The 61,385-nt window shown below is 51.0% G+C and overlaps 4 protein-coding genes across 15 annotated transcripts; 3 read left to right on the forward strand and 1 right to left on the reverse strand.

Moving 5' to 3' along the window:
* The first annotated feature begins 8,381 nt into the window (after window positions 1-8,381).
* On the forward strand, window positions 8,382-14,237 carry FAM219B (family with sequence similarity 219 member B). Of its 4 annotated transcripts, none has more exons than XM_045059015.1 (5): window positions 8,382-8,688; window positions 8,901-8,988; window positions 9,680-9,757; window positions 10,144-10,302; window positions 11,721-11,917. In XM_045059015.1, exons 1-5 carry the CDS (start codon window positions 8,475-8,477, stop codon window positions 11,725-11,727), a joined length of 546 nt encoding a protein of 181 aa, XP_044914950.1. In that variant the 5' UTR covers window positions 8,382-8,474; the 3' UTR covers window positions 11,728-11,917. The 4 variants fall into 4 exon arrangements, with proteins under 4 accessions (XP_044914950.1, XP_044914951.1, XP_011281274.1 ...); XM_045059016.1 differs by having other exon boundaries at window positions 11,724-11,917; XM_011282972.4 differs by having other exon boundaries at window positions 8,399-8,688; window positions 10,144-10,192; window positions 11,724-14,237.
* Window positions 14,238-14,533: 296 nt separating this feature from the next.
* Window positions 14,534-22,928, reverse strand: MPI (mannose phosphate isomerase). Of its 4 annotated transcripts, none has more exons than XM_006932364.5 (8): window positions 22,778-22,927; window positions 22,165-22,292; window positions 21,258-21,458; window positions 20,454-20,595; window positions 19,708-19,890; window positions 17,548-17,721; window positions 16,579-16,781; window positions 14,534-16,038 (listed from the first exon to the last, which is right to left on the reverse strand). In XM_006932364.5, exons 1-8 carry the CDS (start codon window positions 22,791-22,793, stop codon window positions 15,820-15,822), a joined length of 1,266 nt encoding a protein of 421 aa, XP_006932426.1. In that variant the 5' UTR covers window positions 22,794-22,927; the 3' UTR covers window positions 14,534-15,819. The 4 variants fall into 4 exon arrangements, with proteins under 4 accessions (XP_006932426.1, XP_003986992.2, XP_011281273.1 ...); XM_003986943.6 differs by having other exon boundaries at window positions 22,696-22,840; XM_011282971.4 differs by lacking the exon at window positions 22,165-22,292 and having other exon boundaries at window positions 22,778-22,828.
* A 5,949-nt stretch (window positions 22,929-28,877) lies between these two features.
* On the forward strand, window positions 28,878-53,031 carry SCAMP2 (secretory carrier membrane protein 2). 2 transcript variants are annotated; one of them, XM_019832043.3, is made up of 10 exons: window positions 28,878-29,058; window positions 41,731-41,799; window positions 42,232-42,330; window positions 42,903-43,031; window positions 44,165-44,282; window positions 44,836-44,964; window positions 45,641-45,800; window positions 46,864-46,965; window positions 51,168-51,288; window positions 51,479-53,031. In XM_019832043.3, exons 1-10 carry the CDS (start codon window positions 29,002-29,004, stop codon window positions 51,611-51,613), a joined length of 1,119 nt encoding a protein of 372 aa, XP_019687602.1. In that variant the 5' UTR covers window positions 28,878-29,001; the 3' UTR covers window positions 51,614-53,031. The 2 variants fall into 2 exon arrangements, with proteins under 2 accessions (XP_019687602.1, XP_003986993.1); XM_003986944.6 differs by lacking the exon at window positions 42,903-43,031 and having other exon boundaries at window positions 28,883-29,058.
* Window positions 53,032-53,544: 513 nt separating this feature from the next.
* Window positions 53,545-60,237, forward strand: ULK3 (unc-51 like kinase 3). 5 transcript variants are annotated; one of them, XM_019832041.3, is made up of 16 exons: window positions 53,547-53,734; window positions 54,399-54,539; window positions 54,626-54,746; window positions 55,221-55,325; window positions 56,063-56,206; window positions 56,415-56,497; window positions 56,938-57,003; window positions 57,148-57,253; window positions 57,453-57,493; window positions 57,722-57,824; window positions 57,954-58,018; window positions 58,104-58,182; window positions 58,259-58,299; window positions 58,688-58,735; window positions 58,924-58,990; window positions 59,109-60,237. In XM_019832041.3, the coding sequence occupies exons 1-16, from the start codon at window positions 53,633-53,635 to the stop codon at window positions 59,123-59,125; spliced, it is 1,329 nt and encodes a 442-aa protein (XP_019687600.1). In that variant the 5' UTR covers window positions 53,547-53,632; the 3' UTR covers window positions 59,126-60,237. The 5 variants fall into 5 exon arrangements, 4 of the variants coding, with proteins under 4 accessions (XP_019687600.1, XP_003986994.1, XP_044914952.1 ...); XM_003986945.6 differs by having other exon boundaries at window positions 53,548-53,734; window positions 56,848-57,003; XM_045059017.1 differs by lacking the exon at window positions 53,547-53,734 and adding an exon at window positions 53,873-54,047 and having other exon boundaries at window positions 56,848-57,003.
* Window positions 60,238-61,385: the final 1,148 nt, after the last annotated feature.

The raw sequence follows: 61,385 nt of genomic DNA on the forward strand, positions 1-61,385 counted from the left end.
CATCTCACTAGATGCAGTAAAAGCATCTGACAAAATTTAAGATCCATTTATGATAAAACCTCAACAAAGGGAGTATAGAGTGAACATACCTCAACATAATAGAGGCCATGAATGACAAGCCCACAGCTAACATCATACTCAAAAGTGAAAAGCTGAAAGTAAGATTAGGAGCAAGACAAGCATGCCCACTCTCACCACTTTTATTTAACATAGTATTGGAAGTCTTAGAGTAACAATAAAAGGCATCCATATTGAAAAGGAACAAGTAAAACTATTTGCAGATGACATGTTATATAAAGAAAACCCTAAAAACTCCAACAAAAAAAAATGGTTAGAACTAATAAATTTGGTAAAGTTGCAGGATACAAAGTCAATATATAAAAATCTGTTGCTTCTATATACTAACAATGAACTATCAGAAAGAAATTAAGAAAACAATCCCATTTACTATTACTTCAAAAACAAAATACCTGGGAATAAATTTAACCAAGGAGGTGAAAGCCCTCTGAAAACTCTAAGACATTGATTAAAGAAATTGAATAAGATAGGAAGGGGAAGATATACCATGCTCATGGATTGGAAAATTAATATTGTTAAAATGTCCATACTACCCAAAGCAATCTATAGATTCAATGCAATCCCTACCAAAATCCCAGTGGCATTTTTCACAGAAATAGAAACAAGAATCCAAAAATGTGTATGAAACCACAAAAGACCCTGAATAGGTAAAGCAATCTTTGAGAAAGAACAAAGTTGGAGGCATCATGCTTCCTGATTTTAAACTATATTTCAGTGCTGTAGAATCAAAACAGTATGGTATTGGCATAAAAACATACAGATCAATAGGACAAAACAGAGAGTCCAGAAATAAACCCACATATATGGTCAATGAATTTACAACAAAGGAGGCAAGAATATACAGTGGGGAAAGGACAGTCTCTTCAATAAATGGTGTTGAGAAAACAAAATGGAAGGCAACCTATGGAATGGGAAAAAACCTTTGAGAATCATTTATCTGACAAGGGGTGAATATCCAAAATATATAAAGAACTCCTACAATTTAATAGCAAAAAAAGAAGGGGGGAAAAAAAAGGAGCCTCGGTCACTCAGTTGGTTAAGTGTCCAATTCTTAACTTCGGCTCAAGTCATGGTCTCATGGTTCATGAGTTCAAGCCCCATATCGGGGTCTTTGCTGACAGCTCAGAGCCTGGAGCCTGCTTCCAAATCTGTCTCCCTCTCTCCCTGCCCCTTCCGTGCTCACACTCTGCCTCTCTCTCAAAAAATAAAATAAAATAAAAACATTAAAAAATATTTTTTTAATGGACAGAGGATCCGAATATACATTTTTCCAAAGAAGACACACAGATGGCCAATGGGCATATGAAAAAGTGCTCAAAGTCACTCATAAGGTAAGTGAAAATCAAAACCATAATGAGATACCACCTCATACCTATTAGAATGATTATTATCAAAGAGACAAGAAACAACAAGTGTTGGCAAGGATGTGGAGAAAAGGGAACCCTCAGGTATTATTGATGGGAATACAAACTGGTGCAGCCACTATGAAAAACAGTATGGAGTTTTCCTCAAAAAATTAAAAATAGAATTACTTTATGATCCAGGAATTCCACTTTTGGGTATTTATCCAAAGACAATGGAAACACTAATCTGAAAAGATATGTGCACCTCCCAGGTTCACTGCAGCGTTATTTACAACAGCCAAGATATGTAAACAACCTGAATGTCCATCGATGGATGGATAAATAAAATATGGAATACATATACAATGGAATACTATTAGCCAGAAAAAGAACAAAATTTTGCCATATGCAACAACAGGGATAGACCCTGAAGGCATTATGCTAAGTGAAATAAGTCAGACAGAGAAAGACAAATGCCATATGATCTTACATATATATATGTGGAATCTATAAAAAACAAACAGGGGCAGGGGCGCCTGGGTGGCTCAGTCAGTTAAGCATCCAACTTCAGCTCAGGTCATGATCTCACAGTCCGTGAGTTCAAGCCCTGCGTCGGGCTCTGTGCGACAGCTCAGAGCCTGGAGCCTGCTCTGGATTCTGTGTCTCCCTCTCTCTCTGTCTCAAAAATAAATAAAATGTGGGGTGCCTGGGTGGCTCAGTCGGTTGAGCGTCTGACTTTGGCTCAGGTCATGATCTCACAGCTCGTGAGTTCAAGCCCCGCGTCGGGCTCTGTGCTGACAGCTCAGAGCCTGGAGCCTGCTTCTGCTTCTGTGTCTCCCTCTCTCTCTGCCCCTAACCCACTCACATTCTGTCTCTGTCTCTCTCAAAAATAAACAAACATTTAAAAAAATTTAAATAAATAATTAATTAATTTTTAAAAAGTTAAAAAAACAAACAAACAAACAAACAGGGGCACCTGTCTGGCTCAGTCAGTAGAGCATGCAACTCTTGATCTCAGGGTTCTAAGTTTGAGCTCCACATTGCATATAGAGATTATATTAAAAAAAATAAAATCTTAAAAAATAAAAACAAAAAATGGGGCGCCTGGGTGGCTCAGTTCATTAAGCATCCAGTTCTTGATTTCAGCTCAGGTCATGATCTCACTGTTCGTGGGATCCAACCCAGCACAGAACCTGCTTGGGAATCTCTCTGCCCCTCCTCCACTTGTGCGCGTGTGCGCTCTCTCTCAAATAAATTTTTAAAATTAAATAAAAATAAAAAAACACCAAGCTCCAAGCTTGTAGATAGAGACAACAGATTGGTGGTTGCTGGTGGTGGGTGGTTGATGGTGGCAAATGAGTGAAAGGGATCAAAAGGTACAAACTTTCAGCTATAAAGTAAGTCATGGGCACACTCAAATGAGAAATTTAAGATACAAAACAGATGAACATAAGGAAAGGGAAGCAAAAATAATATAAAAACAGGGAGAGAGGGATCAAACATAAGAGATTCTTAAATATAGAAAACAGAGGGTTGCTAGAGGGGTTGTGGGAGGGGGGATGGGATAAATGGGCAAGGGGCATTAAGGAATCTACTCCTGAAATCATTATTGCACTGTATGCTAACTAACTTGGATGTAAATTAAAGGTTAATTAATTAATTAATTAATTTAAAAAAAAGAAAACAAAATAAGTCATGGGATGTAATGTACTACATGGTGACTGTAGTTTATACTGTATTGCATATTTGAAAGTTACTAAGAGAATAGACCTTTAAAGTCCTCATCACAGGAAAAGAAACTTTGGGGGCACCTGGGTGGCTCAGTCTGTTGGGCCTCTGACTTTGGCTCAGATCATGATCTTGCACTCTGTGAGTTTGAGCCCCACATCAAGCTCCGTGCTGACAGCTCAGAGCCTGGAGCCTGCTTCGGATTCTGTGTCTCCTTCTCTCTCTGCCCCTCCACCTCTCATGCGTGCTCTCTCTCTCTCTCTCTCTCTCTGTTTCTCTTTCTCTCTCAAAAATAAACATTAAAAAATTTTAATAAATAATTTTTTAAAAAAAGAAAAATTTACTTGTAACTATGTATGGTGATGGATATTAACTAGACTTAACTGTGGTGATTATTTTGCAGTGTATACAACCTGAAATGAATATAGTATTATAGGTCAATTATACCTCTCAATTAAAAAAAAAAAAACCTTCACAACTGTCCCCTTTCCTTTCCTATGTCTAATCCCAAATACTTGCCTAGATAAAGGAATTCAGCTCCAGTGGAGAGCAGAACCAGAATTCTCAACAGATGATGAAGATTCATCTGTCCCAGGACCATGAAAAGTTAGGGAATGGGTGAGATTCCCATTACCTGGAGTCAGGGATAAAGTGACTACACAGTGAGGTCAAGAGAGCCTGAAAGCCAGGGTGGAACTCCTTGCTCCTAACAGCCAAGAATTTACCCACCACCGACCACAATGAAGAATAAAGTAAGTCTGAGAATCAGAGACAAGGAGGTACCTTATCTGTCCTGTTCATCATTAGATCTGCAAGGCCTGGGATAGCACTGCCCCACATTAGATGAATAAAGCTTTGCTGACTGCAAGAGCTAAGGATCCCCAGGCCCAGCAGGGGAGCCAGCACAGTCACTCTGGGGCTTTGTGTCCTGTGCACTGTGGAAGTTCTCGCCCTGAGGACTCATCCTCTGACAACCTAGGTTTTATTCTTTGTTATTTCTTTTGGGGAATGGGGAGTCATTTATTTTTTTCTTAGGTTCCTAGTGAACATGATATCTTAAGTGGAAAGGAGAATTGCTCACACCCAGGCAAGGACAGTTGGGCAATCACAGCTTCTTCATTAATAAAATGAGTTTGGACTGTATAATTTCTAAGATCCCTCCCAGCCCCAAAGTTCTATGATTCTAAACTAACTAAAATTTAAGAGAAAGATATGATATTCAACAAATATGAATTACTAGGACTTTGTGCTAAAGACAAGAGTTACAAAAGAAACAAGGTAGTCTGCCCTTTGGGAGTGTAAAGCCAAGTGAGAGAATGAACACTAAGTTTCTAGAACACTAAACTCTTTAAAGGTTACATTTTTAAAAAAAGATTTTATTTTTAAGTAATTTCTGTACCCAATGTGGGGCTCAAAGTTACATCCCCGAGATCAAGAGTCGTATGCTCCATTCTCTGAGCCAGCCAGGTGCCCCCATAAGGTTACATTTCTTGAGTCTTATGAGATGCCATTCCAAGCACTTTACACTTTAACCTCACAATTCTTTTAGATACTCGTATTATCCCCATTTCTCTGCTAAAGAAACTGAGACGTAAAGAAGTTAAATACCCTGCCAGTAAGTGGTAGAACACATAATCAAGATTCAAGGTCCATGTTCAATCACTTAGCAGTTAACTGAGCACTAATGATGGAAGATCCAGGAGGGGTATGGAGGAGGGCACTCCCACTCTTGCTACAAGTCCCTGGAGATTTTGTGATGTCATGTGGGTTCTGACATTTTCTTTGGCTCTTAGTGAAGTCCCCATCAGTTTAACAGGCAGCACAGCTATTGTGGGAAACAAAGGCAAAAGAAAATTTAAATTTTCTTACAATTTATAGCCCATGAGACAGGCAGAGTGACCTTCCTCTAGGAACTCAGCTGCCTCAATGTTAATGATGAGGGACCATAAGGCAAGCTGAGGGCCAAGCACAAGCTAGCACAACCCCCCACCACCCAGGTGGGATATGTGTGATATTCCTCAGGCACTCCTGGCTGCCCAAGAACAAGAGAAAGAACAGGAAACAAATGGTTAAACTGATACAGTCTCCATCTGTTTACAAATATCTCAGTAATATTACAAGAAAAGGGCAATCTTATCAATAGCCTAATCTCTAGGAACTCCCTACTGTCTTAATGATAATGCTTTGCTAGAGGGCAAAACAATTTTGACAATAGCTAGGCCTCCAGTAATGTTTCTTCTTTAGCATATGGAAATCCTTTTAAGAAACTTCCTCTTGGGGTGCCTGCATGGCTCAGTCGGTTAAGCATCTGACTTCAGCTCAGATCATGATCTCATGGTTCGTGAGTTCAAGCCCCATGTCAGGCTCTGTGCCAAAAACTCAGAGCCTGGATCCTACTTCTGATTCTGTGTCTGCACCTCCCCCACTCGCACTCTCTCTCTCTTTCTCAAAAATAAATAAACGTTAAATTTTTTTTTTAAAAAATAGAAACTTCCTCTTGACTTTACCTCCCCAACTCCACAGTCACTCTGAACAACCCAAGTGCAGCTCTTTCTGCCTACCCTGTGCTCTAATAAAATCGCCTTATTGCACCAAAGATGTCTTTGAGAATTCTTTCTTGGCCATTGCCTCTGAACCCCCACCACCACTCGAAAAACCCATCAATAATACTTTGCTAAGGGCAAAAGGCAATCTTAGCTTAACATTATCCGACCTCCAGGATCCTGTAAGTCTCCTTTAACATATAAAAATTTCTTTGGAAACTTACTTTATATCCCAAGATGCATGTTAGCAATCATCCTCCAAGCATATGGCCCTCTGACATACATCTGAAGGGTCTCCTAAGGTTTTATTAGACAGTAATAAATGAACTTTTCCTAACAAAGCTAGTCCCCTCAAGGTCCTGGAAACCTTGCCTCCAAATTCCTTAGAGACTTACGCTATTCCTAACCCCTTTCCAACTTGGAAGTATATAATCAATTGCTCCTCATAATCCCAGTGTAGCTCTTGCTGCCCATGGGTCCTGTCCCCATGCTATAATAAAATCACCTTTTTGCACTGAAAACATCTCAAGGATTCTTTCTTAGTCATTTGCTCATGAACCCAATTTCATAATTTCATCATCATGAGAATTAAATACAAAGTTGAGCCATATGAAGTTGTTTCTAGACACCAAAAACAGGTGGAACCTACCAAAATAGTTAACATTCCTCCGTGCTTCAGATTTTTCAAAAACTCCAGTCCTAAATTCCTTTATTCCTGTCCTAAAGCACAGTTCCTCTCAACTGTTAGGGTGGCCATGGGGATTCAAAATTGCGTATTGTTGATCTACCCTGTGGAGGCCAATCAATTAGCCTCATGGCAGCCTCATGAGATCTGGCAACTCCTACATGGATCTGGAGCTTCTTTCCAGCAAGGCATAAGCACATCCCTTGGGGGCCAGAGAAGCCAAGAGCCATGACAGCTCCGTGCCCTGCTACACAGAGAGTCAGTGCACTTTCACCCTTCTTTCCACAGCCTATTTTGCATTATTTGTTGCTGTATGACGGGTAGTGACGTTTGGTTCCATTTTAAAATGTGGAAACTGGGGCGCCTGGGCGGCTCAGTTAGTTAAGTGTCTGACTCTTGATTTCGGCTCAGGTCATGATCTCACAGTTCATGGGTTCAAGCCCCACGTTGGACTCTGCATTGATGGGTGAGGAGCCTGCTTGGGATTCTGTCTCCCTCTCTCTCTGCCCCTCCCCTGCTTTCTCTCTCTCTCTCTCTCAAAATAAAAACATTAAAAAAAATTTTTAAATGATAAAGTAAAATGTGGAAACTGACAAGGGTGCCACAGGCAAGCTGAGGGCAAAGCACAAGTTAACAACCTCCTCTCCCCGCAGGTGAGATATGAGTGATATTCCTCAGGCACTCCTGGCTGCCCAAGAACTAAGGAAGGGGGAAAACAAAAGGTTAACTGATAGAGATCACAGCCAGGACACAAGTCTCCATCTGTTTACAAATGTCTTAGTAAACTACAAGAAAAACACAATCTTATCAATAGCCAAACCTCCAGAAACCCATAGTCTCAGTTTCCTGGAGCCCTAACATCACCCTTTCCCCCACAGTGATGTGGGGAACAAAGGCAAGAAGGAAATGGTTAACCGGTAGCCCATTGGCAAATACTTGAGGCAGGCAGAGTAACATTTCTCCCTGAACTCCCTACTGCCTTAATATTAACGCTTTGCTAGTGGGAAAAACAACCTTAGCTTGAAGACAGCCAGGCCTCCAGTATCTGAGTTCTCTTTAGCATACGAAAATCCTTTTGAAAACCTCCCTTTTTTTGAAAAAAAAAAAAAAAAAAAAAAAAAATTTTTTTTTTTCAGTCTATCTATTTGTTTTTTGAGGCTCTGTGCTTGTCAGCTCAGAGTTCCACATGGGGCTTGAACTCAGAAACAGCCTTGCACTCACAAAGTGAGATCATGACCTGAACCAAGATTAAGAGTTGGAGGCTCAACCAACTAAGTCACCCAGGCGCCCCTGGAAACCTTCCCTTTGCCTTTATCTCCCCCAACTCCATAGTATAACATCAGTCACTCCTCAGAACTGCAGCGCAGCTCTTTCTGCCCACGAGTCCTGTCCTCGTGCTTTAACAAAGTCACCTTTTTGCTCCAAAGTGGTCTCAAGAATTCTTTTTTGGCCTTCAGCTCCGCACTCCCCTCCCTCCCCGCCCCACTCCAAAACTGCATCAGAAAGCGATGTCTAGAGAGGGTTTAGTACCAAGTAGTATTAGAAATAACATGGGTTTGAAGTTAGATGGATCAATCCAGGCACTGCCCTTAGTGTGTGACCTCCTCAAGGTCCTTGAACCTCTCTCTCGACCTTCTGGAGAAGGGCGTTAATATCTCCCTTTCTCATACAGCTCTTTTCAGTTCAACCCAGACTCTCCATGACCGGGTGAGACGCAGAGAGAACCCCACGAGGAGGCACTGCGGTAAGTTTTGGTGCGCTAGGGGGTGAAGAGCCCCGCCCAGCGAGCGTACAGCCGGGGCTTTCCATAAATATAATACTTTGCTTCCACTGAAGACAGAATTGGCCTCGACATGCCCAGGTTCAGGTGGCCGATGAGTACCGCAATGTGTCCCAAAACCCGGAACTGACCCTAACCAGTTCCCCAGGGTGCGGTGCAATTGTGCCAGCCCACAGCAGGCGGGGCCGGAAGTCTCGGGCGGCTGCGGCCTGCGCCTGCACGCCTCCATCTTGTTCGGAAGAGACCGCCTCCCTGCCCGCCCAGGACTCGAAAGCCAGGAGGCGGGGCTGTGCGTCGCGGTGGGCCGTGGCCGGGCCATGGCGAGCGCGGAGCCCAGCACGCCCGGGATGCGGGCTTCTACCCCGGGACCCCGGCCCGGCGGGACCCCGGACTGCGCACCGGGCGCCACGAGGCTGCCCTTCGGGCGAAGCGGCAGCGGAGTCCCCCGACTCGGGGAGCGGCCCCGGGCGGTTGTGGAGAAGAGGGGACCGTACATGGTGACGCGCGCGCCTTCCATTCAGGCCAAGCTGCGTGAGTGCGGCCCGATTGGGGCGGGGGCGTTCTGCCTGGGCGGGCTACCTGGTCCCCTGGGCGGGCTCCGGAGCCCTGATGGGGATACCCTGGAGGGGCAGCTGCAGCCAGCTCCCGTCTCGAGAATGTGTTCGGAGAGAGCGGGCTCCTGGCGTTTGGGAGACACGGCGGAGTGGGGAAAACCCCGCTGACCCGGGCCCTTTGACTTCCAGAGAAGCACCGGGACCTGGCCAAGGCCGTTCTGCGGAGAAAAGGCATGCTGGGGGCCTCGCCGAACCGCCCCGATTCTTCAGGGAAAAGGTCTCAGCAGGCGCCATCTCCTCTGTGCCAGCAGTTTCCAGAGAAGGCCTTACTCCTCACGCTGGGAGACAGTTCTCACGCTTTAAGACCGAGCTAGTGATTCACCTGGCGCCAACCCATTTAGTTTACTATTTTAAAATGGGAAGAGGAATGACCTTTTCTTTTCCTTTAAGGATGTGATGATGTCAGGGAAATGGCTTTGGAATAACAGTTTTGTCCGTGCTTAGGCTTGTTCACTGTGAGTGTCAAGCTAGGCAGGAACACAGTGGCTGGGGTCTCCAGGAGTGAGGATAGCAGTGTGGGAACAGTCAGTCCTGTATTTCTTTTGAACAGAACGGTAAACTCTGAGGGCTGGATGGGACCTTATCCAGTGCATCTTACAGTTAAGAGCTAAAACTCAAGAGAGGGGAAGAGAGATTTGCCCAAGGACTTGCAGTTGGTTGGTGAGGAGGGGGAGCTTTCCCAGTTCTGGAAAGAGTAGCTGTGGTTTTCCTCAGGAGCAGTAGGGGGAGTGGTGTGGGGAACTGCATATTCTGAGGAGCTGTAGCAGGCAGTGGTGGCTGTGTGACCAGGTAGAAGGCAAGACCGTACTGCAGCCAGTTCTTTTTTCCATAAGGGCAAAGACTCTTGACTTTCCCTGGGAAATGTTGGTGCTTCATCTATGCCTGGTCTCTTCCCCATCTCCCCTCAGGTCAGTGAAGTTTAACAAGGGCTACACTGCCCTTAGTCAGAGTCCAGATGAAAACCTGGTGTCCCTCGACTCTGACAGGTGAGTGCTGTCTTTGGAACTATCCCTTGGGGGAGTGATATGGGTAAAACAGCAGATCTCTTCCAAGAACCTTCATGCATGTTCCAGGGCTGTCTTCAGAGCATTGTCCCTTCCCAGGATAGTTTGGTCAGAGCACTCAGGCGATCATGCTGTTCTTGGATTTGGAGTACCAACCTTGTGGGGGGGAATCATCCTCCCCTGTTATGTCTTCAGTGTTAGTGACAGTGACCCCGTCCCTGCTTGAGCCCATGGAAAGAGCCACTGGTACTCATGACAGATTCTGGGTTTCAGTTCTCTGATGTGTGGTCTTCGTTTCACAAGTCCTCCAGACCCCCTTGCATGCTCTCCACAGGCATCCCCCTGAACTGACTGTTTTCCTCTTCTAGTGATGGGGAGCTGGAATCCAGATACTCCTCCGGGTATTCCTCTGCAGAGGCAAGTCCAGAGCGCCTTTCTGCACGGGGCCAGGCTGCAGGCAGCGTCACCACCACTGCCAAATGCTTGTCTTGTGCCTGCTGTATGCACGGCACTGTGCCAGACTTACGGTCTGTTCTCCAATCTTCTACTCTGTCTTAGTCCCTCAGCAGAGGTATAGGTGTCTGAGGAGGGCTGTTGAAAATTCAGGAGACCATAGGGCTGAAAAGGACCTCACAAATCTTCTAGTGCTGGTCACCACTTAGAAAAATCCTTTTGAGAGGTAGGGGAGAATAAAAAAAGAGAGAAAGAGAAAAGGAATCCTCTTGCCAAACCCTGCCTAAGTGTTCGCCAGCCTCTGCTTGCTTGTGCCTGGGTACTCACTATCTCCAGGAAGCTTTCCCGCCTGCCCTTCCTCTAAAACAGACACACACACACACGTTCCTTTTTCAGGTAGCTCTTAGATAAGGCAATATTATTAACTTGAAATGTCTCCTGCATGCTGGACTCAGTGGTCCTAGGCCTGTCTTCCAGTGTCACCCAGTAATTCTGGTTTCCCTTCTTTTGATTGCCTTCTATCTGAGATCAGCATTCCTGTCCCTCCCTTGGCCATCCTCCACCAAGGTTACTTTCTTCCAGGCCAAACAACTTCAGTTGTTCCATCTATGGGAACTCAGACTAAGATACTACTGGGCTGGCCTTTTGGACATGTTTCCAGAGTGACAGCCCCAGACACACAAGGACTGTGTCTGTTTTGGCATGTGCAGCTTTCTGCCTTAGAGGTGAAGTGCTGGAGACATGACTATATGCCACCGGTATTTTCCCCTTGTTCTCCTGGAAACCCTTGGCCACTCCCTGAGTTTCTGCCAAAGAGAATAGAGGCAGTCTGTAATTTTTATCCTTGACTACCTGGGTGCCTAACATTGTTAAACCTAAGAAAAGAAAAATTAGCCAAGAGCCAGGGAAAGTTCTATGCCATTCCCAGCCTCCTGTTCCTTCTGCTCAGCAGAACTGGTAAAGCTAGGCTGACAGGTTCTGCTTTGCAGGGAAGGAGCTCTGCTAGCATGGAAGGCTAACATGTCTAACCAGCAGTGCAGACAAAGCTGCTCCCCACTTCGTTTCAGCGTAACTCATGTTCTATTCTACCCCATTGTTCTGGTATCATTGTCCCATATTCTTCAGCCTTCACAAGGACCAGTCTCGGTTCCCAGTGGGAGCGGTCAGGCCATTGACTTTCAAACATAATCTGGAATCTGATATTTATGTCAGATGCTGTGGGATTCTTTAGTGGGAACAGCTCCCCTGGGGGTTATTGACATTGCAGCCTGTACAGTATTGGCTCAGGGCACTTGGGGCCCCTCACTGCTGGGTGAGGCACAGGTAGAAAAAGGTAGCACTTCCTCACATAGTCCAGTGATGTGTGGAGTTGGCCTAAGTAAGGGTGGAGCATGAACAGGAAGTTCTGGTAAGGAAATGTAGGTCTGCCTTTGGGCAGCAGTTATTTTTGCTTTACTGCCTGGCTTAAAGTTTTCTCCTCTCCTGCTCTTAGCAGGTGAACCAGGAAGTGAGCCGGCAGCTGCTCCAGGATGGGTATCACCTGGATGAGATTCCAGATGATGAGGACTTGGATCTCATCCCTCCCAAGCCTATGGCCTCTTCAACATGTTCCTGCTGCTGGTGCTGTCTTGGGGACTCTTCCTCCTGTACCCTCCAATAGACATAAGCCCCCAAGATGGGCCCTGCTCACCATGCCTGCAGAGCCCTTTTGGCCCTTCTTAGGTCACAGAGTGCAGTGGGGACTGCTGTCAGCCTCAGAATCACTGGAGGCACTGACCCTCTGGGAAGGTCAATGACCTATAGTTACCCCTTACCTGGTGCTTCTCAGGCCAGAGGCCCCCATCTGGGCCATAGGGTGATAGGTGGAATTCTGCAGTTTTCCTCTGCTATTGGAGCAGAGTTTGGAGAAACCACCTTTATAAGGGCAGGAACAGATGAATTCTGGTTCTTGTGGTCAGTGACAAAGCTGGCTAAGGAAAAATTGCAAACATCTTGACAGGTATTTGTCATGCTCTTTGGAGGGAGAAAGCTTTTGTGCCCAGCCTATGCTGGATGGTGTATGGAAGCAGAAAATAGCACTTTATGGCTTTCAGTTTGGGAGTCTGAAAAAGAGTAACTATATGGGACCAGTTTAAGAAATTGCATATGCTCTCCTCTTCCTGGCTCCATGATGGGTTACGTGCTTGACACTCAAGAAAGCATAAAGCAGGGCCCTTTGGCTCTCTTCCCTTGTGCCCGTTTGGCTATGGCAGGGAGTACAGCAGGTTGCTTGATGGCACAGCAGGATCAAGACTTTCAGAATTCCTGGATCCAGAGCATCTCCAACTGGCTCAAACTGGGTAGGTTTAGTGACTGTGGTCAGCCCACCCTAGTTAGAGAAAAATTGCTCCATTATGTACATATTTATTTGTCTTTCCTTGGTGGCCATTCTTTGCCTTGTTGTTAGGTAGTTCAATACACTTTTTTGAGTGTAAAGGTCAGGTGAAGGGCCTGGAGCTTGCCCCAGAAGCCTGCAGGTTTGGGTTACCAGCAGAGGGAGCTGCAGGGAGCAGTCAGGTGCCTTCCTATTGAGCTTTTTAAACTTGAGAATAGCGATGGATGAGTAGTATAGTCGTACAGTTATGTGGGCTGTGATGTAGTCAGAGGCTCACAGGATGGAGAGGAGGGACCCATGGCAGCTTCCGAGAGCCTGCCTGCGGAGATAATATGCCATTGCAGAGGGTTTCCCCTCATCCAGCATGGGCCTCACGGCAGATACAGAGGATTGGGCTTCACGGTAAACCTCTGGTGCCACACAACCCTCAGAGTAACACAGCTGGGACAGGCCTAATCTCCCCAGTGAACACGCTGGCCCCCTGCCCCCAGTATCTCATGCATCTCATCATCTCTTGCCATCCCAGTCCTCTCTAGAATTTAGTTTTCAATGCTTTTTCTTTTCTTTTTTCCTTTTCTTTTTTTTTGGCCTCACCTAGAGCCCCGGTGAGGATTGAACGAGAGTGGACACAGTTCCCAGCCCAAGGGACATGATGGTCAGGATTGGGGTGTGGGCCCACATGGGAAAGTACCTGGTCTGTTACTTCATTTGATGTCTTGTGGCCTCTAGAGGTATGAGGAATGACATGGACTCTTGCTCTACCACATGAGGTGATTGGACGGCTGAGAAGGTCCTTATTTGTTAGGTGTAATCTAGTAGCATCACAGCAGGAGGGAGATGGGACAGATGCCAGAGGCACCTCGAGTTAGGGTCTGGAGGATAGGGGACACAGATGCTCCCGAACGGGACAGGGCGATGTCACACAGGTGCCTCACATTCTGAGAGCTTTGTGCAAATGCCCACAGGCATTTGAAGATGTGAGAACATCCTCATCCTGAACCCTTTGCCCATCCACCAAAGACTATTCAGGCCTTTCTGTTTCTGCAGAGACACATGAAGAGAGGCCCCGATGTAGGGCAGTGTAAAGAAACTGGTGGTGGCAGGAAACCCAGTGGGGGCCAGAAAGTGCTGTGGAAGCCCAGGGGGGCCACGTTTCTGTGGGGGAATTGGTTAGGAGAGGGTAGCTGAGCATTTGGCAACAGCTGTGGTGAAGGCAGCAGGGCCCTAAGATGGACCTCCAGCTGGTAGTTACCGTAAATCAACACTGATGTATTTGCCTGCATCTGTTCCTGGAGAGGATGTTCCGGAGCTGGTTACTCCGTGTAGAAGGCATTACCTTTGAAGTTTTGGGAATGGGGTAGCAAGGCAGGGTGGAAACAGTCTACTGTTTGGGGCCAGAGGTCCCAGGCTAAAATGTCACCAATAAAGGCACCAAGGTGCCTAGAGCCAAACTGCCTTAATTCAGAGTGCTGGATATTCTGCAGGTGACAGTGCCCTGGGGGGGAGAGGGGTGTATTTGCACTTACCTCACAGAGGGGAGTATGTGTATGGTGTTTACAGAGTACTCTACAGAACTTTTGGCTTAGGCTTCTACAGCTCTGGGGGTTTCTAAGAATAAACACAATCATGCTAGTAGTTAAGCCGTCTCTGTGTTACAATAGGATTTTAAAGAAAGCCCTAGACCACAGCCTTCTGAAATGAAGAAACAGCCTAATAGCCCCAACTGTGACCATTCCTCCTAGGACCTCTTGTTCCTACTACTCCCAATGGGCATCATTTTCAGGCCTGTGTCATTGGAGACCATGGATGGAACAGGCCTTTGCACAGCACTTCTCTTTAGACTGTGTTCCCTTCGACAGACCTTTTCTTCCCAGGTCATTTTTGGGTTTTAGCTGAAGAAAACTTGGAGGCCAAAAAAAAGACACCCCAGAACAGATTGGCCAGAACTTTTTTGAAGGTAGTTTCCTAGATTTCCATTGTATAGGAGGTCTAGTGTGGGCAGTAGCCCAAGAAGATCCTTTTGTGCCAGTCTAAACCCTTACCCCACAGGAAGGAGCCAACAGCCTGGCTCTCTGCTAAGTCTGAGGTGACAGGATCTCGGACTGCAGTCAGGTACTTCAGTGGCAGAACCAACAGCTGTGCCACCTCTTGCAGACTAGAGGGTAGGCACGGGAAGAGCAGACGCTCTATGTATTTCCTGCCAGTTTAGAAAAAGTAGCTAGGTTTCTCTTCACAACACAAATTGGATTGCCCTGACCCCAAATCCCTGTGTATACAGTGACTGAATGTGCTCTAGAGAAGTGGCTGACAAACTCGGAAGGGTTGGTCCGTATGTTTGGTGTTGCAGGCCCTACGGTCTGGTGCATTTACTAAATTTGCCACTGTAGCCTGAAAGCAGCTGGATGGTATGTAAATGACAAGTGTGGCCAGCTCCAGTCTGCTGGCCTTAACATGCTGATCCTGGCCCTAAGGCCAACTGAAACATTGGAGAGGAGAATCTTACACTGACAGTACCTGTCTTTAGATCCACCGTCCCCAAATGTAGGACTCAAGGCCTGCCTGCAAGCTCTGCATCTAAGGCTGAAGCCGGCTGCCCTTCCTATAAAAGGGCCCTGAAGTCCAGCCTGCCCTCCACAGGGAGCTCTTAGAAGCAGAAATTAAAGCAAAAACTGGACATCCAGAGAGGGCTCTATCCTGGAACACTAAAGGTTGACGGCTCTCCATCAGCCTCAACACAGTGATCTTTAATTGCTTTGACAGAGTCAGAGGGTGGCAATGAGTAATGAGTCCATAGGCCTACTCTTTTCCCTCCTTTGCGTTTGAGGAAACGGGCAGTCCCAGGGCCAGAACGCTGTTCTTAGAAATGGCCTATCCTTTTGCTGTGAGTGATGCTGAAATAGTACTAGATTTTAGCAGCCTGCTTAATGCCATAGGCTGGAACAGCTGCTGCCTCCTGCCTTGAGGAGAGCCTGGCTGAGGTATGGTGAGAATACAAGGGGAGTGTCCGCTCTTAGTTCTCATCGGGGTCCTTCTCCCAAGAGAAAGATGATGGTTTGTCCTAAGCTTGCTCAGGAGGCACTACCTTCAAGCTTGCCACTCTACCCCAGCTCTTCCAGCGCACACCCAAGTCCAGAACAGGGAAGGGTTTGAGCTGGGCCTGAGAGGCTGGCTAGGATTTAGGGTAACTGTCAGAGGAGAGCCAGACAGGCTGTGGTCTCTACAGCAGGCAGCAGGCTCGGAACATCAGCAGGTCATCGGGCACAGTGAGCTTCAGTGAGACGCTCTCGTTGGCCCCAATGAAGAGCACCCCACCACGCTGCAGGGGGATTGGTGTCTGGGCTGTGGGAGTGCTGGCTGTCACTCTTCCCTGTACTATCAGGAGGATGCTGGCCGAGTCCACTGCCAAGACCTTGTATTCAGTGATGGAGCCAGGGACCTGGGCAAAACAAACAGCAGGATGATGCGCTTCACTTTCTGTTCCTATCAGCTCACAGTGGGCCCAGGACAACCCCAAAGACAGTGAGAGGAGCGCTCAGTTATCTTCTTCCCCACTGCTCAGGCTCTTGTCAGCATGGAGGCCCACATCCGGTCTCTGGTACAAAGAAGAGTGGGTAGGTCCCGTGGCTATGCCTCCCGTACCCCCCACCAAGTGAGCTTAACAGAAAGGAAAACCAGCCCCAGGTACACTCCACATTGTGGACCTTGCCAGGGTTTTTCTTTTTTTTTTTAATGTTTATTTTAGAGAGCATGAGCAGGGGTGGGTGGCAGAGAGAGACAGAATCCAAAGCAGGCTCCACACTGCACAAAGCCTGATGGGGGGCATGAACCATGAGATCACCACCTGAGCTGAAGTCCAATGCTCAACTGACTGAGCCACCCAGGCGCCCCTTGCCAGGCTTTTTCATGCCACACAAAGACAATCATCATAGCTGCCACCATCCCCACCATCCCCACCATCCCCACCCTCCCCACTCACCTCCATCTTCATAACAGTGAAGTCTGGCACAGGGGGGTTATAGATAGAGAGGTAGGGGTCTTCTTGACTCTGTGTTGGAAGAAAGAGCCTGTCCTTGCTGGGGGTATAGTTGAGCATTTCACACAGAGTTGGCACATCGATGAACTTGGGTGTCAGGCCAGCACGAACAGTATTGTCTGAACACGCCATGCACTCCACACAGTCTAGGGATAGACAGTTGTCATGCACTAACCTGATGAAGGATGCCTTGAATTTAGACTCTCCAGGGCTGGGCCTCCTAATGTTGGGTAAAACGTGTGAAATGTATAATCTGGGAGAATGGGCTAAGATATGAGATACTAAATACAGGTAGTAGGTCACCTGCATATTGTCAGTCACGTTAGCCCCTGGGGGAGCCCCAACCCTCCCCAGACTATACCACAGAATCCTGTCCATGAGTGGACAAATAGCCAAGAGTCAAAATGTGACACCTTTCTGTGAGAATGTATTTTCGCATAAAAATCTCTGGGTAAAGACACATGTAAACGTAGCATAACGTAGGGAAGAGAACAGCAGCCTCATCCAATATAGCCTGGGTTCAAATTGTTAACCACACATGCACACAAGACTCAGCGTGAGAGTACTGGGACCTCAAAGGGTGTGAAGAGTCAAGCAGTATATAACACAAAGCTGTCATTCTCCATCCCTACTGGTTACTTCCCTGCCCACCCCAGGAACCCTGGGAGGTCAGAGCTGGATGGGACCTTAAAGGTCTCTCCTTGACCACCCCCTCCCCCTTTTATCTAAATGAGGAAGCAAGGCTTGGTAGGCTTGGTAGACTCACTGCTAAAACGTTGCTCATCTAGGGGCGCCTGACTGGCTCAGTTGGTGGAACGTGCAACTTTCGGCCTTAGGGTTGTGAGTTTGAGCCCCACATTGGGTGTAGAGATTATTTAAAAAAAAAAATCTTTAAAAAAAAATGTGACTCACCTCCTTTCAGGTAGGCATGGGGCACATTGGCCTCCAGAAACATGGCCTCTCCTGGCTTCAGGGTAAGCAGGTTCAGGAAGTAGATGGCAAAGCATCCAATATCACCTGGATACTGCTGATGCAGCTGCAGCAAGAGCTCCCCATTGATGTCCTCCATGTTGTTTCCAGCAGCCACTGAGGGTCACAGAGTGCCCCAAGGCCATTTAGGAACCCCCAGTGGTGTTTACAGCCCCACCATGGCCACGAAGTCCTGGGGAAGTCCCTACCCTCAGAAATCTAGAAACTGGTGGGTGTGTCTGTCTAGCCACATCCCCACCCTTTGTGGGCTGGCCTTCCTTGATCTTCCAGCCCACAGAGGTGCCATTTTCCCTTGTTCTGACCGTCTGTATGCTCAGCATTACCCTAGCCACTGGAAGAGCTAAGGTTTGGGGCCAGATAATCCTTTGTTGTGGAGGCTGTCCTGTGCATTGCACTATGCTTAGCAGCATCGTTGGCCTCTACAACCAAGATAGCACTAGCACCCCAATCCATGTTTTGAAACAAAAAATGCTCTAGACAGTTGCCAGCGTCCCCTAATTGAGAACCACTGCTGTAGAATCTCAATCTATTTAAGGGATAACCCAAGAGTTCCATGCGGAGTGACCAACTGCCCCAGTTGGCCCAGGCCTTTCCATTTCACAGCACTGAACATAACATGTCTCAGAAAAAGTCCCAGACAAACCAAGATGGTTGATTACCCCAGAGAGCAAGAGGCAGAATGAGCCCAGGGCCAAAACTGTGTCCTGGAGACTGACCAGGGGAGGGAGACCTCAGCCTGGGCTAGTGAGGGAAGTCTTGGAAATTGGGGCAGGGGAGGGTGGTGAGCTGAGATTTCTTGAGTGTGCAGAGAAGTGGGGAGGGCATGAGTAAGTAAAAGCTGAATGTGTCAGCGTCACAGTGAAGGAACTGGCTGCTCTGGATTGGAGGGTGGTTCTGAGCCTTCATACACAGACATGCTGAATGTCTGTTCTGTGCAAAGCACTGGGAACACAGTCTCAAGGAGACAGATTCCTGGCCTGGAGAAAACCCAGGTGATGCATGTGGTGATATAGACTCACAGGTGCTACACCTCACATATGAACAGGGTGTCCTGGGAGCTCCCAGCAAAAGTATCCCATTCTGCCGTGAGTGCCACTTGGAGCACTCTGAATGCCTCTCACACCCTCCAGCGATCAGCAGCCCAGAGGCTTACCGCCCGTAATCTTGGGTCTCAGTATTCGTTCATTCGGTCCTTCACAGGACACAGATTTACTGAGAACCGGCAAAATATCGCGGGCTGTTCTAAGGGCTGGTGATGATCCAAGAACACGATAAGGATCCCTTTCCCTTTGTAGAGTTTACATTCTGGCGAAGGGAGAACGGGCAAATAGGTATAAAAGGGAGGCATGCAAGCAGAAACACCAAAAGCAAAAGAATCCAAAGAAAACAGTATGTTTGGGTAAAAGAGCTCCCTATGGCTCAGAGGTGACAGGAGAAATGTGTAGAGAGCCAGAAGAGCTCTGGGGTCACCTGGAGAAGGGGCTGGGGCCTCATCATGTGTGTCACATAAGCTCAGAGTTGGAATCCACTCTGCCTTTATACTGCTTGTACTAACCTCCAGACCCAAATGTGACAGCCACACCCATCAGTCATTTCCTGAACCCTCCTTAGTTAGCACAAGGTTGGGCACGGAGCAGCTATTTAAGGAAATATATCTCTATCTATCTATCTATCTATCTATCTATCTATATCTATATATGTAATTAAAAAAAGATCTGATTGAAAGCTCTGGGCTTCAGGCCTTTGGAGAAGAGGAGGATGAGCATCCCCATGTCCCCTTCCTACTTTCTAGGCCCAAAGTATAAATCCATCCATGGAGAACAACTGTAAAGCTGGGGAAACCTCAGAATGCCTAGGTGGAAGACCTCCTAAAAGTCCTCCAGGCCACTCTGTCTCCAGCCGTCTAGAGAAACAAAGACTAGGAAAGAAACGCTCAGTTACTAACAGGCCATCGAAGTCATCTAAGGCCCATTTTGGTGATGCACTTTGAGCAGAGAGGTTGAGAACCCTGTCCTCCTCAGTGCCTGGTGCCCATGCTGGGGCAGTGCAGGCCGGGGGCACCGCACCACCTACAACACCCACCTTGCTGGGAGATCCGCTTCACCAACAGGTTGAGCTGCTCCATCACCACCTTCTTCTCGCTCTTCATCAGGTGGGAGAAACAGCTCTGCAGAGCAGAGGCCACACACTGGGAGTCACTGCTCAGGCTCTGCTTCAGCTGTGTTGCTGCATTATCTCCAATAAGAAACTGGAACTCGGGCACCTCTGCAGGAAGGCCATGCCAGGGCCCGTATCAGGAATGGCAAGGTGGAACCCGCACGAGTGGGAAGTCGGAAGAGGCCTCCCTATCCCTTCCCTAACCAAGGAGCCAGGCAATACTAAGCAAACTTTGAGGTGAAAACCAACTGCTTGCCACCAGCCCTACCAACCATACCTGAGCCTGGTCTCACAGGTCCACCCCAGTGGCTTTAAGAATTCATAGGGCCAGGGGCGCCTGAGTGGCTCAGTAGGTTAAGCATCCGACTTCGGCTCAGGTCATGATCTCACGGCTCATAGGTCCGAGCCCCACATCAGGCTCTGTGCTGACAGCTCAGAGCCTGGAGCCCGCTTCAGATTCTGTGTCTCCTCTCTGCCCCTCCCCTGCTCAGGCTCTCTCTCCTTCAAAATAAGTAAACATTAAAAAAAATTAAAAAAAAAATTCATAGGACTAAGCAGCCCCTCAATTACTGTGACACTTAGCCTCTGTTCTCTGCCCCTATTCCAGTTCTGCCCTGGGTTGCCTATGCACCGTAGGCCCAATATGCATGTTCTATTTTGCCCAGTCTTACTTGTCAGAAACGTCACAATTTCCTCAACTGGCCGGAAGCCACATAAACCCTGGAAGGAGGTGAGGGCAATGGCTATCTCTGGCTTATGGTTGGCATCGGGGTAGTGCTGTGGAGCCTGGAGGTGCAATTTCTCTGCCAGCTCCTGTGGGATGGCGAAGGGAAGAGGAGGATGGTCAAGGTGCAGTCATCACACCTAGCAGGACACCAGTCCCACCCAGCCCTTGCTCTCTACCCGCCCTGGTCGCCAGATAGCAGTGGCTTCATACTTTTGGCAATGAGCCCAGTCAGGGCATAATGCAGAAACTCAGGGCCTGGACTGCAAATCAGGAAACCCCAACACCAAGTCAAGCTCAGACACTAACAAGCTGTGCAAGTTTGGTTAAATCCCTGTCTTCTCTGGGTCTTACTCTGCCCATCTAGAAATGAGAAATTTGGACACACAAATGTCTAGGAGTTGGGGCAATAGTTAGGGTGCCTGCCTTGCCCTGGAAGGCAAACTTTCTGAGAGAGCCAGGTGGGAAAACAGCAGGTAGAGTAGTCCTGGGCTGGATGAGGGGAACCCAGGAAAGAGCATGGAGAAACTCCCCGGGCATAGGCTGGTCAGCTGTCCGCTTAGATTAGCTGCCAGCATGTGTCACCAGCATCTGGCCTTCCAGAGCTAAATTGGGAGTCGTCAAGCCTGAATTTAGCTTTGGGCTGGACTGTGGCACGTGGGTGGGGTAAAAGCAGCAGTAAAAGTAGTGGGAGGGCCTTGACCTGAGTTCTTCTGTACCCCCACCTCTGCACTCCACTCTAATCCTGTACCTTGTTAGGGTGTGCCTGGATGGACAGGGCAGTTTCAACGGAGAGCACTTTGAAGAGGAAGGGCAGCTTGCCATTAAAGGTGTCCTTGACCTTTGAGCCCAAGCAGTCCTGGTTCTCAGCGATCCACTGGCCTAGGGTCTTCTGTGAGATGCGATTGTCAAGGATCTTGGCATCTCCCCGGGGATGGCACCCCATCCACAACTGGAAAAACATAAAACTTGGGAGGGAAAAAGGAAAAACCGGACACCACCAACCTGAATCCTGAGACAGGCCTCCCAGGCCTGGGCATAAATGCTCATGCCATCACAGACATACAGGAAGGCAGCAGACCCCAGCATACCAGGAGTCAGGAGACCCAATTCAGGCTCTGCCCCCAACCGGCTGTGGAAGCCTGGGTTGGTTATTTCTGATCTCTTGGTCTCGATTTTCTCATCTGTCCAATCAGGAGAATGACACCTGCACTGTCAAGGTCACTAAAAAGCTCTCAAATGCCTCTGAGAAGGGTTAACATTCATTTATTCCAATCTCAGAAGTAGAGGCCTTTGGCCTTATACTTTGGCTTTATCTCACCTAAATGGGCAGGAAAAATACATATTTTAGGTTATTAAGATGTAAAAGTCAAAGTTTTAATTGTCAAAAGAGGGCTGAATTAAAATTCAGTAAGTGCTGGTAGTTCTTGGGGGAAGGAAGATACCAGAAATCCCAGCCAATTATGACAAAACCTCTCTTCTTTTGGTGCTACCATCTGGATTCATTGCCTGCCCAGATCTGAAGAGCCAGGAGGGCTTCCCTCCCTCTTTGCTGCCTCCCTCTCCCAGCTGACCTAAATGATTTGCCCCAGGCCCTCTGAGTGAAGGAATCCCTTGGTCTCACCTGCTGGTAAAGTCAAACACAACCCAGGTCTCACCTCTGCATATGGCTTGTCCTCTGAGATCTGGGCCAGCGGGTCACTGCTGGCCAGCAGCCGAGCCACTTCACTGTTAGAACCTGTCTTCCCCCAGGCATACTGCTGCACCACACCGGAAAGGGGGAATACTGGGGGCATAGAGAGTGGGTCAGCTTCCACCCCACTCCTGAGGCCTGACCCTACTGTCTTGGGGAAACTAGACACGAGCTGAGGGTTTTGTCTGGGGGACAGTCATATAAGGGGTTTGTAGGTCGTTAGTTGAGACCCTTCTCCGCAGGCCTCGATGTTCCCATCTGTAAAGCGGGCAGTAAGGCTTTTCCGCGGACATGAGTCAGGTAGATGCGCTGAGGTGACGAGGAGGAAGCGGGAGGAACCTATTGGACAGCACCCCGTCTCGAAGTGACCCATGCGCGGCCCCTCCCCGCCAGACCCTCCTTCGAGCGCTGAAATGGCTCAATCCCCATCGCAAGTGCCCCCTCCTCTGCCCAGAGCCCATCCATCTTTCCGCGGAGCCGCAAGCCTGGGTCCCACCTGGCATTTCAGGTCGGGAAGGTTCCCCGCGACGCGACGCGACCCTCCCCCAGTGTCCTCAGCAACACAGCCGACAGCCCACCTTGCTGAACTGCCATCCTCGCGGTACCGGACCTGGCTTCTGGCACGTATGCACTTCCCGACAGCACCCGCAACGCCCCTGACCCAGAGCTTCCTGGGAAATGTAGTTCCTCGAGTGCCTCCTTGGAGGGCCGTTTGCCGGGGGTGGCCACTGGGAGCACTCTCAATGCCTCCTCTCACACCCTCCAGCGATCAGCAGCCCAGAGGCTTACCGCCTGCAATCTTGGGTCTCAGTATTCATTCATTCGGTCCTTCACAGGACACAGATTTACTGAGAACCGGCAAAATATCGCGGGCTGTTCTAAGGGCTGGAGATGATCCAAGAACACGATAAGGATCCCTTTCCCTTTGTAGAGTTTACATTCTGGCGAAGGGAGAACGGGCAAATAGGTATAATAAATAAGCAAGTCATATAGGAGGTTGAGAGAGAAGTGCTACAAAAAGTGGGGGTGGGAGTAGGAAGCACTTTGCAGAATTTAAAATATCTAGGGAAGTCTTATTGAGGAGAGGAGATTTGAGCACAGACTTGGAGGTGAGGAGGAATATTCTGACAGAAGAAACTGCTTGAGCAAAGGCTACGGTGGGAACATGGGAATGTGTCTGTTATATTTTGGAATAAATAGCAGAGAAGCCAATGTAGCTGGAGCAGTGAGCATGTGTGTGTATGTGTGTGTGTGGGGGGGGGTGGTACACGTGAGGTGGTCAGAGAGGAAAGGCAGTGCACAGAACTCTGCAGGCTATTGTGAGAACCTCAGGTTTTACTGAGTAGCTCAGTCAGTAGCAAAGAATTGCTGTGATCTAAGAAGGAACTCAGTGATGCTTGATGATGTCAAATGTCACATGCAAGGCCCTTAACCTGAGCTTCAGTTTCTTCCTCTATAAAAGGGAGATAATAATGCCAGCCTAACAGGTATGTTGGAAGGTGAGATGAGATGATGTGGGATGCAGGAAGGCAGTTAGCGCTCCATGCTACTTTGATCCTCCCTGCCTTAAGTACTGCAGGACACAAAACCCCAGCCCCTCCTCCAGGCTGAGCTGCTCACATGTCAAACACACGGAAGTCAGGGACAATCACCAGGAGCTCGGCATGGTGAGGGCTGGGCTGGGCCTTGTTTGTGGAGTAATCATGGGGCACCTGGGTGACTCAGTCAGTTAAGCGTCCAATTTCGGCTCAGGTCATGATCTCATGGTACATGAGTTCCAGACCCGTGTCAGGCTCTGTGCTGACGGCTCAGAGCCTGGAACCTGCTTCGCATACTGTGTCTCCTTCTCTCTCTGACTCTCCCTCACTCACTCTCTGTCTCTCTCTCAAAAATAAACATTAAACATTTTTTTTTTTAAATAAATCCTCTGGAGGGGCACCTGGGTGGCCCAGTCGGTTAAGCGTCCAACCTTGGTTCAGGTCACGATCTCACAGCTCATGAGTTCGAGCCCCGTATTGGGCTTTGTGCTGACAGCTGAGAGCCTGGAGCCTGCTCTGGATTCTGTGTCTCCCTGTCTCTCTCTACCCCTCCTCTGCTCATGCTGTCTCTGTCTCAAAAATAAATGAACATTAAAAAAAAATTTTTTTAAATAAATCCTCTGGAAATAGGTTCCGACATCCGGACCTCACTCAGCAGCCCAGGAGGAGTGCCACCAGCTGGGGCACCTGGAATGAGGGCTACCGTCCTGACTCTGCTTCCCCACCCCACCACTAATTCCCACAGCTTGTACCTCACATGCCCTGGGGGAAAAGGGCGTGCTCTTTTCCCTGCCCAGCTGTGGACATTGACCTCTCCTGGGGTCCCCTGGCTCAGATAAATCAGCCTGCGTTTCAAAAGAAGCTTCACCATATACTGAGGAATAATAAAATGGAAAACACAAGAATCCTACAAACAGCACATCTCACATACCTCCTACCTTTGAATACCTTTCCTTTACCTCGTTCCAGCTCCTCCAGCTTTATGAACCTTCCAGTGTAAGAATGAAGGATTAGTTTAGGCACGGAGGTGGGGTGGGCAGTGTTCTTGAAGCACCTCCCCCACTACCACCACTGAAGCCAGAGTTAGAGTCACTCCTTCATAGTATCTCTACACAGGGAAGAAAGAACTTAGATCTTTGGGACAGATAGAGCCCCACCCCACTCCACTCTTACCTTCCTTACACACAGAAAAATCTATCTGCAAGGGAGACTGGTATGTTTGGAGACCCTAGAACCTTTCACCCTTACGTCTTGCTTGTCTCTCTAGTAGAACTGATCACGCTTTATTATCTAGTGATGATATGCTTTCTTTTCTCTTTTCCCTACTAGACCTTATATGTAATTCAGCTTCATATTTATGCCAGTACCCAGCTATAGCTCAAGCTATAACAGCAGCTGACATTTATTTTGCTATGTACTAAATACTGTGCTAAGCCCTTTTCAAAAATTGTCTCCTTTCATTCTCAACATAGCCTATGAGATAGGTAGTGCCCTTAGCCCCATTTTAGAGATGAGAAAGATAGGTCTTGGAGAAGTGAAGTGACTGCTCTAAGAGTACAGAGTTCCAATATGCTATACCTCTTCCCCTGTTGAATAAGTGAATGAGTAAATAGTTGCATGATGTCTCTTTCACAGAGAAGTGGATAGATCCCAGAGGTCTTTAGAGACAGATGGGTAGGCAAGCTCCACATTGGTGATACCAAGTTCCATTCTTTCTTCATCAGCCCAGCATTGTACTAGGCTGAGCAGACAAGGAGGAAGCAGGCTTGCTTCATGTTCTGTGGCCTGTTCTTTCAGGCTGCAGACAGCAAAGATCTCTATGCTGCCTACGATGATGTTGTGGTAAAATGAGTTCCTGGCCAGAGCCCCTAAAACCTTTGTAATGTCCTAAGCAATCAAAGTGTTAGAGACATCTTTTGTTTCAATATTTGGCCTTTGACCCCAGTTCCTGACACGGAGCTCCTAAATCCTTTGGAATTTCCTGGGTGACCACAGCAACTTTGGTCCTAAGGAGGCACCTCTTAGTGGGCTCCTGGATAGCTTTCAGGATGGAAGGCCAAGCCATGAGTAGAAGCTTGGGAACTTCAGCCCTGCCTCTCCCATCCTCTGTCCCCTGGGGAGGGAGAGGAGAGAGATTAAATTAACAATCAATCATGCCTACATGATGAAGCCTCCATTAAAAAAAAAAAAAAAATCCCTGAACTAAAGGGCTTGGAGAGCTTCCGGGTGGGTGATCACATCCATATGCCAGAAGGGTGGCACGCCCAACTCCACAGGGAGGAACTCCTGTGTATCTCTTCAACTGGTTGCTCATCTGTATATCCTTTATCATACAACAAACCAGTAAATGTTCCCTGAGATCTGGAAGCCAGTCTAGCCAGTTATCGAACCTAAAGAGGGGGTCATGGGAACCCTGGTTTATAGAAGTACAGGTGACAACCTGGGGCTTGGTATTGGCATCTGAAGTGGGGACAATCTTGTGGAATGAGCTCTTACTTAACCTGTGGGTTCTGATGTTAACTTCAGGTAGACAGTGTCCAAGCCGAAATGAATGCTACTGAGCTAGTGCCAGAAAATTGGTTAATGTGAGGAAAAGGAAACCCACGTTTGGTTACAGAAGTGTTTGGTGTGAATATCAAAGGAGAAACCCAAGAGTGTTTCTCTACACTGCCTCAGAGGAGTGGTCGTGGGGGGTTAGAGCTAGATAATTTCTAAGGGCACACAAACGTGGACTCTTTTGCTTTCTCTTGCTTGAGGAAGTTTCCCTGGAGAAAAGTTGAACAGGGCCGTAAAGGATAGTTGGAATTTAGACAGGAAAGAGGAAGGTAAGAAAAGTGAATGATGGTAAGAATAAATATTTACTAAATGCCTATCATGTGCTCAGTACACTGCCATGCCAGAACACCAACAGTGAGCAGAACAGACCCTACTCCTGCCCTTCTGGAGCTTACAGTCTAGTGGGAGGGAGAGAAATAAACAAATAACCACCTATACAAGTGTATGCTTATAATTTGCAATACGTATTGTGAAACGAAACTATAGGGTAATATAAGCATTTGTTGTGGGGGAAGGAGCTGATCTAACCTATTGAGTAGAGAGGCAACTCCTGAAGAAGAGGCTTCTGAGCTTGGGTAAAAGGATAAATTGGGGTTAACTAGCCAACGATGATGAAGGCATGGACTAAAGAGCATACCAGGAAGAGGGAACATCATGGGCAAAGGCCCGCAGGCAGGAGGAAACAAGGAATGTTTGAGAAACTGAAAAGCCACTAGGAAGGCCCGAATGCATGAGGGTGGGCACAGGAAGGAGTGGGAATAATAGATAGTTGGGGGCCGATCCTATAGGACCTAGAGGCCACACCAAGAACTTGGGCCTTTATGGAAAATAAGTGAATGACTTTAAGCAGAAACGTTTATAATAATATGATATTGTTTTAGAGGAATATTTGTATAATATTTTGTTTATTTATTTATTTATAATAAAGAGACAGAGCATGAGTAGGGGGAGGAGCAGAGAAAGAGGAAGACACAGAATTCAAAGCAGTTTCCAGGCTCTGTGCTGTCAGCAGACCCTGATGCAGGGCTCGAACTCACGAACTTCAAGATCATGACCTGAGCTGAAGTCCAACACTTAACTGACGGAGCCACCCAGGTGCCCCTATTTTGTCCCCTTTAAAGAGATCTCGGGTAACAACATGATTTGGTGGCAGCAAAGATGAACAAAGCAGAAAGTGTGAAGAAATAAGGGTAGTGAGATGTGAATCGGCCATCTCCCCCATGGCTGATGGCTCTATTGCTGAAATTCCTCATTCACTAACACATGCTTGATGCCCTGAGTCAAATCCCAGAGCAGGTCCTAAACCTGTCTCTGGGCTCAGGGATCCTCATCCCTAAAACCATAAAACTTGACAGCAGGGGGCAAGACCTAAAAAGAGTCAGGACTCAGCATGTGTGTGGTGATGAGAGAGATTAAGGCAAGCTGAGAGCAAAGTACAGGCTAATAGCAGCCCCCATCCCCAGGTGGAATATGTGTGCTATTCCTTGGACACTCTTGGCTATCCAAGAATAAAGGAAAGGGGTTTAAGTACTTGCCATGGTGATGTAGGAAACTAAGGCAAATGAAAGATTAAATTCCCTGTATACAGCCCATTGACAAGTCCTTGAAACCAGCAGAGTGACCTCCCTCTAGGAACTCAGCTGCCTTGATGATGACACTTTGCTAGGGGCAAAAGGGAATCTTGGCTTAACATTATCCTCACCACCCCCACCCCCCTCCCTGATCCTGTAAGTCTACTGCTAAAAATTCCTTTGGAAACTTCCTTTCTCAACTCCCCCAAGATATATGCTGGCAACCATATTCCAAGCTTATGGCCCCGTGATACACATCTGAAGGGTCTCATGACTGAGGTTTACTAAACAGTAATAAATGGCGTTTTCCTAACAGCAGCTAGGCCTCAAGATCATAGAAGCCTTGCTTCCAAAATACCTTAGAGACTTTATCCCTAACCCCCTCCGAACCTGAGGGTATATAATCAGTTACCCATCACAACCACAGTGCAGCTCTTTCTGCCCACGGGCCTTGTCTGGTGCTTTAATAAAATCACCTTTTGCACCAAATTCTTTCTTGGCCGTCAGCTCTGAACCACCCCTCACCCCAAAACCCCATCATGTGGGATAGCTGTATGGTTGGTTCTTCCGAAAAAAATCCCCTCTGCCCTGCTGGGTCCTACCCCAAGTCCTCTCCTAGCTCGACTAAGTCCTCTCGGGTCAGAAATTCCGTTCCCCACTCCGGCCAAAATAGGCTCGTTCTCCTGTCTGGACCAGTTGGACTTCCCAAACTTGCCCTCCAGGGAAATGAAGGGGTTAAGTTTCCGGCTCCACTTAACAGAGTTTACTTGGGAATTTTCCAAGACAAATTTGGAAGCAATCAGACCGAGAGGCTGCTGAGAACAGGCTGCTGGGAAGGGTTCCAGCCCCACCTTCCGCTCTCTCGTGCCTCTGAGCCACCCAGACCCTTGAGGCACAGGTATGCAAAAGGAGCGCCTGGAAACGGAATGCCCACCCGCCGCTCTGTAGTGGGCTCGACAGGAGGGCGGGGCGGACCTCTGTGACGTCAGGACCACGCCCCTCTGGGAGGGTGCTGCGCCTGCGCCAGGACGGCTGCTTCGCTCCCGGAAGTGGTGGGTTGGCACGGAGAGCGCCGCTGGGTCTGGGTGCCCGGAGGCCGAAGCACTCGCGGAGCTCGCCGGTCAGTCCCCGGCCGCCATGTCGTCCTTCGATACCAATCCCTTCGCAGACCCAGTGGACGTAAACCCCTTCCAGGTAGAGCCCCCAGCTCACTTCTCCCTGGTGCCAAAGGCCACCGCCCGGGCCCCTCGCTGGAGCAGAGAGACGTGGCGTAGGAGACGGCCTGTCTGCCCAATGGGAGAATGGGCTCTGAGGGCTGGCCTTTCGTAGTGTCTGGGGGGCGGGACTAGCAGCAGGTGGAACTGCGGAGGGGCGGGACGCTGTAGCCTGGGAAGAAGTGGTAGGACCCTCTAGCTCCCCGGATGTAGCTAGCCCCTTTGGCCGGACATTGCTGGGGAAGCATACGGTCGGGGAGAGAAGCGACTTCACCTGTGTGGGAAGTGTGGCTACTACATCCCGCAGTCTTGGGGAGACACCTGCTTTGAGTCACGTTAGGAGAGGGGTGACAACAACATAATGAAGAGGTAGAAGCCTCTAGTGGGACAGAGAAATGTGGGAACATGCCACGTTCCACTCTCCCCCCCCCACTCTCGGAACAGGCAAACTAGCCTACAAGGTATAGGAGACCCACCGAGATTTGCTAGGAAAGGAAGGTTGGAAGAGGGTGTGGAGATAACCGACGCACGCTGAAATACGGACTTGAAAAGATTTCCACACTTTGGCCATGGGTCTATTTTGGACTGGGATTTGGCTAGACAGGAGAGAGAGCCCAGGTTAGGGAAGGAGGAAAAGTGAGAGGGCTCTGAGGGTTTTGAAACACAAGGAATGTTGGTCTGATGGACGCGTGTGTTGGCTAGGGAGTTGAGATGTGCTGACCTTTGAGCTGGCTTGACCTTTTGAACAAAGGATAGCTGAAGAAGTCTTCCTACTTAAAGCGGAAACCTTTCTGCCTCTGAGCTAGGATACAGGGGTAATCCAGGGGTAATATTTTGCAGTGACAGGCTAGGGCTCCTGTTAACTCCAAATCTCCTGTGCCTCCTTTTCATGTCTGCTCAAAACCGGTTCTAGAGAAGCTTAATTGTGCTGACTGGTGATTTATGAGCTCTGAGGTTTCTGCTCTGTCAGTATGTTACTAGGCACATTAACTCATCTTGCTTGTGCTTTATCTGGTCATTGGCAGCTGCAGAGTTTCCTGCAGGTGTGGGGAAAGTACTTTGAGGGATCTTTCCTGCGACTCACAGCATGAGGTTTCTCCCCTTGAATTCCTTCAAGGTCGGTGCAAAGACAAAGGAGACTAGAAGGGAATAATTGTACACTCTCAGGGGAGTGAACGTTTTATGTTTCTTTCTTGGTCTCAAGGTACTTAGTCAAAGGGAGCCCTCAAAGCAAATTTTGGTAGCTTGGTCTTTGTAACATTCTGAACATTCCTCTTACAACTTAATGCTTCTTGACAGACCTTTGCAAGAACCTTGTCTCTTATGTAATTCAGTCATCTCTATTAGTTAAGTAAAGAAAAAAGCATTTGCATTTTTTTTTCCCCTGCCAGTGTCATCTGGTAACAGTTTGGTTTAATTACAGAACTGTTGTATGACGCTGCGATCTAGTAGTCTTAAAAATTTTTTTTAATCTTTATTTATTTTTGAGAGAGAGACAGAGGGTGAGCAGGGGAAGAACAGAGAGAGAAGGAAACACAGAATCCGAAGCAGGCTCCAGGCTTTGACCTGTCAGCACAGAGCCCGATGCGGGGCTCGAACCCACGAATTGCGAGATCATGACCTGAGCCGAAGTGGGACGCTTAACCGACTGAGCCACCCAGGCACCCCATTTAAAAAAAAATTATTATTTTTTTAAATCTTTATTTTTGAGAGAGAGACAGCATGAGCAGGGGAGGAGCAGAGAGAGTGGGATCTAGTAGTCTTTTGGAGTGTGTTCTGTGTAATGATTTGCTTTTTTTTCCCCCTCCCCTGTCAGAATTGGAAATAAAATGTCTGCTGCTGTCTGTCTGCCAGAGGCAGTCAGCCATCCAGAGATGCGGAGAGCTTGTCTCCAGTGCTAGCAGTGGGCGAGATAGTTGGCCCGAGTGCTGCCCAAGATTAATAGCAGCTTGAAAGTCTTAGTCTTAAACCACATCTCCAGCCCCAGGAATGATTGTGCAAACTGTGGTAGAAGTAACTTCTGCATTCACCGAGACAGTCTGTCCATCAGGCAGCCCCAGGATATGGCAGGACAGGAAGCAGCTGTGGTCCTGTAAAGAACAACATCTGGTGGGGGAATCCTGTGTGGGAAGACAAGAGCTGGCTGGCTGGGACTCTGCTCCTCCTTACCCTGGGCCGTGTTTTTCCTCTTGGTGCACAGTTCTTCGGGGAGAAGGAACTTTGGACGTGATGCCCCCCCAAGCTCTTTCACCTGGAGAGCTGCCCTCCCTTTTTGTGATGCTGGTGTCTGCTTTCCTGACTGCCAGGGCTGCGACATGGGAAGGGTGCAGCCCTTGGGTGACTGGGTGTGAGCCCAGCTTCATTTACCCAGGGTGTTAGCACAGAGCTCAGGAGAAAACAAGGGGAGAGGCAGCAGACTCAAACTGTCACACCTAGCCAGCTTTCAGAGCAGAGTCATGCTTTCCATCACTCTGTGGTGGTTCATGAAAGTGTAGTGTTCAGAGTCCATGGTGGAGTACCGGAGCTGGGAACGTCCTCAGGAATCTATTCTAACCTCTCGGTTTAGAGAGGAGGAAACCAGGAACCCAGTGAGGATGGTACCTGCCAGAGTCACCAGCTAATTTGCAGTGGGAAGGGGCCTAGATCTGGGTCTCATTCTCAGGACCTTGCTGTTTTAAAGGTTTTTGGAGTTCAGATATTGGTCTTAAACTGCGTTGGGGTTATTTAGGCCAGCTTCGTCATCACCCTCCCCATTCTTGAAATGAGAGTACTGGTAGGGGTGATTAGTACTAGCCAAGTGAGTTTTACCATTTGCTAATTAGTATTAGCTATGCAAGTTTTTTTCCCCAGTGTGTGGGGCTGGGATAATACAGATTATACTGTGCTTTTTAAGATAGTACTTTATTTATTTTTTACAAGTTCGAGAGAGAGAGAGAGAGAGAGCTCATGCTTGTGCGTGCAAGCAGGGGAGGGGCAGAGAGAGAGGGAGAGAGAGAATCCCAAGCGAGTCTCAGTCCCACGAACCATGAGATCATGACCTGAACTGAAACCAAGAGTTGGACGCCTAATCGACTGAGCCACCCAGGTGCCCCAGGATAGTACTTTATAGCAGTTATGTTCTGAGTAATAACCAGTCCTGAAAGGTGCTCAGGGTTATGTGGTCAAATAATTTTGGGAATCACTATTTTTTTCTTAAAGATTGGCAAGACTTGTTTGTTAAAGACTCTGAGCAATCCTGCAATAAAGACATTTGCTCAACTTTTTTTTAATTAAAAAAATTTTTTTGTTTCATTTATTTATTTTTGAGAGACAGAGAGAGCCCAAGTGGGGAGGGGCAGAGAGAGAAGAAGACAGAATCCAAAGCAGGCTCCAGGCTCTGAGCTGTCAGCACAGAGCCCGACGTGGGGCTTGAACCCACAAACTGTGAGATCATGACCTGAGCCGAAGTCGGATGCCCAACCGACTGAGCCACCCAGGCACCCCTAGCTCAACTTGATCTGACCCAGAATTTCTCAGTTATCCAACCATGGAATCCTTTTTCTGCTAACTCTTGTGATCTGCCCTGCAACTTCTGGTGTGCCTTTAAATTGACTCCTTTACCCTTGTTTTTTATCCACCTCCTACTTCCACCCACCTCCCCGCCCTGCAATGTGGGTGTGGGCTTATGTGACCTCTTCTCTGCGTGGAGTTATACTTGAGATTCTTAGCAAACTTCCTGCAAAGCAAGAGCTGTGAATGCAAAGTTGTCACAAGAGTGCAGCAGAGGTTTTACCAAACTTCCAGGCGGAAGCAGGAAACTGCAAGCCAAGTGCTGCCGATTTCACAACCTCCCCCTGGCACTCCCTAATTCCTGTGCTTATTATGGTGCATCTGCTTTGTACTCTCTGGATCTTTGGGTCCTACTATGGACCGATTCCAGCATGTCTGATCCCAGAAATTTCTCAGGCAGTCTTGTCAGGTGGTGAAGAGGTAGAGGGCTAAAGGTGGGCATCGTGCCCATTTGACTTTTCAGTGCTTAGCTAACAAGCAGGTCACCCAGGCCAGTGCTGGGCCTGCTTTCCTACTGGGCATTTCTTCAAGGCGGGGGGGTGGGGGGCGGTGTGAACTAGCTGGTGGTGCTGAACAGAGAAGGCCTTTCAGTGCCATGAGTTGCCAGATCGCAGAATATCACTTTCACACGTTGCCTCCTTGCAGTTAAAAGATAATCTCGGTGGTGTGGCTGCTTCCCGAGGATTTAAAACTTTTCTCTCCTGTGGGAGGAGAAAGTGGTGGCAGAAACGTGATTTGGGTGTGAACAAAGTTCCCTGCACAGACACTTCCCAGAGAGGGTGGGCTCCAGCTTGACTGTAGCTTTGGGAATTCTTACAACCACCAGATGGGCCTGTTAGAACTTTCCTGTGGAACAGGAGCATTGTCTCAAGAAATTTGAAAATGGTGAAGTTCATATAGTTTGAGTCCAGACAGCTGCCAGATCCGGGGGGTGGGGATGAGGGTAAAGGGGATGGGAGTTATCTCCCTGCCTTTATGGCTGGCACCTGGAGCCAGGCTGGGTGATTCAAAAGCACTTGGCCAGAGACACAGCTGGACTTTAACCCTACAATTCTGTTAAGTTTTCTTTGGAGCTACTTGGAGTAGGATAATCCTGTGTTCAGAGAAATGGTAATATTTAACCAGGATAAACAAGGGGTCCTTGCCACTCTTTCAGAGAAGAGTGCTAGTGCACATTACCAAGGTGTGACCCGCCCAGCAGTGCTCCTTTGAGGTGCCTACACATTTGTGCACATCGCTGAGCTCCTGCTGTTCCAAGGGCCCGTGCAGGAGATTGAGGTAAATGAGCACACGGCCTGCCAGAGCTTCTGATCTGGCAGGAGAGCCAAGAAATGCTAGCTGTTCAATGATAACACACCGTGGGTATGATGAAGGCAGTCGAAACCTGGCAGAAGGAACTATGAGGGATCTGAGGAGGAAGAGCAGAGTCCTTTGGTAGAAAGGCTCAGGCAGAGAGCGGATGGGAAGAGAGGGTATTTCATATTTCAGGTGACAGAGCACCAAGAAGCGAAAGGCACTTGTGCATACTGTGGCCCCGCAGCCCCAGGCGCCTCCTCCCTCTTAGAGCCTGCCACCTCTCTGGCCACTGGCCTGGGACACGTCTGCTGCTTGTGGCACGTCTGCTGCTGTGGCACACTCGCTCGCCTGGCAGTCTCTCCTGTACTTCTCTCTGCCCTCAGCCTCTTTAACGCTGGGACGCTCACCTCCTTCCACCCGTTTTGAGGCTGTGAAGGCTGCAGTTCTGTCCTTTGACTTTGTTCTCACTGTATACCTCTCTGAGTAAGGTCTTCCATTTACACTATAGCCAAGGCGCACAGGGGTCCCATACAGACCAGGTTCGGCCACTGGCCGCTGACAGAATCCAGAGGCAGAGAGACAAGCAGTGGTGGAACAAGAAAGGAGTTGATTTCAGCGAGGCCAACACCAGGAAGACGGCGGACTAGCGGCTCAGACTGTCTCCAAAGTGCCGAAAATACTTCAGGTTTATATAAGGAAAATGTGGGACAGTGGTGGGTGTGTACATGTAGGTGGGCAGTGAAGGTCAAGTCGAGCGTAGTCTTGGAGTCAGTCAGGTGTGGGGCCTTGCTGGCTCAGGGCAGTTCTTGTTGCTTGAGGGGGTAATTTCAGTTCCCTGTTCTCATCAGGGGACGCTCTGCCCTTAGGGTCTTCAGCCTGAGCCCAGAGACCAACTGGAAAGAAGAACCCAACTAGAAAGCGTGAGGTCACAATGGAGGCGACTGAAGTCGTCTTTCACTGTGGCTTCAGAATAGCATCCACATCCCAGCAATCCCAGATCTAGAGCTGCTCTAGGGGCTCCTGGCTGGCTCCGTTAGTAGGGCATGCAACCCTTTTCTTTTTTTTTTAAGAACATGCAATTCTTTTTTTTTTTTTTTTTAAGTTTATTTATTTATTTTGAGAGAGGGAGAGACAGCACACACATGAGCAAGCAAGCATGAGCAGGGGTGGGGCAGAGAGAGAGAGAGAGAGAGAGAGAGAGAGAGAGAATCCCAAGCAGGCACCTCACTGTCAGTGCAGGGCCTGACTTGGGGCTTGATCTCAGAAACCATGAGATCATGACCTGAGCTGAAATCGAGAGTTAGATGCTTAACCAACTAAGCCACATAGGTGCCTTGAAACTCTTGCTCTCAGGGTCGTGAGTTGAAGTCCCACTTTGGGCATGGAGCCCACTTTAAAAAAACAAACATGGGGCGCCTGCTTTCACACACCCGCTCCTGAAAAGCCTGTTCCTCTCCCGTGATCACTAATCTTGCTCAGGGGTGGCACTGTTCCCCAGTCACCCAAGTTAGCCACTGAGTTCCTCAACTTCCCTTCCCCTCCCCCTTTCTTGCCCTAGAGAGTGGCTGAGCCCGTGGCATCTACCTGAGCAGGGCCTCTGGAGTCTGTCGCCTCTTCTCCACCCCCAGTTATCATGCTTTTAGTTCAGTCCTCACCATCACCCCTGTGGACTGTGGTCCCGGCCAGTCCTCCCTCCCTTCTCACTGTGCTCTCCTCACCGTGGCAGAGATGACAGTCTCTAGTTGTCCTCCACCGCTCATGGGTGGAGTCCAAACTCCTGCTGTCTGGCTCAACCCTTTGTTCAGGCTGGTTCCTTGGCACTCCTGGCTTCTGTCTCTCTTCACTTCACTGCACAGCCCCCAGAACCTTCTGTATAGAGGCCACTTTTCAGCAACAGACCTCAGTGGTGGAAATCTGAGTAAGGTAAAAGGGCCCAGAGTGACCACTGGGCTGTATGCAAACAGGCTCATTAGGCAACCCACCTCAAAATAGCCATTAGTCCTGGCTGACCAATGGACTACTGACAATTGGCTACAGGTACCAAAAAGGAAAATTTTGTGCATTCCCATACCTCCTCACCTCCCCCCCATAACTCCAGCCCCCCAGCACTGCCTCTTGACAGTCTCTCCTTTGCTGTCCTGCCCACTGCTCCCTTGCAGTGTTTTCAATAAACTTCTGTGTCCTTTGTCCTCCTGTCTTGGGTGAATTCCGGCCTCCACCCTATTGAGTCGCCCCACATCCTGTGCCCTGAACACATAGAGGTGTGTTTGCCTTTGCACATGTTGCTTTTTTTTTTTTTTTTAATGTTTATTCATTTATTTTGAGAGAAAGCACAAGCAGGTGAGGGGCAGAGAGGAGAGCCAGAATCTCATGCAGGTTCTGTGTCATCAGTGCAGAGCCCAGTGTGGGGCTTGAACCCACAAACTGTAAGATCATGACCTGAGCCGGGTGCTTAACTGACTGAGGCACCCAGGCGCCCTGCAGTGCTGCTCTTGCCTCCCTCCTTAGTTCTTGCTAAACTTTTGTCCTCTCTCAAGATCCAACTCAGGTGCCATCTCCGTGAAGCCTACCCTGACTCCCAGACAGCTTAGTCCCTCCCTCCTCTGTGAAGCCCTCCCATCGGCCCTGGCCCTGCACTAGTCACGTGCTGTCACTTCCTGCCCTGGCTTCTTGTTCTCTGTACTGTCCACTTCTTGAGGGCAGGAACCAAGGCTTTTTGGTCAGGGTCCTAGCCCCGCACTTGGCGTGGGACGGTTAGCCTAGGGAGTAAACGAAGGTGGAAGGAGATGACAAGTGTCTCAGTTTGACCAAGGACAGGCTGCCGCCAGGGGTGCTGGCACCAGGTCCGGGAGGGCCTTGGGCGCCAGGCCAGGTGGGTCAGCCTCACTTTTCTGGGCCACTGTGTCCATCACTGCTGTGGCAAGGAGAGAGGCCTGGGTGCACGTTGCTCATTTGATGGGTCCTCAGGCTCTTTTTAAAAATGTGTGGGTATGTGTGCTTTTAAGGTAAAAATAACATCACATTGTGGAAAATTCAGAAGACAAAATAGATCATTTGTATTTCTGCCAGTCTTTTGCAACCATTGTTGTTCTGATGTGTTTTCCTGCCAGTCTCTTTTCACATGAATGCTTTTGACAAAATTGTTAATGTGGTATTCATATAACAAAGTCTTTTCCATATTGCTGCTCTATGTTTATAGCTGTGATTATTTATTTATTTTAAAAATAAAGTTTATTTATTTATTTGGAGAGGGGTGGTAGGGGCAGAGAGAGAATCCCAAGCAAGCCCATTCTGTCAGCACAGAGCCCGATGTGGGGCTTGAACTCACAAACTGAGAGATTATGACCTTAGCCAAAACTGAGAGTTGGACGCCTAACCAACTGAGCCACGCAGGTGCCCCATAGCTGTGATTTTTAATGGCTGTTCAGGCCATTGAGGGGATGTGTACCAAAACATTCTTGTGCTCACTGTCGTTGGACAGTTAAGTCATTTCCTGATTTTTTTCCTCCTATTGTAAGCACTGGTGCAATAAATCTCTTTGCAGGTACAGATTTTTACATATTTGTGTCATATTTCCTTAGGATGGATTTTCAGGTAAGAGAGTACTGAGGTTATCTGTGGCTCTTTTTACTTGGGACCCAGCCACTTGGTTGGGGGATGATTGCCCTTTTTTGTCCTATGACACACAGCCTTGTCTCCAAAGCAAATAGAACTTCCCAAGAGTTCCAAAGTATTGGTAACTCTGCCTCCCAGAGAGAATGGCCGAGTTTTTTTTAGCTCATGAAGTATTTATTTAATGTGTTTATTTGGAGCCTGAAATAAACCCCACACTGGGAGCTTGGGTGGAGTGTAGGAGGCGAAAGCAAGAAAGAGTCACAGCTCAAGCACAGCCGACACCTGTGACATGGAAAGTGATTGCCAAACTGGAAACGAATGTGTTTTTCAAGGCCCTTCCCGGCAGAGCTCCAGCGCCTGCCTCTTTTCCTCTGGGTCCTCACACCCCAGCCACACGAAGGGTTCCCCTGCCCCAGCGGTGGTGAGCCTCTCCTCCGCTCCCCGGCCTCCCTTCCCCTCTTTTTCACTCTGCCCTGGGCTCTTGTACTATGTGCACGTGTCTCTGCAACAGTCATCCGCTCCAGAAGGTCAAGAGCTGCATCCTGTTGATCTCGGTTTGTCACTCACACTGTTTGTGACTCTTCCCAGAATGAAAAGAACCGAGTGCAGGAGCATTTTCTTTGTTATACATTCAGTAAAGGGCATTAGCCAGGCTCAGTCCTTTGTGTACCAGGGGGTTTTGGGTTACCTCTCTGTAGGTGAAACTTAGCTCTCGCCATCCTTTGAAATGACTACTTGACCCACTTCCGAGCCAGCTGATGCTTAGTGGGAAAGAAGCTTGCTGCTGTTGACGCGTTACTTGTGACTCAGAGTAGAAGCTGAGGGTCTTCACTCAGACCAGTCAGTGTGGTCCTTAGTGCAAGACTCGCTGCATGTCTCCTAACACAGGTGTTCCCCCAAGGACTTCCCTGAAGTCCAGGAATAAAAAACTGAGCAGAAGTAGTTGTCTTGGTCACTCATGGTGTCCCGTCAGTGTTCCTCAGGAGGGGGCTTCGTTCATTCAACCACACATTGAGCACCTTCCGTTTGTCAAGTGCCCCAGGCTTTGGGGGTACGCTGCTGAACAAGGTAGACCCTCACCTTGCCCTCTCGGGTTTACCACTCGTGTCCCTGGATACAGACAACTTGAATTCAGAATCTGGCTCAGCCACCACCCCTGGGATCTTGGACGAGCCACTTCTCCTCTCTGAGGCGGGGCTTTCTCCAGCTGCAAACTAAAAAGACATCCCTCACGGGGTGGTCATGAGGTTGAATGAGGGGACACCTCAGCTGAGCCACAGGGTTCAGAAGCTGGTTGAAGTGACGATTTATCTCTGTTCTTTCAAGGATGGAATAGAACCAGGATTATTCTAGATGCACGGGAGAGAAGTCAAGTCATTTCAGACAGTGGATGCCTTAGGGCACTGGGCCTTAATTCTTTTGAAGAACCAGGTTGAGGAAAGCTGGTAGAACCTTCTTTTCTGACAACTCGACACAGTGGCCGGTTCTGGGGTGACTAGAACTTCAAAATCGCATCATTGTATAAGGACACTCAGTAAATGTCAGCTCCCTTCCTCTTTCACCAGGCCTGAGCTTCTCATCTTTCAGAAAGCACCCGGGTCTCCCAGAATGTTCCAGGACCGTCTTCCGAGGCAGGGTGCTTGTGGGCTCTGGGGCTACCACAGTGATGCAGGTACCCTCCAGCTTTGGGGGAGTACCACCCAGAGAAAGTAGAGGAGAGCATGTGGCACATACTGTCAAATACTGTTTGACCTTCTGCTCTGCATCGGCCCTTCCCCAAGCACTAGGAGCCAGAAGTATGAACTTGAGAGAGAAGCATCTGGCTGTGGAGGTTACAGCATGCTGGTGGAGACAGTATTTGTTTATGGCAAGTCTGGTGAGGGGTAAAGGACCCAGCTTTAAGACTTTAGAAAAAGGAGAGGGCGCTACGGACAGAGTAGTCAGCTTGCCCACCCCCAGAATCCTCTTCTGGCTGACCTTGGTAAAGAAAATGACATCTCTGCATGGGTCTGAAGGCTGCCTGTTAAACGCACGCACCTCAGCCAGACATGTGGGTCAGCGCCCGAAACAGCTACCAGAGCCACCCCTCTGTCTTCTGTCCTGTGACACGCACTCAGGTAACCAGTTCCTTGCATGGTGGATCTGATTTCAGTGACTTCAGCTCACTCACTGTGCTGTGGCTTGGTGTTTGCTGAGTCAGAAAGGGGAATGGAACCTGAGCTCCAGATCTTCCTTGCAGAAAGTCAGCCCAGTAATTCTGGGAGAAATCATTCAGCCAATAAATAACCTCAAGGCCAGTTCCTCCATCTCAGGTGGCCTTCTGAACCTCACCTTGTCCCTTTATCCAAGTTTCAGGGGCCACCGGGCAGGAATGCTGTCCAGCAGAATGGACATAGCCACATTGCCTCCTTGCAGAGGAAATTGGGTGGGGGTCCAGAGATGAGGTACGTCTAGAGAGAAGTGAGTTGGGGCTCTGGGCCCAGGGGCCAGACAGCCACAGTCTCACTCTTCAGGAACTGGAGACCCAGGTGGGAAGATGAGAGTTAGTATGTGTGAAAAACATCAGAGAACACGCTCACTGCTGACATTCTGTGAATGTACAGAAGAGGGAGCCAGCCATCTTGAGACCTAGGACAAGTACGGCACCACAGTAGGATCTGTTTCCACATCTAAAGAATTGAGGGGGTTGTTCCCTGAGGGTCTGTCTAATGTTAATATTGTGTTTGAGAATCCAGTCTGTGGATTCTTGGTGGAGGTGAGGCCAGGACCAGAAGTGAGGGATGGGGGTTAGGTACACAGAGCGGGGCCTAGGGGAGGCCTTGTAACCTGGGCCTTGGCAGAGTCCAGCCGTGGTGTGCCCAGCCTTCACAGCTGCTCCTCCCAGAGCCCAGGCATCGCTGTGGAGCTGGACATGAGCCCCATACTTATTACGTACATACGGGGAAGGGGAAAGGATGATGGAGTGCTGGGAGGGGGTGAGATAAGGCCAAGTGGCCCCAGGCCATTAGGGAGGTTGCTCGGTGGAGGAGATGACAGGAAGTGCTGTGCAGGCCCTAGGCGGGAGGGCTGGCCTTGGAAGAGGTCAGATGGAGAAGGGAAGATTGAAAACTCAGGGAAAGACTGCGTTCTGAAGGACATTTTTGCATTTTCTTGAGGGGAAAAAAAAATGAATCCAAAAACATTCTCTCCGCTTTTCATCTGAGCCCTTCATGCCTCTGTTCTTAGCAAGTGTGCCTGATTTCACAAAATCAGTACTGGCAGCCCGCAGTGTGTTTTTGTTCCAGAACCTTTAAACCGTCCTTTAAAAAATAAGAGGAGAGGGTGCCTGAGTGGCTCAGTCGGTTAAGCGTCTGACTCTTGATTTCGGTTTAGTTCATGATTTCATGGTTTGTGAGTTTGAGCCCCATGTCAGGTTCTGCACTAACAGTGCAGAGTCTGCTTGGGATTCTCTCTCTCTTTCTGCCTCTCCCTGTGTATGTGGGCCCAAGCCCACTCTCTCTGTCTCTCCCCCTCTTAAAATAAATAAACGAGCTTAAAAAAATAATAATAAGGGGCACCTGAGTGGCTCAGTCAGTTAAGTGTCCAACTTTGGCTCAGGTCATGATATTGTAGTGTGCAAGTTCGAGCCCCTCATCGGGCTCTGCATTGCTGGTGCGGAGCTTGCTTGGGATTTTCTCTCTCCCTCTCTCTCTCTGCTCCTTCCCCACTTGTGTGCTGTCCCTCTCTCTCAAAATAAATAAACTTTTTTAAAATAAATAGGAATAAATGCTTTCTGTAAAATAAGAAAACAGTACAGCAAGGTTATAAATTAAAAAAGTGAGTATTCCTACCACGCACTCCCTCCCCCCTGGAGGTAAATACTGTAAATTCTTTTGAATCTGTAAAGGGCACTAACAAGGACATGGTAGTGTCTGTTTTGAGGTCTCAGAATGTAAAGCTTGCTCTGGGTCTCTTCTGGGAAGTCATTGGGGCTGAACTCCTTTCCCAGAAAGGGAGAAGAGGTTGCAGCTCTGGTGTGGCAGGGGCTGGGCAGAGGAGCCTTTCTGGAGAGGCTTTTCAGGCCACCAGGAAGGGCCTCACCTCAGCCCCGTATCCCTGGGGCCTGCTGGCCTGGGAGGGGCCAAGAGATGGTTCTTTCTTCTCCCCAGCGGCTCATGGCTGTTTTTGTTTGTTTTGCTTTTTACCTTTGCAGGATCCCTCTGTGACCCAGCTGACCAATGCCCCGCAAAGTGGCCTGGCTGAATTCAACCCCTTCTCCGAGGTTGGTGAGCATGCCCTCTTTCTGAGTCCCTGGGTCCCCTGGGTGGTGCCAGGTTTCTGAGGCAAGGAGCCTTGGCAGAGGCAGAGACAGCTCTGAGAAACTGCAGTCCTAACGTGAACTTGGGGTGGGGATAAGGATGAAGAAGTCAGCAGTTCTCCCCTTGGGATTTGTCATCTGGGCCCCTCCCTGAAGAGGACAGGACAGTGCTGGGGAGCTGTGGCTCCAGCACGGCCAGGGAGGCCAGGTAAAGCATCACATTGCCCAGAGCCTGAGGCTCAAAGGCTAAGAATCTGCAGAGCCGGGCTGAGGCCTGCCCCAGAGGGAATGTCCCTCACAGGCAAGGGCACAGCACTCACCCCGCTGTGGGTCTGCCCCCGTGTGGCCAACTAGTGGAGCCCTACTCATCTGCCTCCTTTGGTGTGTCCCACGCAGACAAATGCAGCGACAACAGTTCCTGTCACACAGCTCCCTGGGCCCTCGCAGCCGGCGGTTCTCCAGCCCTCAGTGGAACCAACCCAGCCAACCCCCCAGGTACTGTTGACAAAAATCCCTTTGCCTCTTCTTTCCTGAGAGGGTAGCACCAGTAGCTGAGCCCTGAGATTGGGGGAGGAGGTGGACAGAGGGCCTTAATTCCTGGCTGCCCTTTAAGGGCCCTTTTGATAATCTCTTTGGAGCTGGTCACTTGCACATGGAGGGTCTGCTCAGCCAGCCTATATCCTCACCCCCACCCCATTACCACCACCAAACAATAACCAGGCTAGGGTCGTTGGTGCCTTCAGAGAGAGCATTTGCCTCTGTTGTGCCATTCCAGATCCTCGTGGGGCCTTTGGTTTGTCCTCTCTTACTCAGGGCCCCGAATCAATCGATCTATCCATCCATTCATCCATTCTCCTGGCCTTCCTCCCTCTGTCTCTCTGTCTCTCTTTTCTTTTTTTAGCCTCTTTTATTTCTGCCTTCCTTCCTATTTTCTTTGTCCCTTCACCAAATACCGTGAATCTTGTCTGCTTTGTGTCTGACACTCGACTCCCCATCACCTCGCCGTCCTGCCCCGTGCGCCTCACCACCCCAGTGAGCATGACCCACAGTGGAGTTGTATGTTGCAGCTCCTGCGTAGACAGGCCAGCAGGTTCCTGCCTACCAGATTCCTGGCAGTGAGCGAGCTCTCAGAGAGGCAGATGCTACTAGGAGGAGATAGTATTCTCAGAGACAGCTACATGCAAAAGCTTCCGAAGGTAGGCGAAGTGTAGATGAGCATGAGGGAGGGCAAGGCCCAAGCCGGGCTTTGGGCTCTCGTGGGCCCCAAGAGGCTCTCGCCTTCTGACCAGACTTGGGAGGGAAGGCTGAGATGTTCAGCATGGTCCAGGATGGTCCATTCTGGTCCTGCTTTGGCCCCTAGTGCCTGAAATTGACCTGCTAAAGTCAGCCTTGGCTCTTTGGAGAACGCCTTTTGGAGAGAGTGAGAGCGCGAGGGTGTGTGTGTGTGCACATGCGCGCGTGCACGCGCGCACACGTATATACACATATGTCTGGCTTACCGTTCTGCGAGGTGAGTGGTCTGATACCTGTTTCCTAAAACGACTGTAGACTTCGGGAATAACCAGGCCCCAACAGCTGTAGCCCCTGGAAGGAGTGGGGCCCTGGGCTGAAACGCCAGGGCCAGCTCTGCTCGGCCTCACGTTCCCTAGGTGCCTCACTCAGAGGCTCTTTCTGGACAGGGGATGAAGCTTGGACTCCGCATATCATCAAAGCCGGGCAGAGCAGGGCCAAGCCTAGGGGGCTGCGCTGGGGTGTAGCCAGTCACATTTTCAGGTGGACCTCAAGGGGTCAGCTCCTGGGGGTGGGGTGGGGTGGTACTTAAATATGGATCCATGAGGCTCCAGGTGCACATGATCTGTCCTCACGTGTCCCCTCCGCACTCACTGCTAGCAGGTTGCACTGTTTCCCCTGCGCACACGCACCCTCCAGGCTCTTCAGATGAGGTGCAGCTCTCTGGGTTTCTGGCTACAGCTTAGTCTCTTGTGATGCCGTTTTCCCTTCGCTGTTACCCCAGAGGTCAGTGTAACTGAACTTTGCCTGCATTCCAGAATGGGGGAATGTTCTCTCGTCTCCAGCTCAGGGGTCTCCCCTTCATCCCTGATCCCAGATTAAGGCTGGTTAACGGCTAAGGGGACAGAGGTGGTGTCGAGGCAGTAGGAGACAGGTCACCTTGGCCTGTCTGTGGTGGTCTCTGGTACCCAAGACAGCATGGAGTTGGGACTGTCTCTCCCTGCATGGGGCAAGGCCCTTCTGACTTTCTGCTCACACTGACGACTGACATTGCCCCTCTGTCTCCCGTGTCCGGCTGCTCCACTTCTGTGCCCCCCAGGCCGTGGCCTCCGCAGCCCAGGCGAGCCTGCTCCGGCAGCAGGAAGAACTGGACAGGAAAGCAGCCGAGCTGGAGCGCAAGGAGCGGGAGCTACAGAACACTGTGGCCAACTTACATGGTAAGGGAGGCTGCCGGGCCCTGGGCTGCCAGGCCTGGCACGGGAGCTCTTCCTGAGCCTGCTTGTCCTGGGGCAGCCCTGGACCCCTGTCGGGCTTTTGATCATCTTAGAGCAGCCCTGGTGCTAGTGCCAGGCAGGGCAGGGAGATGGAGGCCAGGAGACCTGCAGTGTGGACCTAGCGGGTGTGGGTTATTTCTGCACTCCTTCCCAGCCCTGAAATTTTTGCTGAAGTAGGGACACTGGTCCTGCGATTCCCCTTCATCTTCACGAAGATGACCCCTTGTGCTTATGGGTTGGTTGTTCATAAAAATAATCACATAGGCCATTTTGCTCTGTTTGTCAGTGCATTTGGGATCTGTTAACCTTGGAGCAGGCTTGTGTGTGTTCGTGTCCCATCACCCTTTTCCCATCCCACTCCCTACCCATGGAGACCCTGAGCCCCACTTGCCGGTGCCCTTCTGGAGCCCTGGTTTGACCCGTAAACTGCTGGAGTCTGCACCCCGCCATGCTGCTGTGGAGGCTGGGCCTCACCTTGTCGTGTCTTTCTACACAGTGAGAGAGAACAACTGGCCGCCCCTGCCCTTCTGGTGCCCTGTCAAGCCCTGCTTCTATCAGGATTTCTCGGTAGAAATCCCTGCTGACTACCAGCGGATATGCAAGATGCTCTACTATCTCTGGATGTGTGAGTCCCGCCCCAGCCCTCTTGAGCTTACGGGTGAAATGGGGTGTGACTCCAGGGCCCTTTCTGTGCTCTGGCTGCTCCTCCCGCAGACTCCAGTCTTCCTCAGCGCTGGGCCGGGGTAGAAGGTACCTTCTGCCCCCCTAATTGGCCCTCCACAGTCTACTCCCTGTGCTGGGAACCTCCCCAGAAGGGCCAGTTCACACCATGGATCACGTAGAGTGAGACTAATGGGAGGCTTCAGAGTTCCTGTGGGGCTCGTTGCATTGAAAGGCCACCCTTAGATGAAGGCCTCCCTCTACACAAGTAGCCCAGCTACTCCCTGTAGCTCCAGTGTGGGCCATCTAGAGACAGGGACAGGAGTCTCCAAGGGCTTCTTTCCCTCAAGGATCAGCCCTTGAGTCTGCACCTTCCCTTCACTGCCACTCCCCACCCCCATCATATATCTGGGCTGTCCCTTCACCTCTTAGGAACGTGGTTTGGTCCCTGGTTTTGCTGCCCCAGAAAATCAGGATCTGGGAGCTCACTGCACCTAGGTGCAGACGAAGGTCCTGTAGTATTTCTGCAGCTCCCCTCACTGTATGGACCTCACGTCCTCCCAGGGGGTGGTTCACCATGCCTGGGAATCCTTCAGTCACCTTGGCACGAGCCCGTATCTCTCTCTCCTCCCCCTCCCCAGTGCACTCGGTGACTCTGTTTCTGAACCTGCTTGCCTGCCTGGCCTGGTTCTTAGTTGACAGCACCAGCGGAGTGAACTTTGGCCTTTCGATTCTGTGGTTTATCATCTTCACCCCCTGTGCCTTCCTGTGTTGGTACCGACCCATCTATAAAGCCTTCAGGTGAGTGGGGCTTGGACAAGGGGTCAGTGTATGACTGGCATCCCAGGTAGCAGGCCAAGGGCCTTAAGCCCAGGGGCCCCATCCTAGTCTTAGAGCAGAATAGGTTGGTGGGAAATCCACTTTCCCATTCCCACCCACAGTGAGAGCAGACACGGATGAGGAGCCATTTTCCTAAGTTGTTGTGCCTGGGGTCTGCTCTGGACACTGTCCTTGGGTTAGGCATGGGAGATCTGGGAGGGGTCTGCAGCTCTTCCCTGTGTTCTCACTGCTCCCATTCTGTCTGGTGCATTAGGATTTCAGATGCTGGGTAGAAGGAGGGGCTGCTCAACCCCCTTCTGAAGCATTAGCTACTCTCAGAAAGTCTGACTTTGATAAGCTCTCCATGGCTTATCACTCCAAGCTCTCTTGAGCCTGCTGAGTGCCAAAGCAGTTGACCTAGAATAAATACTGTGGACCTGAGTGGAGCTACCTCACAGACCCCTAGGGCTTGTGCAGTTGTGCCTTGGAGTTGATGCTTTCAGGCCTGGGAGCCTAGCAGGCCCCGGGAAGTTGGGGGGCAATGGCTGAACCCTCCCATGTACTCTGCAGAGGAGACCTGCGGCCTCAATCTATTCTAGCCCTCAAGGACATGGAGCTGGAGGTCTGGTCTAGGGTTCTGTGCTCCCCAAATACCTTTTCTTCCACCCAGGCCTACAGTTTTATTATTAGATATTTATACCTTTGGCTTAGATTTCCTTGCCTTCTATGAAATGCAAACACATACACCAGGAAATGGACTGTTAGGCTCTTTATATTGTTTTTTTGAGTGAGCAACTTTATTAGCTCTTTGAGTAAGGGGTCAAGCATTGACCCCTTAACTGGAAGGCAAGGAGGGGCAAGCCTGTTTTGATTATGGTTGTGGGTGTCTGTGTCCTTATGGACAATGTGGCTGGTCCCCTGGAGCTGTCTGTGCTCCCATCCTGCCTCCTGGCTCCTAATGAGGACCGATGCCATGCCAAGTGAGGAACCTGAGGAATGAGCCCCAAACCCTCTTGTGACTTCGGATTTCCCCCTCTCTCCACAGGTCTGACAACTCTTTCAGCTTCTTTGTATTCTTCTTCGTATTTTTTTGTCAAATAGGGATCTACATCATCCAACTGGTTGGCATCCCTGGCCTGGGGGACAGGTGAGACCTGGGGCAGCACGATGGAATTACATTTTAGAGGTGGCTTGGCCTCTCTGGCTCTGCTATCCTCATTCCCAGAGGGCCCTCGCAGATGACCCGTCTTCTACCCTAGCCGGGAGAGGGGTTGGGTGGACTTGCATCTGCCTCCGTGCACCGCCCCCAGTTCTTCACCGCTCACCAACTCACTGCCTTGCCTCATCCACCACTTTCTGAGGCGTTGTAAGTGGACTTGCCCTGAATCCTTAGGCTACCTGGCCTAAGTCCTATGGAGGATTGCATTTATTCCTTTTCTCCGGCCACGCCCTCCCAGAGGGTAGGGCTACTTCTCCAGGCCCCAGACAAGCTTTTGGATTTGGGCAGCTGCTGACAGATGCCCTGGCTTTTGCAGACTCTGTGCTGTGACTTTTCCCAGAGGCCCTGTAATGTCAGGAGATGGAGCCCTAGCCTCTCTCCTGGGTTGCCTCCTTCTTGCTTTGAGCATATAACTGGCTTGAGTTTCCTGGGCGCTGTAGTCCTCAGTTCAGAATTAGCCTTAGAAAGAAAACCTGATGGCTGATGTTTTCCTTTCCGCCCCAGTGCACAGGGAACATCACAGAATGGTCAGGCTGACGCTTGGCTGAAAGCCTGGGCCTGGAAGGGCTGCACTATTTTGGTCCCCTCCCTCCAGTGCAGCTGATCCAGAGAGGAGGGAGGGGCTGACTCACCTTGCACTCCGAGCACGTCCCCACTGCCCTCCCACCACCCCTCTTCCCTCTCACCTTGCTGTTTCTTTTAAAAAAAAAAAAAATTTTTTTTTAACGTTTATTTTTTTATTATTATTTTTTTATTTTATTTTTGGGACAGAGAAAGACAGAGCATGAACAGGGGAGGGGCAGAGAGAGAGGGAGACACAGAATCGGAAACAGGCTCCAGGCTCCGAGCCATCAGCCCAGAGCCTGATGCGGGGCTCGAACTCACGGACCGCGAGATCGTGACCTGGCTGAAGTCGGACGCTTAACCGACTGCGCCACCCAGGCGCCCCTAACGTTTATTTTTTAAGAGACAGAAAGAGCGTGAGCAGGGGAGGGACAGAGAGAGAGGGAGTCACAGAGTCCAAAGGAGACTCCAGGCTCTGAGCTGCCAGCACAGAGTCCAACCTGGGGCTCGAATTCAATAATGGTGAGATCATGACCTGAGCTGAAGTTGGATGCTTAACTGAGCCACCCGGGCGCCCCTCACCTTGCTGTTTCTAATCTGGCCCCTTTCTCTTTGATTGATGACCCGGTTTCATTACTCACTACTCTTAGTGAGATCCTGGAAGACAGGCTGTGGCCTAACTGCTGTTTGCTTCTGGACTCGGAGTCAGAAGGCTTGAGTTCTGGTCCGGACTCCCCTCCGCCACCCCCCTACCCCCATGACCTGCCTGGGCTTCCCTCTCGAGCCCTGCAGCCCCCAGTTTCCCAGTGCCTTCCTCACCTCACCTCCGGCCCCCCACAGCTGGCTGGATGTAATCCTTCTTTCTTGTTACTGATTGTGAAATACCCATAACATTTGTTTTATTTACTACTTAAACTGTCTTAAAGCAGAACATTCAGTGGTGTGTAGTAGATCCACAGTGTTGTGCAGCCCTCACTACTGTCTAGTTCCAGGACGTTTGTTATCACCCCAAAGGAAACGCTATACTTAATCCCTCCTTCCCCGAGCCCCTGGCAGCTGTTAAGCTGCTGTCTGTCTCTGGATCAGCCTATTCTGGACATTTCATATAAATGGAACCATACAGTAGGTGGCTTTTTGTGTCTGGCTTCTGTCAGCATAATGTTTTTTTTTTTTAATTTTTTAATTTTTTTTAACGTTTATTTATTTTTGAGACAGAGAGAGACAGAGCATCCACGGGGGAGGGCCAGAGAGAGAGGGAGACACAGAAGCTGAAACAGGCTCCAGGCTCCGAGCGGTCAGCACAGAGCCCGATGTGGGGCTCGAACCCACGGACCGCAAGATCGTGACCTGAGCCGAAGTCGGACGCTTAACCGACTGAGCCACCCAGGCGCCCCTCAGCATAATGTTTTTAAGGCTCATGTTGTAACATGGATTAGTATTTCATCCCTTTTTATGGCTGAATCATATCCCATCCATCTGCTTATTCACTCATCAATTGATAGACCCTGGGGTTTTTTCCACCTTTTTGCTGTTGTGAATACTGCTGCTATGAATGTTTTTGTACGAGCTGTTGAACACCTATTTTCAGTTCTTTTGGGTATGTACGTAGGAGTGGAATTGCGGGGTCAGATGGAAGTCTGTACCATTCCATTGGTGGTGTGTGAGGGCTGTGGTTTTTCCACATTCTCACCAACTCTGGTTTGGGTTGTTTTTTTTCCCAGCCTAGAGGTAAGATACCTCACTGTTCTTTGTTTTGTTTTGTTTTTGTTTTTGTTTTTGTTTTGTTTTAATTTTTTTTTTCAACGTTTATTTATTTTTGGGACAGAGAGAGACAGAGCATGAATGGGGGAGGGGCAGAGAGAGAGGGAGACACAGAATCGGAAACAGGCTCCAGGCTCTGAGCCATCAGCCCAGAGCCCGACGCGGGGCTCGAACTCACGGACCGCGAGATCGTGACCTGGCTGAAGTCGGACGCTTAACCGACTGCGCCACCCAGGCGCCCCTGTTTTTGTTTTTAAACTTTAACATTTATTTTTGAGAGAGACAGCATGGGTGGGGGAGGGGCAGAGAGAGGGAGACATGGAATTCGAAGCAGGCTCCAGGCTCTGAGCTGTCAGCACGGAGCCCAACACAGGGCTCAAACCCACAAACTGCGAGATCATGACCTGGGCTGAAGTCAGATGCTTAACCGACTGAGCCACCCAGGCACCCCCCTCCCTGTTTTTTGATTGACATTTCCTGAATGACTAATGATGTTGGCCATTTGTGTATCTTTGGAGAAATGTCTATTCAAGTCTTTCTCTAGTAATTGGGTTGTCTTTTTGTTGTTGAGTTCTTTATATATTCTGGATACCAGCTCCCTATCAGATATGTAGTGAACACATTTTCTCCCCCCTGTGTATTATTTTTCTCATTCTTGTGATAGTGTCCTTTGACGCACAAAGTTTTTTGTTTTAAAAAAAAAAAATTTTTTTTTTTACATTTATTTATTTTTGAGAGACAGAGAGCATGAGCGGGGAGGGCAGAGAGAGAGGGAGACACAGAATCTGAAGCAGGCTCCAGGCCCTGAACTGTCAGCACAGAGCCTGATGCAGGGCTGGAACTCACCGTGAGGTCATGACCTGAGCCGAAGTCGGACGCTCAACGCACTGAGCCACCCAGGCGCCCCTTTTGTTTGTTTTTTAAAGTTTATTTATTTTGAGAGAGAGAGGGAGCCAGGAAGGGGCAGAGAGAGGGAGAGAGAGAATCTCAAGCAGGTTCTGCACCGCCAACAGAGAGCCCAACGCAGGGCTCAAACTCCTGAATCATGAGATCGTGACCTGAGTCAAGACCAAGAATCAGCCGCTTAACCGACTGAGCCACCCAGGCGCCCCAGGTCTCTGATCCATCTGGAGTTAATTTTTGTGTATGGTTGAAGGGAAGGACCAGCTTCATTGTTTTCCATGTGGATTCTTTCCCCATTTACTGGTCTTGGCATCCCTGTCAAAAATCAGTTGATGATAGAAGTATCGGTTTGTTTCTGGACTCTCGGTTCTATTCCATTGATCTGTATGTCTGTCCTTATACCAGTACTGCACTATTTTGAGAACTGTGGCTTTGTGGTAAGTTCTTATTTAATTCAGGCAGTGTAAGGATATCCCCTTTTATAGATAAGGACACTGGGGCCAGGAAGGTGATGCTGGAGGCAGAGGGGCTGCCCTGGGCCCCAGCAGGAGGAGCTGAGGTGATAGGATGGATGCGATGGCTTGGCCAGTGGTCCTCCTTCCCAGAGGGGGGTCCTTGGAAGCAAGCAGCCAGGCTTTCCATGTCCCCTAGAAGAGCAGGAAAAGGCCCTCCCCCATGCTACTCCTGACTGTGAGGGCCATGTGGGGCCCTTCCCTTCAGCCTTCACAGAGGCCTGGCCTCTCCCAGGCCAAGGGCTCGTGGCCCCCTGGGCTCTGTGCTGGAGGGAGGTGCCTGGGTGGTGGCTGGTCAGCATACAGCGGCCACCTAGAGAAGAACACCTCACAGGGACCTCTGGGGCCCATTCCCACTGTGTCCCTTCTGGCTGCCTCCTCCCTTTGCAGTGGTTGGATCGCAGCCCTGTCTACACTGAAGAAAGACCACTTGGCTGTGTCAATCATCATGATGGTGGTGGCTGGCTTCTTCACCCTATGTGCCGTGCTCTCACTCTTCCTTCTGAAGCGGGTGAGTGCTGGGTGCTGACCCAACAGCAGCCCAAGGAAGCCGGCACCTCTCTCCTGCCTTTGCCTCGAGCCCATCACTAGAACATTTGGGCTTCCCGAGTCCCAGAGGTCCAGCGGCTGTCACCAAGGCTCTGGATGGGAGGTCAGGTGGGACCCCAGGGCAGCCTTCTCACCCCAGCCTCTTTCCCCAGGTGCACTCCCTATACCGCCGGACGGGGGCCAGCTTCCAGCAGGCCCAAGAGGAGTTTTCCCAGGGCATCTTCAGCAACAGGACCTTCCGCAGCGCTGCCTCAAATGCTGCCCGAGGAGCCTTCCAGGGGAACTAGTCCCCCTGACTGTCCTTTCTCTGCCCCAGCCTTTTCTCTTGCCTGCCTTCTAGCTGCACTTTCCGTGGGTGCCTTAAACAGTGGTTATGCCCAGCACAGACCGGGGGAGGGTCTTGCCGGAGTTCTTCCTCCTTCCTCAGCAACCAGCTCTCCGTTCTGCCCGAGAAGGGGAGGGAGGGACAGGGACTTATTTTTTACATAACAGGAAAAAAAAAAACCACAAAAAACCAAAACAGTCTTTCCTTCTCTGGTGGTGGTTTGGTAGGATTCGAAGCTGTGGGACTGAAGTTCACTTCCCCGTACCCACGTACACATGCACATACACGTACGTACTTGGGATCAGCAGCTGACCTGGGCCCATCCCAGGTGGAGTCTTACTTCTCCAGGGTCCTGGGACTTCACTTCTCCGCTAGCAGGCCTGGCCCAAATATGGCTCCACACACAAAGCCTGTGGCTTCCACAGTCCTCCCTTTCCTTCCCTCCCAGGCTGGGGTAGTCTCCCAAGGGCTGCCCTTTAGGTGAACTGCAGTCCAGATGGATGGCAGGCTCTGTTCCCCAGAGCACTCTGGGGTGGTCTCTGAGCTTCCAGAGCCTCTGGCGTGGTCGCCCCAGGCTCTTCCCTGCCTTAACGTTTCTCACAGATTCATAGACCTTTAGTGCCCCCTGCACCTTCCTGGTATGGGCAGCGCCTGTGCCCACTGGGGCCCTCTCTGAGCTCTTCCCTTTTTAGACTTACTGAATGTGCAATGGGATTGTTGGGATTTGGGAGTGGGGTGGGGAGGGATAAAAGACATTGACCCCAAGTTGTCTTGCCCAGCCTTTGGCGGTTTTCTAGGAGGGTGGAGTCTGGTTGTCCTGGTGTGGTTTGGCCCTGTTTGATTTCCTCTCCTCCTGAGGGATAGCAGCCCTTTACCGTGGCCTCAGATTCTACCCCACTCTGCCTTCCACTATCAGCAATAAGTCGCCTGTATGACTCTTAGGGAGGGCAGGAAGAATCAGTCCAGAACTGCACCCCTTCATGCTGGACTGATGAGCCATTTTTTCTGAGGGTTCCAGGCTCCATACCCTGAGTAGAACCCAGGTCACCTTTCACTGTTCCTGGGGATTCCTCAGGTGTGTCAGTGTGATGGGCACCCGGGAGTCCCCAGGTAAAACCTGTACCCTGTCCTCCAAAGGCTGTAGGGGTGGGTGTGTGGACTGAGGGGACCTCTCAAAAAGCTGGCCAATTGCCTGCCTCTGGGACCTGGATCCCACCCCGAGGCAGCCTGCAGACCGCCAGCTCACCAGCCCCAGAGCCACTGAATGACAGTGGCAGTGACCAAGGTTTTGTAAACTTTCTGGTGTTTTTTCTTCATGTATAAATGTATATGTTATGTCTCAATTTTTGTGCTTTAAATAAAAATGACATTTTCAGACAACACTGGTCCTAATGTCTTGTGGACTTCGGAGGATGGGGGTGGAACGGAGCTGCTCCAGTGATGAGGGGACAGTTAAGATTCTGCGATTCTGCAGCTGGCCACCCTGTTCTGGCTGGTCTAGGAGGGGCCAAACCCCTTCCTGAGACTATTGGTCTCTTCCAAAGGCACCTTCTTGTCCCAGTACCTCTAGTTCAGAGCTGTTGGTCTAGGTCGGAGGGGGACCCTCTGGAGCCTCTTTGACTTAACCCCCACTCCACACACCTGCTCAGCCTGGCGCCTCCCCTGTTGCCCCTCACGTGAGCCATAAAGCCTGGATGGGATTCCTCCTGGTGACCTTGTCTGCTGGCCTCGGCCCTCAAGGACCTCAGTGTTCCCAAAGGACCCTTGCGGGCCCTGGCGGATCACGCAATCACCAGGCGCCCGGGAACTGCACCTGGGGAACCTGGTGCGAAGCCAGCGCCCCGCCCACCGCGCTGCAGTCCCGGCGGGCGGCGCTGGGGGCAGCGTGGAGTGCTCCCCGCGGCCGCGCGTTCTGCCCGCTGGGCTGCGCGCCGGAACCCCGCGCCTGAAAGCAGGAAACGGCGGGAGCGGGGCGGCGGGGATGGCGGGGCCCGGTTGGGGCCCCCCGCGGCTGGACGGCTTCATCCTCACCGAGCGCCTGGGCAGTGGCACGTACGCCACAGTGTACAAAGCCTACGCCAAGGTGGGTGCGGGGCGGTGCATCCCCGGGGCCGGGGAAGCGTCGAGGGCCGGGCCCCTGTGCCCGCCAGACCCCGAGCTAGCCCCGGTGGGCGCCCGTCCGAGAGGTGAGACGCGGCGTGCGAGCGGGGAGGGGCCCGCGGGCGGCCGGCAGCGTCCGTGTGTCCTTCGGTGGGTGAGGTGGTTGCTGAGAGCCGACTGCCACCCTTAGGTCTTAAACACAAACACACGCCCACGCAGCCCTGTTTTCTCCGGTGAGGCCGATGGAGACCTCGGTGGAGCTCGGTGTCACTGGCCGAAGAACAGGCGCAAAACAGGGAGGATACTTGAGGGGCTGGGAAGACCCTGGGACAGGGTTCTAGAAGGCTGAACCCAGTTAGGAAGCGGAGTGCGTCGGTCTAGAACACTGAATGACATGTCTCAGTGGGGGCAGTCTAGAATACAATGGAACAGATTATGGAACAGGGTTGGTGAACATCAGAGTGGGTGGGGAAGCGGGGGGGGGGGGGGAGAACGGGGGGGGGGGATTCCAGAATCCGATGCCTCCCTGTCCTGAGAAGGGGAAGATGGGAAGTCGGTAGGCCCAGTTGATGGGGGAAGAGGGGCAGAGGGAACCAGAGCCCTCTGGCCCCTTCAAGGCAGAATCATCTCATCTCCTGTCCCCATAGAAGGACACTCGTGAGGTGGTAGCCATAAAGTGCGTGGCCAAGAAGAGTCTGAACAAGGCATCCGTGGAGAATCTACTGACAGAGATTGAGATCCTCAAGGGCATTCGACACCCCCACATTGTACAGCTGAAAGACTTCCAGGTGCGGGCCTGGGGTGGGGCCACCCCTAAAGGGACCTGGAGAAGGGCGGTTCTCTTCAAGCTGTTTGTCTGCTTGTATAATCACAGTGGGACAGCGACAACATCTACCTCATCATGGAGTTCTGTGCAGGGGGTGACCTGTCTCGCTTCATTCATACCCGCAGGATTCTGCCTGAGAAGGTGGCTCGTGTCTTCATGCAGCAGTTGGGTAAAAGCCTCTGACCCCAGCCTGACACCCCTTCCCATGATTTCTGCCCCCCTCAGTCCCCCTCCCCAGGCTTAGAGCCCTTCTTAGCAGTTGCCTCTGTTCCAGCTTGGATTTTTAGGGCCCCCTCTTTCTCATGTGCCTATCCTTGACTTAAGGATGCCATGAGAGACAGAGAGGAGTCCCCATCTGTGGGGAGTCCAGGTTTCCATAATATAAGGAACTCATGGAATGTTCCAGGGCCCAGGGGTAGGACCCAAGTGCTTTGCCAAGGAACATAACAAGAACCTAAAGGGCTGGGGAGCCTGCCGGGAGGGGGAACTTGTGAAGGGGTCCAAGAGCATAAGGGGCAAATTCTTAGAAGTGGCAGGAACCTGATACTTAAATATTAAAGCTTGAAGAGTCAGATGGGGAGGCGAGAGGCAGGTGGGAGATGGGCTCCTCTGACCTGTTGCTTCACGTGGGTTTGTTCCCCAGCTAGTGCCTTGCAGTTCCTGCATGAACGGAATATCTCTCACCTGGATCTGAAGCCACAGAACATTCTGCTGAGCTCCTTAGAGAAGCCCCACCTTAAATTGGCAGGTGTGTCCGGAAGAGCAGGGATGCAGTTTGGAGGGTGGGTGTGCAGAGGCCTCCCTCTGCCTGGGCACATTCAGCAGCCCTGGTTCTCATGCACCCTCTGTTGAGTCATCACACAGTGATGGGGTGGGGAGTGCAGCCCCACCACCAAAAGGCAGGACTTTTCTCAGGCTACCCACACTCGACTCCAGAAGTGGACTGGATTGGGCCAGGGCTCAGTCTAGTGTCAGGGTCAAGACTCAGTGTGTGACGAGGCTCAGTGTGTGAGCAGGGTCAGGAATTGGTCTGTCACCAGGATTAGGGCTCAGCCTATAACTCGGTATGTGGCAGTGTTGGAGGGTGGGAGGTGGGGGAGGACGTGGCTGTGGCCCCTGATGGCACTTGGAAAAGAATGGACTTGAGGCTGGAGGCCAGAAAGCCAGGTATAACCTGAGCTTCTAATCCCTAGTGGGCCCTTATCCTTGTAGCTCACGCGATCAGGGTGGGCTTCCTGGAAAAGGAAGCCTGAGGAGACTGTGCAGGGTGAGTGGGATTTATTCTGGCTCCCAGAGGAGGATGTAGGAGGGTGTTCTAGGCTGATCTGGAGTGAGGGGCTGTGAGCAGAGGCTGCAGGGTAGGATTGATCCTGGTGAGCCTGGAGGGTGGGGAGAGCCCTGCCCTGGAGCCCAGGGTGAGGCTTTAAAGGTCTGGAGTAGAAGCAGCTACAGGTGGAGCTCTGCTGCCTTGCCTCTTGCCTGCAGACTTCGGCTTCGCACAGCACATGTCCCCCTGGGACGAGAAGCATGTACTGCGTGGCTCCCCTCTCTACATGGCCCCTGAGATGGTGTGTCAGCGGCAGTACGACGCCCGTGTGGACCTCTGGTCCGTGGGGGTCATCCTGTACGGTGAGAACTCTGTCCCCGGCCCTACCCCGGGGCCTGCATCCTACATCACGTGTCCTCACACCGGGCCTCTCTGGGCCACTCCTGAAGGGGTCTAAGGAATGTGACTCTACGGGCCCAGGGACCTTGCTCTGGGGGTATCTTCCAAAGGTGGGCCAGGCCAGGCTTGACCCTATCCCCTCCCAGCCTGCCATCTGCCTCCCTTCCACAGAAGCCCTCTTCGGGCAGCCCCCCTTTGCCTCCAGGTCGTTTGCGGAGCTGGAAGAGAAGATCCGGAGCAACCGGGTTATCGAGGTGAGTCTTGAAGGGCCTTGGACACTTGTTGGGCAGAGGGATTCAGGGCCCTGAGTTTGGAGACCTCACTGCCAGCTGCACAGATTGGGGTGTGGGCTCTGGGCCAGCTCTGTGGTGCTGGGGCATGCTCTAGAGGGGAAGTTGAAGTTCCGTATGGTTCTGGAAACCCAGACCAGCTCACAGCAGGCAGCAAAGGGCTGGCCCCAGGGATTGTTGTGCAGGCCCCTTTGGGAGGAAAGCCAAGCAGGCGCACGCGCAGGCCCAGCTTGGCGCCCCCCAGTCCTGACGGACCCCTGGGTGGGGTTGAAGTGCTGGAAGCCCATGTGATCTGTCCTCCATCCTCCCTGCAGCTCCCCCTGCGGCCCCCGCTCTCCCGAGACTGCCGGGACCTGCTGCAGCGGCTCCTAGAGCGGGACCCCAACCGTCGCATCTCCTTCCAGGACTTCTTCGCCCACCCCTGGGTGGACCTGGAGCATGTGCCCAGTGGGGAGAGCCTGGCACGAGCGGTGAGCAGGCTGGTGGGATGGGGTGGGGTGAGGGCAGGTTGGGGGGCTAGCTCATCTACCCCATTCAGTGGCGAACGGGGGACCTGCCCTTCTCTGTTCATGGTGAGCATGGGAAGCGGACATGACTCCCGATCTGTCCCCCAGACCGCCCTCGTGGTGCAGGCAGTGAAGAAGGACCAGGACGGGGACGCCGCGGCCGCTCTGTCTCTCTACTGCAAAGCTCTGGACTTCTTCGTGCCCGCCCTGCACTGTGAGTGCCTGGAGCCCCTGGGTGCAGCAGGGGTGGGGCAGCCACAGCTGCGGTGGATGGATTCCAGAAGCAGCTCCCCACCCAGAATTTTGTGGGAGACAAAGCAGAGGGTAAATCTGGAACTTGGTCCTTTTGAGGATTCCAGAGAATTTGGTGTGGGGCAGGGCAGACTCCTTATGTGAACCCCCCCTTTCTACAGATGAAGTGGATGCTCAGCGGAAGGAGGCAATTAAGGCAAAGGTGGGTGAGGGAGTCTCCGAAGGGAAGCAGGTGAGGGAGCCTGGGGCCTCTGCAGACTGGTTCCTTAGAACTTAGAACCAGAACTTCCTCTCCTAGTTGAGCCTCAGTCGACCCCCTGACATTACAGCTTGGAGTAGTCACTGAGGACCCAGAGGGAGAACTTGGAGGTGGGTGCTGGTGAGGGAGGTGGGGTGGGACGGCCCCTCTTCAGCCCCTCGCCTTCTGCAGGTGGGGCAGTACGTGTCCCGGGCTGAGGAGCTCAAAGCCATCGTCTCCTCCTCCAATCAGGCCCTGCTGAGGCAGGGGACCTCGGCCCGAGACCTGCTCAGAGGTAGGCCTGGTTCCTGGCCTCGGCCCCCAGCAGCGTCCCACCAGCCCGAGGGGGAGGCAACATGGGGTGGTCTCCCTGAGATGAAAAACAGGCTGCTCTCCTCACCCTGCGCCCTTGCCCTCATCCCAGAGATGGCCCGAGACAAACCTCGCCTCCTCGCTGCCCTGGACGTGGCTTCGGCTGCCATGGCCAAGGTTTGTGCCCAGTGCAAGGGGTCCTGGTGGGGCAGGAAGAGTCCGGGTCATGACCCGAAATGACCTGGTGTCCCCGTGGCTGCAGGAGGAGGAAGCTGGTGGGGAGCAGGATGCCCTGGACCTGTACCAGCACGGCCTGGGGGAGTTACTGGTGCTGCTGGCAGGTGAGGCCCCCTATCACCACACTCCCCAGGCCCTGGGCTGTCCGGCCCTCACCACGTGTCCTCCTTCTCTTTGTAGCGGAGCCCCCAGGCCGGAGGCGGGAACTGCTTCACGCTGAGGTGCCCACTGGGTTTGGGAGCACTGGGGGGCTTCCTCTTGTCTTCTTACCCTGCTCCTGCATGGGGGACCTCCTCAGCTTCCCTTGGGGTGTTCCAAGTCTGCGAGTCAGTCCTCACAGACTTGGTAAACCAGTAGCCCCGTGCGCTCCATAGGGGGCACGGGTGCTGGGGGTCAGGGCAATGGAACAGACGGATCTGGGAACCCAGCAGCAGGAAGTGGGCTGGGCTGCTTCAGGTGGAAAGGCTTTCTGGAGAAGGGAGGGATGACGAGGTCAGGGGGAGGTTGTTCTGATGGGGTAGAGGGCTGTGGAGAGTTTCAGGAGTGAGGAGGCAAGCAATTTGAAGGCCCCATTGACCCACACCCCATGGGCACGTCTTCCCTTGGCAGGTTCAGAACCTCATGGCTCGAGCTGAATACCTGAAGGAACAGGTCAAGGTGGGCACACGGGCCGGATGAGTTCTGCTCCTGGCTGGCTGTCCCCTGTGCCCCTTTGTGTGTCTCCCCCTCTGGTCTCCCTCTGAAGGTCTCCCCACCGCGTCTCTGTCCTTTGCCCTTGTGCTCTCAGTGGCTCGGTGCCTGCCTCTGGCTGCCTCTCACCCCTGTGCCGCCTTTATGCTCCACAGATGAGGGAGTCCCGCTGGGCAGCCGAGAGCCTGGACAAAGAGGGGCTGTCGGAGTCTGTTCGTAGCTGTGAGTCCTGCCCTGGGGTCTGACCCTCTGCAAAGGAGGGGTGAGGGCTGGGGGCAGCCCTGGATTCTGCCTTTTGGCCAGAGACTTAAGACTGACTTTCTCCTTTTCCCCTCCACAGCTTGCACCCTGCAGTAACCCCAGAAGGATGACTGGACAGACCATAAGCCACCTGAAATGGGGGACACACTCACCTAGACTGATGCCCAGAATTCTGTGGTCCTCTGCAGTGCTGTGGAACAGGCCTCCTGGATGGGCAACTCTGCGACCCCCCACATCTGAGGATTCCCAGCTCCCCTCAGGATACTCTGCACTTCCCAGACCCTGATGGCCCGTGTTTGTGTTGGGAACACTAGGCCTTGGCCCCTGAGGGAAGGGGAGCAGGACTCTGGGAGAAGTTTCCTTCATATGACTTCTGTTATTTGGTGGTTGCTGGACCCTGAGCCTGTCACTTCTGGGGCATCGGGCTTCTGTTTTTGTTCTGGGAACAGGACAGGGAGCCCTCTGCTCTTGCCCTTCTCTGTCAGCAGGCAGCTGTGCCTGTGCCCACCCCTGCCCTTCCTGGGAGCCCTTATTGCAACTCCCTTCACTCCTTGCACTGGAATGGGGCTCTCCAAGACCCCTCAGGGACCACCCACCCCACGGTATGCACCCCACAGAGCTCACCAGTCTTCCTGGGAGCTGACCCCTGCCCACCCTCTCAATATTTTAAGATAATCCTTCAGACGTGAAAATAATGTACTTTGTATGGGTGGGGCAAATTTAAGAAAGCCATGCCTTGTTCCTGCTCTGGCCCAGGGGGCACGAGGGGAGGGGTCCTCAGCCTTCATCCTTGGCCCCTACTAGCCACAGGGCTGGTTCTGGCCTGGAAGGGGCCCGCATGGGGGCTGCCTGACCCATCAGGCTGCAGAGGACCCGGCGATCCAGGAGGTCTGATGTTGCTGCTACCCCAGTGTGTGACCCTGGGTGCATCCCTTCCCTTTTCTGGGCCTGGATCCGCCCATCTCTCTAATGGCGCTGTTAATACCTCCTCAGCTCGCCACGTGAGCTAAGTGACTTTAATCTGGAGAAGAATGTACACACGTGGAGTTACTTGGGGGATTCTTTTTAAAAAGTGCACAAGGGTGTTGACGATCTCTAACCTTTGTGCCCTTCAGTGCCTCCTTGGGGCAAGAGGAGTCTGTCTTCCTTGCAGGAGGCTAGGTGTAAAGAATATAATTCATGGTTTCTCTATTAAATTATTTTCTGAACTTGTGCCTCTCTTCTTGCCCTGGGAAAAACAAGAGAGGTAGCACCTGTTCTCAGGCTGGGGCTGGAGAGGCCCCAGGAAAAGCTGGGAAACCTCAGGGAGGGCGGGGGAAGGTCCCAGACAGAACCCCTGGCCACCCTATCCCCCCTTTCCCTGCACCGGTGAGTGAGCAGTGAGCCAGACTGGGACACAGGGCATCCTCTAGGGTGTCTTGTGCTCATACCCAGCTCTCCAGGGCCCCGCACTCTCCCCCTACCAGGTCTCAGGAGCATCTTTGGGGACTTAAAGCCCAACCCCTGGTGCAGCAACCAGGGCAGCAGTTGCCTAGCTCAGATCCCACCAAGATGCTCAGCCTTCCATACTGGAAGGGCTCAGAGGGATCGGATTTCCCCAAAACCCTTGGCCTGGCCGTTGGGGGGCAGTGTCGAGCAGTGGTCCAGAGGGCAGAAGGCCTGGCTAAGGTCTCGGCTCTGCCATTTGGCCCTGAAGCTCGGGACCCATAGATTAGCCAGTTTCTTGGTCAAATGAGGATAAAGATAAGTGCCTTGTGGCAATTTGTAAGGATTGAGTTACTGTGAGCCTGACACATGGTACAAGTTCAATAATGTTAATTTTTAGATTTAGGGAGAGGAATGCACTCTGGGTTATCTCGGGATGGGCTGCACAAGAAAGCTTCAATGAGGCAAATGAGGGGAAGGAAGAAGAATGACCGGACCCAGTGGGCAGGTGAATGGAGAAGACTGAATGGGGGAGACAGTGGGAATGAGGAAGGACGGGATTCAAAGGACAGTTGAACAGAAGGATTATGGGCTGGAGGGTTGGCCCACAATATCTGCATTGGCTGTGCAAGAACAGAGTCCAAAACTGTCACATGTGTGGGTGTGGAGAGGAGTGGTCCCACTTTGGGTATAGCAAAGGCCTGGGAGGCTGAGGCCAGCGAGGAGGCCCTGGGGAAGGGCCCTTCCTGAGCAAAGCGTGTAGATGACCTCCTGGCTGTCCTTTGTCTAAGCTACCTGCCAAGGAAGGAGGCAGCCCAGCCAGAGGAGGTGGGGCTCACTCTCTAGGGTTCTCTTTGGCAGAGACCTATGGGAAATATGCTAATCTGTCCTATGCACAAGTGCAAAGGACAGAGACGGCAGTGGGGAGACC

The sequence above is a fragment of the Felis catus genome, chromosome B3 (genome assembly GCF_018350175.1).
Source record: "Felis catus isolate Fca126 chromosome B3, F.catus_Fca126_mat1.0, whole genome shotgun sequence".
NCBI lineage: Eukaryota > Metazoa > Chordata > Mammalia > Carnivora > Felidae > Felis > Felis catus.

Bases quoted from the DNA above. Each gene is read 5' to 3' on its own strand.
- ULK3 (XM_003986945.6), top strand. From the start codon at position 53,633: ATGGCGGGGCCCGGTTGGGGCCCCCCGCGGCTGGACGGCTTCATCCTC. The intron at 54,540-54,625 runs GTGCGGGCCTGG...GTATAATCACAG, and splicing joins TACAGCTGAAAGACTTCCAG to TGGGACAGCGACAACATCTA. The intron at 57,004-57,147 runs GTGAGCAGGCTG...TCTGTCCCCCAG, and splicing joins GGGAGAGCCTGGCACGAGCG to ACCGCCCTCGTGGTGCAGGC.
- FAM219B (XM_003986942.6), top strand. From the start codon at position 8,475: ATGGCGAGCGCGGAGCCCAGCACGCCCGGGATGCGGGCTTCTACCCCG. The intron at 9,758-10,143 runs GTGAGTGCTGTC...TTCCTCTTCTAG, and splicing joins GTGTCCCTCGACTCTGACAG to TGATGGGGAGCTGGAATCCA. The intron at 10,193-11,720 runs GCAAGTCCAGAG...TCCTGCTCTTAG, and splicing joins CCGGGTATTCCTCTGCAGAG to CAGGTGAACCAGGAAGTGAG.
- MPI (XM_006932364.5), bottom strand. The intron at 21,459-22,164 runs GTGAGACCTGGG...ATGTTTTTCCAG, and splicing joins AGGACAAGCCATATGCAGAG to TTGTGGATGGGGTGCCATCC. The intron at 16,782-17,547 runs GTGAGTCACATT...GTCTATCCCTAG, and splicing joins CCATGCCTACCTGAAAGGAG to ACTGTGTGGAGTGCATGGCG.
- SCAMP2 (XM_019832043.3), top strand. From the start codon at position 29,002: ATGTCGTCCTTCGATACCAATCCCTTCGCAGACCCAGTGGACGTAAAC. The intron at 41,800-42,231 runs GTTGGTGAGCAT...TGTCCCACGCAG, and splicing joins AATTCAACCCCTTCTCCGAG to ACAAATGCAGCGACAACAGT. The intron at 43,032-44,164 runs GTAGGCGAAGTG...TGTGCCCCCCAG, and splicing joins ACATGCAAAAGCTTCCGAAG to GCCGTGGCCTCCGCAGCCCA.